At 37.1% G+C, this 72,089-nt stretch overlaps 1 long non-coding RNA gene across 1 annotated transcript; it reads right to left on the minus strand.

Annotated features, from left to right (window-relative positions):
* Positions 1 to 19,332: 19,332 nt before the first annotated feature.
* Positions 19,333 to 53,836, minus strand: LOC129146249 (uncharacterized). Its single transcript, XR_008552806.1, has 3 exons — positions 53,747 to 53,836; positions 51,142 to 51,291; positions 19,333 to 19,420 (listed from the first exon to the last, which is right to left on the minus strand). It is a non-coding gene; the product is annotated as an uncharacterized LOC129146249 (long non-coding RNA).
* Positions 53,837 to 72,089: the final 18,253 nt, after the last annotated feature.

Below are 72,089 nucleotides of genomic sequence, written 5' to 3' on the forward strand. Positions count from 1 at the left end.
TAAATGTTCAAAATATTAGCTAAATCAAAGAAGTAGAATTAATGAATAAGGGAGTCTCCATTTTCACTTTTGGTGAATATTGCCAAATTAATGTTCACACAGGCTTATACTTTTTTATTCAGTAAGACACAACTTGCACATCCAGAGAGAGAGATTGCTTTCCCATAGCACCACTAGCAAAACATAATGTCCACTTTTTGAGCTTTGCCTATTAAATTGATGGTAAAATCTATTTCATGCTATTTCTCTTTCTCTGATTTGAAAAGTACATGTTATGATTGTGGGTTCTGTGCCGTTACAGGTGTTTACTAATTGTATTTTATATGTCTTGGAATGTAAAGCATTCTGGTCATTTTTTTTTACTAACTTACAAGACTCCAAGTAGCATGAAGTCAAAGAGTAGCTGGAACTAATATCGAGAATTTTCCAAAGGAAAGAATTAGGAAAGAGAAAGAAGCAACATGAGTTAATTACTAGAGCTTTGAAGACCCAGACTATATTGAAATTATCTGATTCTTCCAATATTTTTCTGTGAAATGCTTAAGAGTGAAAATCACCAAGATCTTATGACTCTAGTACTATGTCCTATCTTAGGAGAAGACACAGAAACAAAGGATGCATTCCAAGAAATGTAGAAGTCTCTTTTTGTTGGAGCTCAATTTAATAAAGGGAGAGTTAATATTATATGATCTTGAATGAAGAAATATTCTTAGAGATGCTGACATATAAGAACTGTAAAATGTTAAAATTCTTTTTTTTTTTTTTTTTTTTTTGGTGGGACCCTCGCCGGCGGCCGGGGAATGAACCAGCGCTGCAGAGGCTGAGGGCAGCCTCGCAGCCCAGCGCTCAACCACTACGCAACCAGGGGAGGCCCAAAATGTTAAAATTCTTAACTATTAGTTTTCAATTTTATTCTATTTAATTTTTAGGAAAGGATTGGAAATAGATGACCATACTCTTTAGGTCTATTTTCAATCTAGAGCATTAGGAATCTATGAATATCAAAATAATATTCAAGTCTTCTTAAAAACCCTTAAATTTCATGTTCTTTCTTAAGTTGGGTAAAATGACTATAATGCTCTCTGTGTTATTTCAGCTGAACATTGGCATTCTGTGCCCTTTAGTACAGGATCTCACACAATTCACCTTCTATCTTGAACATATAATTTATTTCCATTGACAAGCTCTCTTGAACGGCTGCAGGAAAAAAAAACTCCTTCCTGTTTTTCCTCTTGAAAATATAAGAACTAGAAATGTGAACACAAACTACAAATGTTTTGAACTATTTAGAGCATAATACTTTTGCATAATCACATAAATTTTATGACACTATTTAATGGTGATTAAATGTTGGGTCAGCAACCACCCAAAGGAGACAATAATTTACCTTGTTTAAACAAACCTTGATGGTTTCCAAGGTTCTTGTCCAACTAGTAGAGCGATTTTGCTCAGTTGATCTTCCTCACCCCCTATTGGACTAGCACTGTCCCCCACATAGTACTGGCTGTCCTCACTTTGCAGGTAATGCAGGATGTCAAAATGACCATGCAAGTGAAAACACACAGAGTGACCTTAATAACTGATGGGAAAAACTAGAATTGTCCCATCACCTTTAAAAATATCTGTCAAAACTTTAAATACCTTTCTATGTAGCTTATAAATATGTAGGGAAGTATACAATGATCATAAATAATATTTACCAAGCACATTCTAGTTTAAAACATTGCAACTACCAAAAATGAAAGTTATTTCTTTGTATTTTCATCAAAAACAGTCTGACCAGTACTTCCTTTCTCCTGCCTGGTCACTGTATAACTTCGGATACACAAAGTATCTTTTCCTGCTTTGGGGAATTATCACAGTGCTTTCTAAGTTTTGATTGGCTTTAAGTGTTTTATCCTTTGACCTTTCAATATTGTTAAACTATAACTGAGAGTTCTTTTAATGTGAAGATATTACTTCCTCCAGGAGAGCTTTGTCCTTTTTGTCACAGCCATTGTCCTCCTTTATGTTGTTACATTCACCTTCTCTAAGTTCCTCTGGCCTTATGTCTCGTCTCTCTCTCACGTAAGCCAATGTCAACATTCATTTGGTCTGCTCTTTCTTTTATAGCACCATTTATGCTCATTCAATTCACTATGAGTTGCTTTTTCATTGCACTTTCTTTGTTCTTCTTTTTTGCCAATTCATTCTGCTGATGATCCATTTGTGTAAAATGACATGTGAGTTTATCACTGGGAGAAAAGGAAGTTGCACAACTACATGACCTACTGTCTGTATGTGAACAGAATAACAGATGCACAATGACTGGTCACGGGCAAGTTTTGAAAGAAGTGGCATGACTGGTTAATGATCATGATGGGCATCCATTATTGACACAGAGACTGTGAACTGTAGAGCTAGCAGGAAGTTTGCACTATATGCAATTATTTGGCTAATATGCCATGGTAAAATTTGAAATATGTTGTTGAAGGACTGGTCTTAACTAAACCATGGTAACTGATAATCATGCATAAGGAAACTGTGCAAAGCAAAGGCTGACTTGCTCTTAGAAGGAATAATATATACACACACATGAGTATTATTATTATTCACACTTGTGAATAAATGCACATGCATGTATCATGCATGTGTGTAAGTGTGTGAGAATATATGCATGTTTGTATGTTTGTATGTTATATATGTAGTCATAAGGCCTACTTTATGGAAGCAATTAAATGGGCAAAATACAAAGATTTGATGATAGATAATCTCCAGGTACTCTCTGCATCTTTATTTATTCATAACTTATGTAGTGTTGTGCCAGACATTTTTCAAGAGTTTTACACACTCTCCTCTTTCATCATCTTAATAATAATGAAGTACTTATCATTATTTGAAAAAATATGAACAAAGAAAATACGTGATTTGTCTATGATGACATAGATTATAAATGTCAGAGCAAGATTCCAACCCAAGTAGTCTGGCCTTGGAGGCTGTGCTCTCAACCACTGTACAATGCTGCCTATGTCATCAGCCTGTGTTGCTAATTCTGCCAAGTAAACATTATGAAGTTATTGATGTTCCTGGTAGAGTTAAGTTGATCTCATTTATTGTTGTAGTTTATCACCATAGACACAAAATTCAGTTCAACTGGCTGACGTTACTTATGACAGAGATTACTAAGGCTCCACAGAATTTCGGAGGAGGAGCCATGCTTTCCTTAGAGTAGCCATAAATTCAAAGGGGAAAAGTGGAGGGAAGGAGACACAGCTGGCAACATATTTTAGGATTTGAATAGGCTTGTTTAAAAAGTCAGAAGGTTGCACTTCTGGACATGAAGATTTTCATGAAGGTGGGAAAAAAATGCCATGAATCATGGAAGGAATAAGTGATCTATTTTTTTTTTAAAGATTTATTTATTTTTTTATTTTTATGCATACAAGAATTGGGGTACAGGCCAGAGGTGTAGGAGGTGAGAGGATTCACCAGAGACAAAGCAGGGAACAGAACAGGCAGATTGACCGAAATACACTGCTGAAGGGAGCAGCGGGCAAGACAGGAGAGGTCTGCCGTAACATGTGGGTAGCTCCCTGGCCGGCCAGGAATCAAACCCGCACTGCGGTTCAGAGGCTGCGGACAGCTTCACAGTGTGGTGCTCAACCCGCTGCGCCACCAGGGAGGCCCAAGTTATCTATTTCTACCCAGATTAGAAGGGGTTCTTTAGGGACCTGATCAAGCCAACTCTACTGAAATATAAATGTTATAAATTTGACCTTGCTTTGAAAACAACTGTTTACCCAGTTTTCTACCTTTTATAATAATCCTGATAATTATAAAAGTATATTTTAGTGACTACAACAAACATCTCAAGGGGACAAATAGCTATGTGAAATAGACACAACTGATAATACACTGCAAGTTCAAAAGTATTATCCCATTTCTCTTAAATTTATTTTTAGAATGCTAGAAATCAGATAATTTAATATGCTTCATTGGCATTGTAGTTAAAGATTAAAATGGTTGTTTATTTTTAAATCTTTTTGTGTTTCATTGCTACTTCCTGAGTCTCTGCTTGGTGCCTAGCAACTGCCAAGCATCCAGTTTTCAGTGCTGTCCTTTTCTCTCTTTGGCAAATAAAAAGAAAAAATCAAAAGGTGATGCAGGTTGTTACTAGAAATAACTTATTTCATAAAACAATATGAATGACCCAGAATAAGTCATTCATGAACATAAGGTCACAAAGAACACAGAGGAGGCTCAATGTCTCATAGAGTTTTTTCAATTTTCAACTTCAGTTCCACTAGTTGCAAGAATTTCCTTAGGAAATCTGTACAGTGTTTCTTGGTTCCTGAGAGATTTCACTTGAAAGGAGAGCACTAATATTGAAGAAAGCTTAGTAAACCTAGCATAGTTAAATGCATATGAACTAGAGACAAGTAACAGATTTGTATTCCAGACAAGTGAATTAACTGTGATGCATAACAGTTTCCATTAAAAAGAGAGTTGAAGGACTGCTGCCCTGCTGTGGGGGCAGCATTAGGTTTTATCATCTTCAGGGAGGGGCTCATCTTTGTGGTTGGATGGCTTGTGCTCTTGACACTCCCTATAGCAATGATAGTTTCTGGGTGTTGTGCCTCTTGATCTGGGCATTGATGCAGCATGAGTTCGATCTCCATCCAGGGAGCTAACCCACATGGTGCAGCAGACCTCTCCTGTCTTGCCCGCTGCTCCCCTCAACAGTGTATTTCAGTAGATCCGCCTGTTCTGCTCCCCACTGTGTCTGGTGAATTCTCTCACCCCACCCATATCTCGGGCCTACACCCCAGTTCTTCTGTGCAAAAATACATAAAATTTTAAAAGAGAGAGTTGAACCAAATGATGAATTCACTTTCAGTTCAAAATTTGAGTAATACTACAAAAGCGCTTTATTTGAAGGCCTCCCAAGAAACCATAACATCCATTAGCTCTTGCCACTCACAGCTGAAATGACAGTCATCTTAACATTCTGCTTAAAATAAAATCCATGTCCTTTATCGTGGCCCCAGAAACCCTGGGCGTCTGTCTCCACAACCTGTTCTCCTCTCACACTGCTCTCTTGTTTTCATGCCTGCTTCAGTTCTTCACACTTGCTAAGTTGTCAGTCTTACAGCTTTTGACCTTCCTTTTCCTTGAATATCCAACCTTCTACTTTAATGCACCAAGGCTGCCACCTTACTGTCCTTCAGGTTTCTGCTCATATGTCACCTCCACCTGGATAAGGCTTTCCCTGGCCAGTTGACCTAAGGAAACTTTCCCCCAGATGATCTCTGTTTCAATTTCTCTATAATAGTAATAAAACCTGCAATAATCTTATTCACTTTCTTGCTTTTTTATCTTCTGTCCAGGGGCATAAGCTATGTGAGGACAGGGATTTATCCATTTTATTCCCCTGCAGATCCCCTAGAATGGTGCCTGGCAAATAGAATGCACAACATAAGTATTCTGAAAATAAATGATCATATGCATCACTCACTGAAGTAGCATCAATACCCAAGCACATGCCTGGTATGTAATAGGCATTTAGTAAATATTTTCTTAATGTAACTGAATAAGTGAACTTATAAAGGTGTCAGTATGAATTAATGATTATGAAATCTGTATTAGCTTCCTAACACTCCTGTAATTACCACAGCTTAGTGACTTAAAGCAATAATTATTATTTTATAGTTCTGGAAGTCAGAGGCTGACACAACTCTCACTGGACTAAAGTCAAGGTTTTGGCAGATCCAGGTTCACTCTGGAGATTCTAAGGGAGGATTGTTACCTTGTCTTTTCCAGCCTGTACATGCTGCCTATATTCCTTGGCTCATGATACCCTCACATCTTCAAAGTCAGTAGTGGCTAGTTGAGTCTTTATCATGCTCTATCACCCTGATCCTGACCTACTTCCTTTTTTCACTGGTAAAGACTCTGTCACTCAACTGGATCTACTTTGATAATCCAGAAAAATCTCTTCTGCTCCCAAGTCTAAATTTAATCACATATGCAAAGTCTCTTTGGCCAACTAAGGTAATATATTCAGCAGTCCAGGGATTAGGATGTGGACATCTTGCGGGGAGTGAGTTTTTTGCCACGTTATCATTTGGTATGATTCTGAAAACAAATCACTCTTGCCTTGGGTAATTCCTTAGAAAGCTTTCATCCTTTAAACATGTGGTCATGCTCATGACCTAGAGTGGATTTTCCCAAAGTACTCTTATTTCTCCTTTTCCAATCCAGGCCTGTGGCCTGAGGATGTGAGTAATGCCTCTATTGAGCAAAGAATTTAGACTACTACCTCCTATGCATATAAACAACCTAAAAATAAGCAGAAGTTGACATCTCTAGACAGGCTAAAAATCCATTTCTGTTGCTGGTAGAAGATAATTACAAGAAGAGAAACACATTCCATTCCCATCACCCGAACAAGAAGACAACACGAATGTATTGTAAGAAAATAAAATTCACTGAGAGTCAAGCAAATTGCATTATTATTAGAAGGATCTATTTTAAGCCTAGGAGATAGAAGGAGAATAGAATGATAGACTCCAAAACCTGCATGGAACTAAGGTAATTCTCTTCACTTGTCTGGGATAAGTTAGGCTGTACAATTAAGCAAACCCAGGGCCCTAACACATTCACTATCCATCCATATATTCTATCTGCCTTGGCACAGCTAGTGCTGCTGGTATTATTTATGAAGGCACTCTTGCTATATTTGCACAGCATGCAGCATTGCTCATAGCAGGCTACAGATTATTGCCAATGAATAATGCCCGAGAAGCTCCTAACCCTTAGTGCTTATGCCTAATAACTAAATCAGGAATTGCTACTTCTCTGTGTTCTGCTTAAGATTATAGCAGGCCATAAATAAGCTCCCAGCAGCAGCATCCATTTGGCATCAGTGAATACGCCTGCATCATGTTGTTCCCTGTTACACTATAAACAATGTTTATTGCTAAGATTTTTAAGGTGATGAACCCTAAATATGGATGCCAGAATTTTCCAAAATCTCACATAGCTTGAATTGTTAATCAAGCCAAAGTACACATCAGGTCCCGTTTGGGAATTTACTTATGAGAAATGAGAAGAGTAACCACAGCAAACTGAGAATTCCTACACAGTCTTTTCCCTAAATTATTAAAAATTCCCTGGCAATTTATCTTCTAACATTCAGTGGTTAGTCTTTTTCTCCTGCCATCTGACATCCTTTGTCAGAGCTTCAGAAGAGGGCAATGAGTTTCAAAATTTACATTTCGCAGCCCACTTTGGTAAGGACAAAATCCCTGGGAGATTTCCATTTGACCACTTCCCAAAGACCATATAGAAACACTTTGCCAGAATTAGCAGGAAAATTGGTGCTTTTTTTATACTAGAATTCCAGGCAGGCCCTCTCTGTGCCTAATACCTAGAGGCAGTCGTTGCATGTCTCTATCAAATAACTCTCAAATTCATGCAGGAAGTGAGTCTTCAGCAAGATTACCACCATCTCTTTATATGAAATCTCTAAAGACATCACTCAATTGAAGGCTTAGGACTTCTAAAGACGATATAAACAAAAAGAGATGCAGAGCAAGACTTTGAGCAGAGTTATCCAGTTTGTCATCTGTACTGATAAAAGACTTTGCCACAATGGGCTAAGGACTCTATTAGTTTTCTGTTCTCCCCAAATAAATTAGCACAACCTGGGTGATTTCAAACAGCAAGAATTATTCTCTCACAGTGCTAATATGTCCCCAGGCCCCCAGTGGATGCCTGAAATCATGGGGAATACCAAATACTAATATTTGTTTTTTCTGTGTATGCATACCTATGATAATCTTAAATTAATAAATTAAACATAGTAAGAGATTAATAAAATCCAATAAAATAAAACTATCATAATATACTCTAATGAAAGTTATGTGAATATACAATATACTCCCTATGTCTCTTGGTGTGTGTATAATACACCATGGCCAATGGTGGGTAATTGAAATTTCAGGAAGCAAAACTGTGGCTATGATCTGCAAAAATCTCATTTCCAAATAAGGCTACATCCTGAGGTTTCAGGTAGGCATGAGTCTTTTGCAGGATGGACACTATCCATTCCACTTAGTCCACTTAACTGGGTCTGGTTCACCTGCCTGCACTAATCTGCCATGAGAACTGGTGGTCCCGGGGTGCACAAATCTTCCTCCTGCAACTGTCCTGCTCCCTGGTCCTCACAGGGGGAGTAAGGAGTCTGGAGCCTGTTTGATGCAGAGCAGAGCAGAACACCCATACCCAGCTGCTGTCTTCCCTACCCTGCACCCCTACTCCACATCAACCAGGGTTCTCCCTGCTGATTAGCCCAATGGCTGGCTCCACTCCACCTTCTCTGGGGAGCTAGACCTCTGTCACTGAAGTTTCCTTCATCTTGGAAGACTTTACAGACTTCCGCTCAATGCACAGGCAACCTGGAAGGATTCAACTTTTCATTTAAATTACACCTATCTCTCCACAAAGGTGATACAACTTTATTACAAGAGGATTTTTCAAAATAATCGGAGTATTAAAAAGATCAAAATCATCATAGACCCTATCCCATTGAGTTAACCCACGGTTATTGTTTGGATGAATTACCCATCAGTCTTTCTCTATGAACATATATTTTAAGGAAAAACAGTTAGGGTAAGATTGCATATATTGCTTCCTCATCCCATTGGATCTCAGATGCACAAAACTGAATTAACTAAAAAAAATTTAAATTAACTCATACATTTCATTTCATGATATAGTAAACACCTATAAAACTGCATTCAACAACTACAGTTTCTTGTTTTGTCTTTCTCTTTTTATCTCTTATTACCTGTCCTAATCATTTTCTCATGTCACTAAATAATCTTTTTAACATAATTTTAGTGACTCCTTATTATGCATGCTTTGCAATTAATTCAAATAATCTGACATAAACATATAGACCAAGTCCAATTTTAATAAAATAATAAGTGTTCTACTTTATTCATAAATCTTGAATATCTTTAATTACTTTAAAAGATATTTCTTAATCAAAAAGTAAAAATGTGTCGATGTTTTTGATACAGTTCAACATTAAAAAGATTATATAATTTATAATGTCACCATCTGGTTCATCATTCTCTTCACACACTATTAACTGAGTCAACTTTGACTAACTTGAAAGACAGACAATGTTATAGAATTTTAATTTGCCTCTCTGATTACTAGTGAGGATAGATAATCTTACATATGTTCAATCATTATACTTCCTTTTGTAATTGCCTTTTCAAATGTTTTGCTTATTTCTGTTGGGATATGTATATTTTTAATAATTCATTGGTTCACTCAACAAATTTTTATTGTGTGTCTACAATGTGCCAAACAGTGGGCTGATTTAAAGGAAAGAATGTTAAGATTTGGGGAACATGATGTGTTGGTTTTTGACTTCATAAAAAATTATATTCATTTTCTCATAAATTCACAAAATCTCATTACTAATCTCTGTATTAAAACTATTAATCCTCTGTCCTGTGTCACTAAAATTTTTACTGATTTGTCATGTTTTTACTTTTATACATGGTTAGTATTGTTTTATGAAAGTTTTGGGAGAATATCATTGTATTTTTCTTTGAGAGAGAAAGAAAGAGTTTATATATTGAGAGACCTTCCTTGCTAAAAATATCCAACTATTGTTCTTATTAACTTGTGTTTTCACTCTTTTGATATTATTTTTCTATTTGGAATTATTTTGATATGTGAAAATTTAGAAACTTTATATTTCCAAATGGTAATTGAAATTATTCCAATACCAAGTATTAATGATTTGCTATTTTCTCATTTTTAGAAGCTCACATTTATCATACACTAACAAATTATAAATATCAGAGTCTATACCTAAGTTTTCTTCTTTGTTCCATTGTTCTGACTATTCTTAGGTCATGTCACTGTGTTCTTTGTTAAGGCTTTCATAGTATGTTATAGTATATGATGCAAAGTCTAGCATTATTTTTTTTTAAATCTTGGTTATTTTCACTGTCTTCTTTCTTCTGATCCAGGAAAACTTTATTGTAATCATCAAACATACAAAGAAAAATCTCCCGTGGAGACCTAAATTGGAATTGCTATAATTTCTCTCTAGACTGTAATATGTTATATAAAATCTCAATCACTTCAATTCCCAGTTGCTAAGCAATTCTTAGTTATCTTTTATTCCACAGTCTCCTATTATACCTGAACTAACATCCCTCCTTTTAGGACTATACTAAACAGACCTGTCAATTTCAGTGATCGGTTTTGAACAGCCTCATAAACCAGGAGTTGTAGAACGAAAGAAAAGTTGTTTAGAAGCTAAAGGAAATAAAAGTCTGAGTTTCAAATCCAAATTTTATTAGCCATTAAATTTATGAACCAAGGTAAAAAATCTCAAATTGATTAAAATTGTATGAGCATTTTGATATTGTATTGTAAAATATTTCAGACATTTTATTACTATAACATTTGTTAGTTATCCTGATATGATACTGCATTGTTCTAGAAAAGAGAATAAAGTATCAAGTCCATAAATTTTATCTCAACTAAATCATAAGAAATGCATTGGATTCAGGTGACCATCTCCTGGAGCTATTCAATAAAATTGCTTATGCAAACTTTAGCAAGTGAGTCTTCCACTTGGCATACATTGTTCTTGTCCCTAACTTTCTGCCCTGCAACATTTGTCTCTTGTTTCAGACATTTTCTTTGTGTAACTGCTAGTGAAGGAAAGTGCAAGGTTAAGTGCATTATCACAAACAAATGTGTATGCTGTTTCCATGAGCTTTGGGGAAAAAACTGAAAAATATACAGGTCTAAATATTTCAGAGACTCTCAGTACAAGGGGACTATCTTTATTTGCTATGACCTGATAAAGATGAATAATAGGTTGCTACATTTATCTAGCTATGGATAATAGCTTGCTTAAATTTTTTTTTTAATCCATTCCAAATAACATAATACACAAACATACGCACACCATAGAATTCATTCTTTTTTGTCCTCTAAGAATAAGTTAAATTTCTTACTCAAAGGTCCAATGAAATTTTACCTATACATATTATTTTTGTTGTTTCTTTTTCAAGAACTGCTCAAAGTAAATCAGGTATCTCTTAGATAAAGCATTCAAACAAATTGCATTGGAAAATAATGAGTGTCAGAATCTTGCTGTGAGTACAGAGCAAAGAGCCAGACATACAAAGTCATGCTTAGTGAGCCTGTCTGTGTGATGGGTATGTTTTCACATATACTGATCTTAGTCTTCTCCCCTTTTATAAGGGTAGCTTCTCAGTCTCAGCAACTCTGCCTCTTTGGGGACTGGCATGAGACTTATCATTTGAGGGCCATTCTGTAAAGGATTATCTCAGTTCCTCTATGCCTTATATATAGGAAACCTAGACCCACCTTAGAAGAAGAATCATAAGGAATTTTGTTGGGCATGTTGGGACTGGAACATGCCCCTCATGTGATGCTGAGTGAGCCTTTACAAACTCTATTGCCTAAATCTGTTCAAGAGCTGAAATTCCCCTGCATACTGTACATAGGATATTGCAAGGGACCAAGGCTAGAAACTCTGCTCCAACCATAAGCATTAGGCCAAGGCTATAACCACACTCGGCAACGGTCCTTGAGCCTTTAATCCCAAGTAGGTTCGCCTCAAAATTCTCTTTCAAAGCCTTCAAAATGTCGTATTTTTATCAATTTCAAGTGGCAATCGCTCTATAACTAGATATCGTTTCATTTATATGTAAATGAAATTATACTTCCATTTATGTTTCAATTGAAGGTGAAAAAAATTCATCATGTCTAGCGTATTAAAAACCACAAGATGAGTGGAATGAGTCTTCTTACACTGACCCGGTATAGATTTCTAAATTATATTTATAATTTTCTATTTAATGACTTGATTATATTGAATTAGACTTCCAGTGTTACCTAAAATGTCTGGAGTTTGCTTACTCAGCATTTTTAAAGCACACTTTCCTTATTACAAGCTCATGAATTTATTGTCTCACATTATCATTTTTCTGATCCTTATTGTTCTCGTAGTTTGTCTCACAATTTCTTGGCAATTTCAAAAGTAAACTTCCCCTCGTATGACATCCTTGTTGAATGTAAACGTCATTTGGACTACATGGAGGGACTTTCAGGATCACTTTATTTGTGTTTAAGGTAATTTTAAAAGCTCCTTCATTCCCCTCAAATTTTTTTCATAGAGCATTCACATTGTTCCTGTGTGATGTTAGTGTAGAAGCTGACAAAACTCGAATAGCATAGGGACCCCAAGACAAAGGCTCAGGAACTCATAATTAAATCTCCATTTTTTTAAAATATAAATTTATTTATATATATATAAATTTATTTATACAAGCACTGGATACAGTCAGAAGCGCGGGAGGGTGAGAGAATTAACCAGAGCCAGAGCGGGGAGCAGAGCAGGCAGAAGGACCGAAGTACACTGCTGAGGGGAGCAGTGGGTGCGGCAGGAGAGGTCTGCGCGCCATGTGGGACCTTCGCCTGGCGGCTGGGGATCGAACCGGTGCTGCAGAGGTTGCAGGCAGCTTCGCAGCCCAGCGCCCAACCACTGTGCCACCAGGGGAGGCCCTTAAATCTTCATTTTATGCACAAAATTAATCCAAAATAGTTGAAGACTAGTACTGCATTTAAGCAGTCTATGACTAATTTTTACAGTAAATATCTATCCAGAAATATATGTGAATTTTAAAAACAATGATAACTACAATTATAAAATGTTTATGATATGTCAATCCTTTTGTGAGGAGTGTTCCATTTTATCTTTACAGCAACTTAATGTTAACTACTATTATCTACATTTTACAGATGAAGAAACTAACGTACAGGAGCTTAAATAAATTGCCCATAGTCTTATAACCAGCAGTGGTATCATCAGGATCCAGCTGTGTCACCTGGCCTTGAATTTGTTTTTGTAATCAATGTAATACCACCCCTAAAGCATCTCCCAAGCAGTTTCCCATCCAGGAATTACCTGGGAGCCTGACCTTGCTAACCTCCCATAGTCAGATGAGTTGTGACTGATTCACACACACTGTTCTGAAGGGGAGTCTTTAGGAATAGCACCTAAAACTCCTTCTTGACCTGAAAGTAACTGACAGAGGATCCTGACTTAGACAATCCTACTTAGGAAATAAAAGACATGCCACCCTGGGTAAAAATTGAGTTTTAGGTAAACACAATGCATTTTTTAAGACATAAGTATGTTTGGGCTTCTGATCTGGTTATGTTCCTACATCCCAGCTGCTCTCCCCAGGCAGTCAGAGATCCTTGGAGAACTTCTCAGTCCCAGTGCCTAAGCCAAGTCATTTGACATAATAGACTGAATTATAGGAAAGTCCCCTCTCCAAAACGTTTATCCCTCTCTTCATAGTTCAGTTGACAGGTGGGTCACAGAGGATATGGTATTTGGATGCCAAAACATTGGCAAAAATTGTCACAAACTCCTTATGGTGATTCACAATACTCATACTCCCCAATTTTCAGTTTAATAAAACATTCAAAAGTTCAGGTTGAGAAGAGTATCTTCTCTGCTGCTTTCTGGGGTCTCCATTTCCACATAAAATGTAAAGACCAGATGGACCTCATCTGGTGTCAGAATTGTCTTTGAACATCATCTGAGGACAGAATTTGGTTCTTTGTATCTGACAGCCTTATTAAGCCTACACTGGGGACCAGGCCAAAACGCATGATTCCATATAAAATTAATTACTGGGTGAGCTTCCCATTACTGAGTTCACAGTGGCCTTGAAAAATATTGTCCTTCAAGGTATGCCAAGTCAAAATCATGCAAAGTGCTATTTAATTGATGCATTGAGCTTAAAAGCAGCCAACTCTATCATATTAGCCCTGTGTTAGTCACATCAGCAATTGCTCAATAAATAACTTGTTGACTGATTGACTGAAGGGATATTGAAAAGATATTGGGTGATTCTCTTTGCTCTAGCACATCTGCTATATGGCCAGATGTCCTTTGCAAGGGTGAACTCAGCAGGGCAACAGAAAGCAATTGGGGGAGCTGCTGAAAGTTATTCATGCTAGCAAAAGAGAAGAGAAACACATTCTCTGCAGTCTATGCTGGATGTGAAAGCATTTTCAATGGTGACACAGCAGTGAGAACAGAGAAAATGGTATAGGATTAGACATTTGGAGACCTGGACTTCGGTTCTTAGCCAGTAATGTTGTGGGAGACCATCGGAGAGCTAATTTACCGTCTCCCTAGATGTTTGGTTAAGTATTTTTAAGGTCACCTCTGTTTTTTAATTTTATAATTTCTGACTTAGGTTGTTATGCATTCAGATATCAAAAAATTTTATCTTTCTGCCTCTTCTCAAATACTGATTTGTTGCCAGCAAATTAGTCTCATCAGTATAGTTTTTGCACTTCCATACAACCAATCCTTCTTCCAGACCTTCATTCTTTTCGTCAGTGAATGCTGAAATTAGAGTCTGTTAATATTCAATATTTATTAAGAAACTATTAATTGTTATGTACTGAACCGGTTGCTAGTTCTCTATATACAAAGAGCTTATAATATAGCTAGAGAATCAGGAATGTCAACAGAATTTCAACAAATTGTGGTAAAAGCAATGAAAGAAATGTTGGTAAAGAGCCATGGCAGGCTACAGCAAGATGACTTTCTCTGAATCAATTATGGAACAGTTGCACAGAGGAGAGACTTTTTGAGCTGAATCTTAAAAGGTGAGGCTGTCAGGCAGAAGAGCTTGAAGGGATTTTCAAGGCAGAAAATACAAGATTATTCTGCAACTATGTACACAACTCATTTGAACTTGAAGGCAAAGGGAGACTGAGAGGGTTTATGAGACCAGATTTGCTAGCACTTAGTCCCTGAATGAGAGTAAAAAGAGGAACAGAGGTGGGAAGAAAATATGAAAATGTATTAAAATAATTATTGTATGTTTGTGAGGAAAAGGTTTGGGAGCGATTAAGAACAGGAACCCTTGACTTCCAGGAGCCAAGCTTTGGTGCAATTTCTTGTCAAAACTTCATCCAATGATTCTATATCAAGTTTCTCATTTTCCTCCACACGTGTTGTTCACAAGGCTGACTTGATTGTTCCCCAAATTAGAACTTCCTTTCCCTCCCTAGCAAGTACTTACAACTTATAAGTGCCTGTGTATTCATCTCTTTACTTTGGATTAAGAAAAATTATGTCTCCTTGCACACACCATATAATTTGAGTTTGTGTTTCTACCCTTGTGTAAAGAATTTCTTAAGTGTTTCAAACATATCACCACATAATAAAGGGTTTGGCATTTTAAAAAGGCCAAAAATCCCATATTAAGATTTTGGAGCTGAAGCTATATTTTCTCTCCTCATATTACAAGAAACTTCACAAACAATATTTCCAGGGCCCTTGTGACCCTTCTATAAATGCTGGTGGAATCTGTTATTTCATATTTGTATTACATTTATATATTAAAAAGCTCTGAAGTTGGCTCCTACGTTCTATCTCCTAGAATGAGTTAGGGTGCTGGAATAGAAACAGATGGAAAAAATGAAATATAATTAGGAGTTAGCAGAAACTATGGCTTTCCTATTTGTAGTGCATGGCTACCTTCATTGAGTATAATGCATGAGCTTCAGTATAATATGCAATGTCGTCATCAATTTTAATTGTGCCAGCCTCTCATTTGACTGTTTCTGCCATTCTCATCTGAGTCTTCAAAGGGCACTGGCAGGATTACTACAGCCACTAGGTCTTTCTCCTATAATATCGCTGAATCCAATAAACTTATTGTCCTTGCAATTTGGGATCACAGGTAGGAAATTATTGAACTCACCTTGATAATCATCTTTCTCCAAAAGCACAGATTTTATTTTTTTAAAGATTTTATTTTATTTATTTATACAAGGACTGGGTACAGTCAGAAGCACGGGAGGGTGAGAGAATTCACCAGAGCCAGAGCAGGGAGCAGAACAGGCAGACTGACGAAGTACACTGCTGAGAGGAGCAGGGGCACGGCACGAGAGGTCTGTGCGCCATGTGGGACCCTCTCCCTGCGGCCGGGGATCCAACCAGCGCTGCAGAGGCCGCAGGCAGCTTCGCAGCCCAGTGCTCAACCGCTGCACCACCAGGGGAGGCCCAGAACAGATTTTAGAAGAGTAGTAATCACAATTGCATATTCTGTATTTTACCAATTTAATATAGTAATAATACCAATAATAATACCACCATTTCAGGAAAGTAATCAATTCTATTTCACATTTATAGGGTGAAAGCATGTTGGATTGCCTCTACTCAATGAAAACAGTTTACTTCCTCAACTGAGACCTGAGAAATAAAGATCCCTCTGATGTTTCAATATTTCCTCTTCAAGTAATTTCTATGTACATAGAAAAGTCAGGACTGCCCCTATTTCCCCTAATGTTGCACTTTGCACATTTTTACAGCACACAAAGCAAGTGTATCCAGAATTAGTAGTTAGTGCTAAAATTCATGAAAAAATGTGAAAACAAATGTGTTGTTTTAGTTCAAGGGAAATGCTTATAACACAAATCTATATGAGCAAATATTCCAAGTTACCAAATTCAGAGGTTGTTTTGTCTCAGAATTCACCTGAGATTTCCCAAGAAATGAAAAGTTAAGTTTGTTTAGGATGATAGTTATTTCCTTTTCTTTAAAATTTGAAGAAATGTACTTAACATCTGATTATAACTCTATATAATCTGATTAACCTCTTTCCCTTGGGATAGTAAAATACACAAGAGACTTCCCCAATTATTCCAATGACGTAATGAAGAAAAACTATGCAAACTAATTTCTTGGTTTCCTACAACAAATTCAAAGCTTAGAAGGAAAAATTTCTATTTTGGTGTCCTTGCTGACTGAAATCCATTTTTCTCATTAATTACAGGTTATTGTTTTTCTCACTTAATTCCATTACTCATAATTAATGACTCTCATAAAAGGAACATACATTTTTCATCATCTGCGCTCCTGAAATGAATTTATTATTCACCAATATATAATGGCTAGAAAATTCTCACCTAAATTCCTGTTCTTGTGACTGTGGTTGGAATGTCTGCTATACAGTTCAGTCTTCTAAAACACAGTCACACACATACACATATAGACACACATACACACCAGGAAATTATAAATAATGGCATCCTCATTGTAAGCAATTACCTTCTGAATAATCAGTCTTATTAATATGTTTGTAGGTTATTGTGCCTACAAATAAATGTAGACAAGAACAGTTGCAAAATTCAGAACAATCAGCTAATGGCACGAGTCTCCAACTGATATGTCAGACCCTCAGGTAAGGAATGCTTATGCCTCTGCTATAGTTCAGGCACTGTTTTATATGTTTTTAAATATTTGTTTAAAGCAACAAATAAATTATGTAGAAACATTAAGTAGGAAATAATTTCCTCCTTTTTAAATCTCTTGAAGTAGAACAATGTAGAGGGGGATATATTTTGGGTACAGAGAAAACATAAATTTGAGTGAAATATATTTGATAAACAGTAGCCAGGATTTAACCAGAAAGGACGGGATTTTAAGGTGACTATTTCCCCTTATAGAAAATCTATATATTTATGAATACTGAAAAATGAAATCATTTACAGTCGCTGAAAAACCTACATGCAGCAAGTTGCAGCAACCAAGGAGATGAGTGAACACGGGCTGTCCAAAGGGGCAGCTGTGGAGTGTGTCTGAGGGTGACAGGCTGGCTTGTTTACACCTAATGACCCCAGATACCCCGTGATTGGAACACTTGGTTACCCAGACCCAACTTGCGGAGACAAGCTTGCAATAGGCCTGGAAAACACAGCCCTCCAACATGTATTAACAGTGGGCCCCCAGGGCATTGAATCCATCATTTCAGTAACAACCCCATTTTATCTGTTCTCCAACATGACTGAGTTCTAGTTTTCCCTTCTTATTTGATAAGTATAAAAACAGGACGATGGGAACACGTGACACATTCCAACAACAAAACTTCCTAGCCATGTAGCTTTCAATGGAGAAAGCAGATCTTGGTTTTCCAGTTTCTCTGCTCTCCCTCAGCCTGGCTGGAGCTCACAAGGAGAGGTGCGCTGTGTGGGTCCAGACTAACTGGGTCACCCATCCTTAGCCCCTTTCCTTTGGTCAGACTTGCTCCAAGGATCTTGTTGATGGTTTCACTGGGCTAATAAGTATTGGGTGAAGATGGACCACCTTCCAGATGTTTTGGTTCACCTGGAAGGTTTCTGCTTGCAGACTCAAAAAAATTATAGTTCATAACTGCTAAGAGATGTGACTACATGGAACATGAAGATAAGTGTATGAGAACGAAAGAAAAACAACAATAAAAAGGAAAATAAAGGTGGGGGAGGGAAGCAGAGACTTCACAACCTCTGGGGTTTCTCCGTCTTCCCAGCTATTTTCATGTGCCAACTCTGCCATCTATTCATGGAGGCTGCGAGCCGCTCCGCCTGGTGATTTACCCAACCCGAGTCACAGTGTTAGCTCCAGTGTCACCTCTCCTTTCCAAGTACAGCCAGAGAGGTGTCACTGAAGAAGCTGCAATACTGTATGTGAAAGATAAAAAGGAAAGTACTAACTGGGACATCTTTCCGGGGAGGGAAGGTTGGAGAGAAGGTGTGGAGTGGTAGTCACACAGGTGCAGGTGCCTGCTGGGTTTGCTGAAGTTTATTTTCAATGATGATTGAACTAAACAGAAACCTGAAGCTTTTCCTGATGAAAGAATTTGAGAATTTATCTGGCCCTACTTCCTCATTATAGCTAAGGCGTTTATGGTTGAGATATAACCAGAGAGGCTAAGTAACTGAAACTGACAATCCAGAGCTCTCCTGCAGAGGAGCTGGTGGGTGCTGAGGGTGTGGCCAGACCAACACTTTATACCTGCATCAACCACTCTGTGAGGTGATTTTAGGGGGTACACAGACGGAAGCCTATTTTAATAGGCTTCAGGTGTCAATTGAGTCAAAAGTCTCTGCACAGCCTCTCTCAAGCACAGCTGTTGCCTTCTAACATTTATTCCAAGTCAGCTAGCAGAGGATATGCTGCCAGACCTTTTTCTCATTATTACTAGAATTAGTTTTAGGCTCCTGAGTATAGTTTATACCAAATTCTCAGACCAATTACTCCTTGAAAAGTTTCTTGTTACCAAGACAGTGTGTCAACTGCCTTCTGGAATAATAACACAATCACCTTGTCAAAACACACCGTGGGCAGAAAAAGTGTTTCTCATGCCTGTTACCCCTCTCTTTATTGATGACAGATACAAGTCAACTCAGGATTCCATGTAGTTGATAAAGGACTTTGCTTCCTTTGAAGAGATAGGTCAGCAGCTTCTTCTAAGACCAAATTTTCTAGTACAGTTATGATAGCAGAGTCTTAGATGTACTGTGAAAAAATTTTGAGTGGAAAAAGAAAGATTCCAAGATTAGCTCATAGTCACAAAGAAGGTCAAAGTCCTCACAATTGTGTGATTATGCAAATTTTAAAGACAAAACCAGAAACATACTTTTCTTTTTTAAAATCATGTTATTCTTTTTTGAAGTAACACTTTAAAGCACTGTAGATGTCTGAGGGGTACAGGGTCACATTGCTTCCTTTGCATATTTCTACACCACACCCGCCACCAAAGCTCTAATAATCCTGCACCCTAGTCGGTTGGGTCCTCAACCTCTGGGAGTCTCAATTCTACAGTCAGGCTTCTAGGGTTTGCTTGTTTTAGTCACAACTGTCCCTTTGTTTTGCTTCCCTGTAATTTCATATTTGAGAATCACATACTTTGTTTATTCTTCTCTGTGTAGTAATCTCTAATTTGCAATACTGGTAGTAAGAGGGGCTAGCCAGTTTCTTTACTAAAATAATAAACACTGAGAACTGAAGCATTTTCTGCTCATGCCTTAATATACCTGTTAATAGGAATTATTAAAAACAATGGTTTTTTAAGGTTTATTTATTAATTTATTTATACTAGAACCAGGGTACAGGCCAGATGTGCGGGAGAGTGAGAGGATTCACTAGAGATAGAGCAGGGGACAGAACAGGCAGACTGATGAAATACACTGCTGAGGGGAGCAGCTGGCGAGACAGGAGAGGTCTGCTTCGCCATGTGGGATCCTCGCCAGCTGGCCGGAATGGAACCAGTGCTGCAGAGGCCACGGACAACTTCACTGTGCAGTTTTCAACTGCCTGCGCCACCAGGGGCAGGCCCCCCCAAAAAAAATGTTTTGTGAACAGTCTTCATTTGGTCCAGATGTTAAATAGACTCTATAAGTTACATCATCTAGTCATGTCAACAAAAGTTATTTTACGTTACACTCCAGTTCATCATCTTTCTTTTCTACTATCTCCATATTCTTTGACCTAAGGTCAGTTGGTAATTAGAGATAGTGACTTCAACTCTGTCTTCTGGGTCTCATCTCAAAGCTACATAATTTCTATATAAATACTGGATGCATGCAATACTTCTTTGGTAATATCTTTTAGTCCTGTGACTTTAAATACCTCCTCTATGCTGTCAAATGGTGCATTTATATGTCCAATCCAGTCTTCTCCCTTGAAGTTCAGAACTATCTGCAATTGCCCACCTCACATCTCTGCCTGGACATATGTTAGATATCACAAACGCCACATGACCAAAGCTTATGTCTGCTCTTCACCCATCAAACTTAACTCTGCCCACCTTCTCCAACTCAGCTAATAGCAACTCCATTCTTCCAAATGATTTGCTACAAACCAGGGGCTTTACTTTGAATCCTCTTTCTCTCACACTTAACATTCAATCCACCAGAAAATCCTATTCATTCTACCTTCCAAATCGTTGCAGAACCTGAAAATCTCTCACTACATGTACTACTGTCAAACTAATTTAAGTTTCTGTTATCTTTCGTCTGGATTATATAACAACAATTGTATGAGGTCTCCCATTTAGTCCTTATCCCTTATGGTTGATTCTTACCATACAATATAGCCAAACTTATACTTTTGAAAGTTGTCATACCGTACTCTGCCTCAAACTTTAATGGCTTTGTCATTCTATGTAGTGGCCCAAATCCAGATGTAGCCAGAGGTTTCTACATCATCTATCCCTGACCCTGGCCCTCAAAATTCCTATCTTATTTATCTCCAAATTCTCCAAATTTTGTTGAAATGCAACAAAAGAGTTAAACAGTGTGTGGGAAATGACACTGTATTGTTTTAGGAATAGTTTTTCAGACAAAGCTTCCCTTTTAGAGACTCTATGCTCTTCAGTCCTAAATCTCAAGCAAAATATCATGGTGGCTTGAGCACCAGAATATCTTAGTGAGCATGTCAGACTCAGTGTGCATTTTTTGACATCTGGGTTGATCTTGTTGACCAGAATTCTTAAAATGTAGATTGTGGATAGCATTTATGAGAAGTGCTCAAACTTTGCTAAAAGTGCACTCATAGATCCAGATTTCCACTAGCAGAATCCATCTTCATTGAGAAGATAGGACAGTAGAGAACAGAAAGGACTCATCGACAGCTCTTTCCCACCCATTTTTTTAATGACAAAACGACCTTGAACCATCAGTACTCAAACTAAAGCAATCCTCAAGGAGACCAAGCAGTGCCTCAACCCACAGCTATGTTCCCGGAAAAGAAACTCTAAGGTAGATCTTTTCATAAACACTAACCACTCTAAAGATGGTACTGAGTTAAAAAGGAGAAAATGAGTTTAACAGCTACACACACTAATTTTACTACTCTCAAGAGCATTACTTAGTGTCAAATAATAAGCAAGCACATTGTACATTCTTGATTCATATTCCTGTTCCATCTGATACGGTTGTGAGAGCAGCTAAAATAAATATTTTGTCACTGAACAAGGACAGTGGCGGTGCTTTAAAGCTCTCTAGCAGTTAGGTAAGCAGGGAGTAGAGAATACATCTCTGGATCAGGTTCCAAAACACAGATTCATTTTGTTGTCGTGGCTACTGTTGTTTTAAGCTGTAATTCTAGTAGAATCACAGTGAAGGGGAACACTGGCTTTTTCTGGGGTCCTCACATGCTAGTAATCATTTACCACTGACACGAGCAATTTAACACATTAGAAGTAAGTCTGTTTCAAAGCCTCTACACTGTGGAACTAAGTGTTCTTAGCTTGTTCTATTTTTGCCGTTGGACCATTTCATTTTGAAGACACACTTGGGGAAGATGACAGCATTAATTTAGCTAACAATATTCATTTTGTTTTTATTAGTTGTTTTTGTAGTTTCATATTTTGATGCTTGATCTGATAAATGCATAATACCCAGAGGGTGCCTCTGTTTGTATTAATAACAGCGTCTCATTCACACTTCATCAGTGATAGAACAGCTCAGCTTCACTGTCAAAGGAGCATGAATCGGAAATGTTCATGAGAGGAGCGATATTTATAATGCAGACAGAAACTACAGGAAGAGTGGGGTGAGGTGAATTGGAAGGACAATTATTCTCTGATGTACAAGGCAGAGAACAGGATTATAGGTCTAGGTTCTCCAAACATCTGCATGATGGGCTTAATCTAGTTCTCAGTAGGTGGTAGGTCAGTTTCACTGTAAAAAAATCATGATTCTATTATTGTATACTTGTACATACTGAGTTTATAATTTTCAAAACTCTAATTGAGCAATGATGATCCTTGTGATCTCCTAACAGAAAATTTTAGAAGGAAGAAGTATATGGTGCAATTATTTGTAGCAATAAATACTAATATAATAATAATATAATAAAAAACATTTACTGGATGCCATATAAACAGCATATTGTTGTTTTATACATCTTTTTATTAATAACTAGTACCATGCTATTATATGGGTATTTAATGCTTATTTTTTAAAAATCAAAAGATTTTATCACCCAAGAATTTAAGTAATCAGCACCAACACATAGCCAGTAAATGGCAGAATCAAAATTCAAACTCAGGACCCTCAAACTATTAATCCTGTGTCTGATGATGCATCATTACTGATATTGAGTTAATTTTTTAAGTCATATTTATCTTCCAAGTTTTATCTTCCAAGTGTACATTGTAATCTCAAGTATCCATCTCTATGCACAGAAATGATACATTATTTTGTTGTCAGCATGGCTGATGATAATACAGAGATCTATTATACTATGCCACACTACCCAACAATAGTAGGTTAAAAAAAAAAAGTACAGCCTTGGAAACATAGACTTTAGGAAATGTTCTAAAGAGAAAAAAACAAATACATCCATTTATTTCATTAATTGTTTATGAATGTTGGTTCACAATGTGTACTCCAGGAATATGTATTCATATTTCCATTATAACCCTTTACACACTGGATAAAACCACCTTTATATGTCTCCCTCCTCACACTTGATATTTCTTAAAATAAGGGACTCTGTCTTTTTTGTATTTAAATTCCCAACTTGAAACTAAAGTTATGTGCAGAATTGGCAATAATGAGGGATGATACATAATTTAGAGAATAAGTATTTCCCCCACCCACCCAAATTTATGCAGGAAATTTTACTTTAGTATCTCTTCCTCTGTCTTTGAAAGAAAAAAAAGTAAAAAATCAAGTGTTTAATTCTATTAAAATGAAAGGGAAAATAAAGGCTGAAAAAAAGAACTAGACTATTTAAAATGCAATTAAGCATCTATGCAAATGGGGAAATAGTAATATCAGCATGAAACTAAATCCTACCAATACCTATGGTAGTGGCCTTTAAAATATTTTTAATATGTGCATTTCCTATATAACATAGGAAAAAAGTTTTAATGTTTTCTATACCATGATTTATCTTTACTTCAAGTACTTTAACTGCTAAAAGGGGGGTTGAAAAGTGTGCCTTTGTGAAGACCCAGATAACCCCTGGGGAACAGAGCTGAAGAACAACTGAAGGAACATAGTCTTAGAAGATACCAACCAGGGCCTTCCTGGGGCAGGTGTAGGGGTTCAGTCTCAGCACTATCACTGCTGTGACCTGAGTTCTATCCCCAGCCAGGGAACTACCCACATGGCTCAGCAGACCTCTCCTGTCTCGCCCGTTGCTCCCCTCAGCAGTGTATTTCAGTCTGTCTGTTCTGCACCCCACTCTGTCTCTGGTGAATCCTCTCTCACACACGCATACACACCTCAGGCCTACACCCCAATTCTTGTGTGCATAAATAAATAAAAATAAATATTTTTATAAAAAGAAGATAACAACCAAACAATTAGGCCTGAAATTATGGCATGAACCTGGAAGATGTGAAAAGCTACCAGAACTAAAATTTGCTTAGTCTCTCTTCTCTGTCTTCCTCAGGGCATGGGAACTGTCTCACTCCCATTGCCCCCATCCTCACCACCAAAATCCTGGAGCAAATAATACACTACTTAGTTATGTGTATAGAACATGAATCCACAGTTACCCCCAGGTTAGGTCTCTCATACTTTAGAAAATGTGTCCACATCAATGACCATGAATCATACCAAATAAATGACCATTGCTCCTTAACTGTGTGCTTAAAATGATGTGTAAAAATAGCTGCTTGACATTTTAAATCTGCAGCTAGTTCTCTTGTCTTTGAATGCTGATTCAAAAGGATTATTTAATGTTTAGAATCATCACTATCTTCTTTTCTCATCTTTCTCTTAGAATTTCAAGTGGGAGAATAAAAAATAATCTAAGTCATATTGCCAGGGAGTCACACTGCATAGACATTTCTCTTTAATGTGCAATTTAAGTGGTCTTATGATAAAAATAAAAAGAATGAAATTATTCTGTTTTTTGCACAATGGGAATAATAATATGTAATCAATAACAATTTGCATGAAAGTATTTGTTTTCATTATAAGTAAGAGTGATGGATGAAACAGTAATTCCCTGCATTTCTCCTGCTTTCATTAAATAACTTCTTTATCTGTGTCACTAAATGCAGGAATACTTAATATGTATCTGAGCTTGAGGAAATCAACAAAAACTTAGTGTCTTTTCCTTTCTTCTGCCCCATATTCTCTCTTTTTAGTGCCTTCTCTGTGCTGCAGGAGACTGGCCCCTACTCACTGCACCAGCCAAGCTTCCCACTAGCAATCCCCCATGGGAGCAGCCAAGGGAGGCACTTGTCACCAGAGCTGGCCAGGGAGTTGAGAGGTTGGGCAAATTGCCCCCTTCACTTCCTGCTTTGGGTAGTGCTCCCTCCATGCCACAGGTCCTGGCAGCCCTTCTCCTCTACTTCATCTTTCTGGAACTCCAGGGACACCATTTTCCTCCTTTTTCCCTTAAGACCAGAGGGCAATATTGACTTCTTGCTATTGCTTGTCTCTTCATGGCTAAGATCTTTTTCTGTTTGCCGACCTGATAAGACATCCCTACATGAAAGTCTTCCTTGGGATCTAATCTGTTTCCTATTGGGTCTTTATGGATGTAACTGAATGTGAAAATAACCAACTTAATTATTTTCCATCGCAATCCCCTGATTTGTTGAAATAACTATGAAAAATAATGGCATTTACTTTGTGTAATTGAGGCTGTGATGAAATGTTTGAACAATATCTGGGTTTGTACAGCCAGAAGGAACGTTTGATCTTTGTGATCAGTTAACACAGTGATGTTCATGAATTTTTTATTTTAAGATTTATTTATTTATTTATTATTTATACAAGCACTGGGTAAGTCAGAAGCGCGGGAGGGTGAGAGAATTCACCAGAGCCAGAGCAGGGAGCAGAACAGGCAGAAGGACCGAGGTTCACTGCTGAGGGGAGCAGCGGGTGGCAGGAGAGGTCTGCGTGCCATGTAGGACCCTCGCCATGGCCGGGGATTGAACCAGTGCTGCAGAGGCTGTGGGCAGCTTCGCAACCCAATGCTCAACCGCTGCGTCACCAGGGAGGCCCCTGATTCGTGTCTTGATTAAAGTTTTTTTTATTTTGTTCATCAGGGGTTTCTTATGTTAATTTTAATTGTTACTATATACATTGCATTTTAAAATCATATTATTTAGCTTGATTGTTGTGTTTTTGGGGACCCATCCCTTATATTTTGCACCCAGAGTGAACACTTCACTTTCCTCTCCTTAGCCCAAGCCCTGTGAGAGAGGGTCAGAAAATGAAAAGTTTCTCACACTGAAAGAGAGCGTGAAGATGAGGTTATGGCTAAAAAATTCTTAAAACAGAGTAGCAAAAAATTATGTACAAAAGATGTAAGCCTGGAATTCAGACAGCCCTAAGTTTGAATTTTCACCCCACCATTTAATAGCTGCGCTCTCTAAGCTTCAATTTCTTCATTGTAAGATGAAGATAATAATATAGGTCAAAAAAATAAATCCTATCTAGCATTGCAATATCCAAAATGTGGTTCTTAGAACCAAATGGCTTTTCATATATTTGGCACAAACTAATTTTCAGCATATTTGGACTGAACCTGAGTAAGGAAATTCATGGTTTTTATTTATCCCATGTCTAAGGTAACTATTTACAGCCTGCTGACTCAGCTCCCTGTGGGGGTGGTACAAATTAAATATATGGTGTATGCACCACATAGGCTATCTGAAATGTGAATGTTCAGGATTCAAGAACATTTATGATCCTAAGGGTTTGGCATAATGACTGTGAACCTGTAATAGCTTTTTGTGGGAATTCAAGGTGATGTGAACATGCATCACATAGGGGTACCTGCCCAATACTCCATGGGAACTGGGCTTTCCCAGAGCTCTGGAAGTTCAGAGCAGAGAATGCATACAGGGCCCCCAGGCTTGATCACTGCTAGCCCCACAGGGGAAGTGTCTGCAAAATTGCAGACACGGAGCTGGGTTCATGAGGCAAATAGGTTGTTATATAAGATCGTCCAGAAAGTGATGTCAACTCTGAATGTTAAAGAGAGGTGGATTGGCACAAATGACAATTTGTTCTCTTTGTGTGGCAGAGCCTCTGGCAGCTATGGGCTCCTGTTCAGTTTTGGGGGGAGCCAGGGAAGCGATGCCGAGTTACACTGCATCTGCTCCTGCCCTGGTGGCCACCTCCCTTCTGATTAGGTTTGCATCCTCGGCTAATTAAATCAGGAACTCAATCTAACCTTGCAGTGAGTGTGTTGGGAGTATGTCTCTTCCTGTCAATCTGGACCCTGGCTGAAGCACTGCGGTGCTCAATAAATATTTCCCATTAATGTCATCTTCATTGTGATTATTTCCTAACTGGCAACAGGCATTTTTCAGAATTGAAGCTTTCTTAGAAATCAGTTGATTGATAGTACAACTGTTGAGCAATTGCAGATGCAGAGAGTAAAATTTCCCTGTAATTATGACTCAAAACTTGATGGAAGAAAGTGAAAACGTTACCCTTGTCTGGAGGGTGGGTTGGGTATATTCCAGCAGGGATGCTAAAGAGACATCCAGTCTTGACCCTTGCAGACAGTACATGTCCTTAAAGGTGCATGACCAAGGATTTTACCGATTTCCAAAAAGAATCAGAAATTAATTGCACAGCCTAATTTATTATCTTTCAGAGCTTCTGGTGTGTAACTATGCTGAAATTAATTTGTGAAAACAGTATCAGCATTTATTCCACAGAATGAGTTTAGTCATGTCATTGTTTTTTCAGTTGTCTACACTTATCTTCCTAGCCTTCAATGGCTAATCTGATTCCGGACCCCATCTGTAACTTCAGTCAGACTGAGGGTGTCAGAACAGGCAAAGTACATTGGGCTGTAACCTCGGATGTGGGGTAATTACCTGTGAAGGGAACCCAGTGACTGGACATAAACCCTCCTCAGGCTTGATAATACTAACAGAGAGTCTGTATACCCTCCCGGATCACCTGACAAGATGAGCCATGAAGCCAATTGCTTGACAATCTGTGCCTAAGTTCCCTCATTTGTAAAATTAGGAAGTTGCACTATAGTATTTTTTTCATTTGGCAGAACTCTTCCTAATAATTTTAAACTAAGAAGCGCAGAATGGGTCAGATAAAAATAGAAACCTTCTGTTTGACGTAATCGAGGGGAAGAGTCCCCCGTCTCCTTATATTGTCTACTTTGCTCCCAATGTTTTTACAAGACTCTTAAGACTCCAAAGCATCTTATGGTTCTTAAGAAAGAATATTTTCTGCTCTAGCCCTCTCTAAATCCACAAATCTACAATATTCTCATAGCTGTCATTTACAAACTCTCTAATGTGTACAAGACCTGGAGTAAGCATTTAACACACAGTATCTTATCTAAGCTTTACAAAGGTTTTACATGGTAAGAACTATTTATCCCCTTATGCAGATTAAAGAATTAATCTCTAGAGTTTAAATTACTTTCCTCAGGTCACACAGCCAGTAAGTGTGGCTCTAGAATACAAGTACAGTTCAGCCATATGCTACCCAGTATGGAGTTCAGAAAATTCAAATGAGAAAAATAGCCAGATGAGTAAGTTGCTAGAAAGAGTCTGGCCCGAAGCTCAGTTCAACAGACATAGGCTTCCTGTTGCTCTTTTTTTTCCCCAACTTGTACAATACTTTTCCTTTCCTTTTTGTAGAATCTTTGCTTTTCTCTCCTCCCTTCAAGTCTCTCTCCAAACCACTTCTCCACGACCATAGAAATGATGGCAGGAAATCTGGTCACTGACAGTTGCCCAGTTTCACAGTTTATACCCTGGGAATCCAAACAGCAAATGTTCAGGGCATTTCATAGGGGCAATCACCCATCTGTGGCCCATACGCTGTGGACCCACTCAAGAAGTGGGTCCTGCTTGCATCTGAAAAGATGGCCCTTATTTTTATTTTTTTCATTAAAATACCTAATTATGAAGTATCTGCTCTGGTCATGTTGTATGAATATGCAAAAATTTAGAAGTCCGGTATAAAGCAATTTTATCTAAGGTTTTGTATTAACTGCTTGCACAAATTAAAACTTGAGCAAATGACTCCACTCCTAGCTCATTTGATTTATTTGTGGATTGGTTCTGGTTTTTGTTCTTATTTTTGATGTTTGGTATATTAAATAAAAGACTCTTTAAAGAGTTCTTGATCACTAATATTTTCTGGATGGGCAGGTCCATCCATAAAATATTTATAAGGTCATGTATAAATCCAACCATTGGGGAAATTAAAGTACAAATATGAAAGCTGACAATAGCAGTGTAGATACTGGAGGTTTTACATTTGGCCCTCTTTACAATTCTGTGGGCTTATGACCCTGATGTCATAACATCATTTCTCTTCTATGCAAGAAGAAAACACATCAAGTGGTTAAGCAATTTGTACCAAATCACAGAGTCATACTGTGACTTGAAATGAGGTCTCCTGAGTTAGATAGAGTCCGTTTGCTGTGGTCACTTGACGTAATGTCCCTAGCCATCAGAAAGTCTCAAAATGTCATCTGAGTCATTACCATTGTCATTTCTCTACCTGTAACTAACTCCTAGTTCTAACTAGATGAACATGTAGTAGATGCTACCTTCCTTAAAGCAGTTCCCTTGGCACTGCCAGGTTGTGTGATGCAAGGCATCAGCTATGGAGTGCTGCCTGCCTTATTCTGTAGCATCAATTTAGTAGGCCTTGGACTCTGACCTGTTTGACAGTCTATAAGAAGAACTCTATAAACACCTAATCCTATTAAATTCTTTGTGTTTTATACACACAGGAGAATGGGGGGGGGGAAGGGAAGAGAAAACAAAAACACAAAGTAGGTAATGCATCTTATATGTAGTTTGCTGTTTTCTTTATTCCCAGTTCACTTATTTGTATCTGAAGCAACAATTTCTTTCTTTCCAAACAAGGTTACTTAGTGTAGGGTAAATGTTTTTCAGGCTCTTCTGCTTTCCTACCATTAGGATTGCCCTGTGTGATGGGTCACTTGCAGTTGTTACATTGTTGTAAACTGTTGTTTACTTCTGTGGGCCAAGACTCAGTATTGAGATATTGGAAGAGGGAAGCAGAGGCAGGAGAGAGAAGGGGAGAAAAAGCACCAGAGAACCCAGAGTGAAGACTTGCCAGGGGTTTGGAGGCCTCTGGGCTTCCTGGCCCCACAGCACCCCTGCCTGCTGTATACCTGGTTGCTGCACTACATGTAAAAGCGCAATAAAAGCCTGAGGAAGCCACTGAGGGCTCCAGGGCTCTCCTTTACCCCTCTGTCTGCTCAATCGTAGAAAACTGCTCTGTGGCCTTCCTGCCACTACACTTAGTCAGCAGACTCAGTGTGGTTGTGCCTTGTATAATAAATTCTTTACTCTAAAAAGGTCTTGCTAATGCAATCTTTTCAACGGGGAGGGGGAAATATGTATGTACATCAGTTTTTGATCAGACCTTAAATTGACTCATTAAGAAAGAACATCAGGACAATGAAACGTTATAAAACATACAATCATATCCCAGAGGGGTATAGTCCTCTTACTTCCCCCTCCTAAATTCTGTGAATCCAGGTTTTGTCCTTATCACTGAATACTAATTTTATTAAAAGAAATTATCATTGCCTGCTGACCATGTGAAACAATGGCTTTTCTTAGTTGTTTTCTGTATAGCGTCTCGTTCTAATGATCACAGCCTCTTTAAAATGCTCTCCTTGAGATCTCTGGCGCCACCTAGCGACTTGAAACCAGCAGAGGCTCCTGAAGGAGCTAGTGGCCAGCTGGGGAGTTAGCCCACGCCGGGCCCCTTCCGACCAGTAGTCTGAGCCCACAGGGGGAGCGAGCACCCACAGCCGGGGCAGACCAGGCGCACAGAAGAGTGTGCCTGAGACTGGACGCGCAGGGAGTGTGTCCCACATCACCATTTTAGAACAGGGACATTTCTTCAGTAAAGACTACCTGCAGAAGGCTTCCTCAGGAGCCAGAGGTGAGCGGGGGAAGTTCGCCCACACCAGACCCCCTCTGGCCTGCAGTCCAAGCCCAGAGGGGGAGCAGGAACCCACCGCCGGGGCAGACCAGGCGCACAGGGGAGTGTGTCCCCACATCGGCATTTTAGAACAGGGACCTTTCTCCAGTAAAAACTGCTTGAAACTGACAGATGACTCCTGGAGGAACCAGAGGGGAGCGGAGAAGCTCACCCAAGATGCTGGCCAGTCCCAACAACACAGTATCCCAACGCATACGGCAAATTAGAAAACAGACAGTAGGGAGGAGAAGAACCACATGCAACCTAGCTACTCCCCAGGGAAAAAGCACACCACAAAAAGAAAACCAGCCCCCAGATTGCAACAACAGTACCTTGGAAGAACTTCTGAGCCTTCCAGAAAGAGAATTGAAAATTGCCGTGATTAAAAAACTGACAGAAGTCATAAAGGAAAACAATGATAAGGGAAAAATAATCAACGATCAGAAGAATGAAATTGAGTCCCTAAAGAGGGAAGTAAAAGAAATGCAGGAGATCAAAGAATTAATGGAAGAACTAAAGAATTCTGGGAAAAGCAATGAAAGCAGAATAGATGAAATGGAAGAACGAATAAGTTCTCTTGAAGACACAGAAATAAAAAGAACCAAAACAGAAAAGGAAAGAGAAGTACGAAGGAAAAAGAACAAAGAAAGACTACGGGAACTATCTGACTCCATGAGGAAAGGAAATATAAGAGTTATAGGAATACCAGAAGGAGAGGAGAGAGAAGTAGGAACAGAGAAAATTTTCAAAGAGATAATTGAAGAGAACTTCCCAAATGTGAAGAAGGAGCTGAAAATTGATATACAAGAAGCAAGAAGAACACCAAACTTCCACGATGAAAGGAAAAATACAGCAAGACACATAATAGTAAAGCTCCCAAGAATCCAGGACAAGGAAAAAATAATGAAGCTGGCAAGAGGGAAGAAACAGATAACATTCAAAGGAAAGCCAATCAGGCTGACATCAGACTTCTCCGAAGAAACACTATGGGCAAGGAGAGAGTGGAGGGACATAGTCAACAGACTCCAAGAAAACAGATGCCAACCAAGAATACTCTATCCCACAAAGCTCTCCTTCCTCTTTGAAGAAAGAATATGGACCTTCTCAGACAAACAGAAACTCTGGAATTTCATTACAACTAAACCCCCACTCCAAAAAATACTACAAGGAGTCCTAAAGCCAGAACCTCAGAGGATGAATAACAATGAAAGAAGGCCAAAAAAAAAAAGGTTATTAAAAGAATAAATAAATAAAATCAAAGGAAAGACAAACACAATGGCAAATACAGATGTTAACATATCAATATTAACTCTAAATGTAAATGGACTAAACTCTTCAATAAAAAGACACAGAGTTGCAGCCTGGATTAAGAAACAAAATCCAACCTTTTGCTGTCTCCAGGAAACACATTTAGCTACAAAAGATAAAAATAGGCTCAAAGTTAAAGGATGGAAAACAATCCTACAAGCAAATGGACCAAAAAAGAAAGCAGGAACAGCTATACTTATATCAGATAAAACAGATTTCAAACTCAAAAAGATAAAAAGAGACCCCAATGGTCACTATATTATGATCAAGGGGACAATACTTCAAGAAGAAATAACACTCATTAACATATACTCACCAAACGAAGGAGCACCAAAATATATCAGACAACTGTTGTCCTCTCTGAAAACAGACATCAGAGAAAACACATATGTAGTGGGAGATTTCAACACACCACTATCAACAATGGATAGATCAACAAGACAAAAAATAAGTAAAGAAACCAAAGCTCTAAACAAGGACCTAGAGCAATTGGGCTTAACAGACATCTATAGAACACTAAACCCCAAAAAAACGGAGTACACATTTTTCTCAAGCGCATACGGATCCTTCTCCAGGATCGATCACATACTGGGGCACAAGACAAACATCAACAGATACACCAAGATTGAAATCATATCAATCATCTTTTCTGACCATGAAGGCATCAAACTAGAAATAAACCATAAAAAGAAGGCAAGGAACTTTCCTACCTCATGGAGATTAAAACCACACTACTGGAAGACCATTGGACTAATGAGGAGATCAAAGAAGAAATTAAAAAATTTTTTGAATTGAACGACAAGGAGGACACTAATATCCTAAATGTATGGGATGCAGCAAAAGCAGTAATAAGAGGAAAATATATAGCAATAGAAGCTCACATCAAGAAACAAGAAAGAACGCAAAGAAACAACCTCATCTCGAAGCTCAAAGATCTAGAAAAAGAACAACAAAAAAACCCCAAAACCAGTAGAAGAAAAGAAATAATAAAAACCAAAGCAGAAATAAATGAAATTGAAACTAAAAAAACAATCCAAAAGATCAATGAAACCAAGAGCTGGTTCTTTGAAAAAATAAATAAATTAGACAAACCCCTAGCCAGGCTCACAAAGGAAAAAAGGGAGAAAGCACAAATAAACAGGATCATCAATGAAAGAGGAGAAATCACAACGGACACAGCAGAAATCAAAAGAATAATCAGTAACTACTATGAACAGTTATATGGAAACAAGTTCAACAATCTAGAGGAGATGGACAAATTCCTACAACTCTACAATCACCCAAAGCTAGATAAACAAGAAATAGAACACCTAAACAGACCAATTACAAGCAGCGAAATTGAAATGGTAATCAAAAACCTCCCCAAAAACAAAAGCCCAGGACCTGATGGATTTACAAATGAATTCTACCAAACATTCAGAGACGAATTAGTGCCTATCCTTCACAAACTCTTCCAAAAAATTGAGAAGGAAGGGACAATACCAAACACATTCTATGAAGCCAACATTACACTAATACATTACACAATACAAAACCGAACAAGGACAACACAAAAATTGATTTTCATTGTTGAAAATCAATCAACATTATCCAACACATCAACAAAAAGAAATATAAAAACCATATGATAATATCAATAGATGCTGAGAAAGCTTTCGACAAAGTGCAACACCCATTCATGATAAAAGCCCTTGAAATTCTTGGGATACAAGGAACATACCTCAACATCATAAAGGCCATCTATGACAAGCCAACAGCCAGTATCATTCTCAGTGGTGAAAAGCTGAAAGCAATTCCATTAAGATCTGGAACAAGACAAGGATGCCCACTCTCACCACTGCTTTTCAATATAATACTGGAAGTCCTAGCCAGAGCAATAAGACAAGAGAAAGACATCCAAGGAATCCAAATAGGAAAAGAAGAAGTCAAACTATCACTATTTGCAGATGATATGATAATATACATAGAGAACCCCAAAAACTCCACAGAAAAACTAATTCAACTCATCAGTCAGTTCAGTAAAGTGGCAGGATACAAAATCAACACGCAAAAGTCAGTAGCCTTCCTATACACAAACAATAAATCTGAAGAAGAAGAAATCAAAAAAACCATCCCTTTTTTTATTGAAACAAAAAAAATCAAATATTTGGGAATAAATCTAACAAAAGAGGTAAAGGACCTATACAAAGAAAACTATAAAACACTGTTAAAAGAAATAGAAGAAGACACAAAGAAATGGAAAGACATCCCCTGCTCATGGATTGGAAGAATAAACATTATTAAAATGGCCATCCTTCCAAAAGCAATATACAGATTCAATGCTATTCCAATCAAAATCTCAATGGCATTCTTCAAAGAAATAGAACAATTATTGATGAAATTCATATGGAATCACAAAAAACCCCGAATAGCCAAAGCTCTCCTGAAAAAAAAAGAAGGGAATGGAGGCATCAGACTCCCAGACTTCAAACTATACTACAAAGCCATAATCATCAAAACTGCATGGTATTGGAACAAGAACAGACATACAGACCAATGGAATCGAATAGAAAATCCAGAAATAAACCCACAGATTTATGGTCAACTAATCTTTGACAAAGGAGCAAAGACTATGCATTGGAGCAAAGAAAGTTTGTTCAATAAATGGTGCTGGGAAAACTGGGTCGCTACATGCAAAAGAATGAAGCTTGACCACTACCTCACACCATACACAAAAATCAACTCAAAATGGATTAAAGAACTAGACATAAGACCTGAAACCATAAAATATATAGAAGGAAATATAGGCGAAACACTACGTGATTTGCACATCAAAGACATCTTTACAGACACATCACCCAAAGCAGTGATAGTGAAGGCAAAGATAAACAGCTGGGACTACATCAAATTAAAGAGCTTCTGCACAGCAAAAGAGACAATAACAAAAACAAAGAGAAACCCCACCAACTGGGAGAACATTTTTGCACCCAACACTAATGATAAAGGACTGATCACAAAAATCTGCAAAGAGCTGACGAGACTCAACAACTACAAAGAAAATAATCCAGTCAAAATATGGGCAGAAGAGCTAAAAAGAAACTTCTCTGAAAAGGAAATGCAAATGGCCAACAGGCATATGAAAAAATGTTCAACATCACTTGTCATCAGGGAAATGCAAATCAAAATTACCATGAGATACCATCTTACACCAGTGAGAATGGCACATATTAAAAAACTAGCAACAACAAATGTTGGCGAGGGTGTGGAGAAAAAGGAACTCTTCTGCACTGTTGGTGGGAGTGCAAACTGGTCCAACCACTGTGGAGAGCTGTGTGGAGATTTCTGGACCTACTAAACATAGAACTTCCATATGATCCAGCAATTCCACTCCTAGGTATTTACCCAAAAGACACAGAAACATCAATTCCAAAGAGCACCTGCACCCCTATGTTTACAGCAGCACTATTTACAATAGCTAAGCTTTGGAAACAACCCAAATGCCCAAAAATAGATGACTGGATCAAGAAGATGTGGTACATATATACCATGGAATATTACTCAGCATTCAAAAAAGATAAACACATGCAATTTGCAGCAACATGGATGGCGCTGGAAGGGATCATGCTCAGCGAAATAAGCCAAAAAGAAAAAGAAAAATACCGGATGGTCTCACTCATAGCAGGAATCTAGAAAAGTTAAATAAGGGACCAGGAAAATGAATAACTTTAAGAAAGTGAAAATCAAAATGAACAAAAAACTATGAAGCAGAGACACTTTTAGGGGCGGGGGCGGGAGGGGAGGGATTGGGGTCAGAATGGGGGGGCTGCAATTGTATGGGGAATATAACAATAAAATTTATTATTTAAAAAAATAAAATAAAATAAAATGCTCTCCTTGAATTTTGAGGACCTGAAGGGTCACTTACTCGAATATTAATTTTATCTTCCTTTTCTATTTCTTTCATACCTCAGATGTCACATCTGGTTCCTAGTTTAACAAATTCAGGGAGGAATTTCAAATACAGATATGTGTAAATCTGTGTGCACAATGCAATGGAATGGCGGGTAAAGAGACAGGCATAGACCAGGTCACATACTGCTTGTCACTCTCTGGAAAGAAAATGCTTGTGTTTTCTGGAAAGGGGACAGATTGGATTTATAATTTGTAAACTCTTCAAATGTTTACTATTGTTTATAAAGCTACTGAAATCCCATCCTGGCTTTGGAGTTATATAATGAATTGTCATTATATATAATTTGCATCTTTGTTTCCAAAATCACGAGAATCAATATTAACCGGATTTGATATATATAGTTCCTGGTATACAAATATTGAATTTTGAGTATTTCTCTTTCCTTTGATGTCATTATTCAGACAAACAGCCTGTGCACAAAGCAAATACCTTACCAGGAAAATTTACAAAACTCTAATGTAAATCTATATGAAAATGAAGTTGTTTATGATTGTTTAATGAATATGCATAAAAATTATTTTTTAATATATAAATTGAAACTTCCCTGGCTACCGTGAGTGAGAGTGCTAAAAGCAACATGTGTCTCTGAGTCAAGTCACAGTTTCAGATGGAGGTTCATATGGACTTTCTTTTTGACCCCAATTTCTTTATTTCTGAAACAGAATTACTTGTACCTGCTAAGGTTCTTGAAAGGATTAAATGTAGTGATGTCAAACTCTAGAAACATAATTAAGGCCTGAGTACATTGTAGTTTCTCTTTTTTATTTTTTTAAAGATTTATTTATTTATACAATAACTGGGGTACAGGTCAGAGGTGCGGGAGGGTGAGAGGATTCACCAGAGACAGAGTGGGGAACAGAACAGGCAGACTGATGGAAATACACTGCTGAGGGGAGCAGCGGGCAAGATAGGAGAGGTCTGCTTCGCCATGTGGGAATCTCCGTGGCTGACCGGGAATCGAACCCGCGCTGCAGAGGCTGCGGACACCTTCACAGCATGGCGCTCAACCTGCTACGCCATAGGGGAGGTCCTGTAGTTTCTTTTTTAATATAGAGCATAGAGTTATAGTATTTATATCTATATATCTCCATGGTATAGGAGGAGGGCCAGGAGGCTAAATGAGATCTAAGTGGAATAAGACAAATCAGTGTGATTCGATTAAAATTAGGAAGTTAAGTTCAAACAGATAAAGATCCCATGTTCTACTTCTATTTAGTATGTGCAACAGCTGCAATTATGACTATTACTTATGTGTTCTTATTTGTGTAGTAAAGAAAATAGCTAAGCAATATTGTAAAATCCAAGATGGTGGGCTCTGGTGAATGTGATAAGAAAAGACAGGAATGCCAGGGTGTTTCATGCTCTGTCCAAGAGGGGGTTTACAAGGTGTTTGTTTGCTTACTTGTGCTTTTGGATTATTTAACCTGTGAAATATGTTATCAGCATGTAAGATATTGCAAAGAATTTAAAAGTTGGATGTGAGCACAGCATGGTCAAGAGAATCTGACAAATGAGTCTTTTCAGGTTAAGTACTCCATCTGCTATCCCGCGGTAGGCTGTGGGTATTAGACTACATTTGCATAGCTGTCTGAGTAGGTTCTTAAAATTTTTGCCAAGTCTCTCTGAAACAAACCTTAAGATACTTTGTGTTCCCCAAGAGCCTTGGTAGACTCAAATCTTCATGCAGCAAAAGGATGTTTCTCCTGCTTCAAAAATCAATCACTAAAAATAGCAAATGGAACTTGACCTGCTTATATTGGTGTTAAGCTTAAAGAAAAAGAAAAATACTTTACTGCATGGGGATGAACAACAAAATCCTAGCAACTGACCTTTGACCGAGTAGTGATAGGAAAACGCAAACAGCATTTACATTTGCAAATGCTATTTGCATTTTCCTATTACCAATTTTATCATGATGTTCCTTGTACCTGGAAAAAATATCAATTTCAATTAGGAAAAAAAGAAAGACCTGATCAATTAATGCCTCCACCATAATCATATCTTTAGCAAGCAGCTGAAAGAGTAGGATATAACAAAAACTACAAAACAACCAACTTATTTAGATTATTCCTAGAAAGTCTTGAGCATGACTCCTAGAAAATGAACAAAGAATTCATGACAATATTTAATCAATTTTCAATTATCCAGGGGTTGGTTATTCCATTTGTGGGTGGATCATTATCTCTGTTCTCCTTCTTTCTCTGCCTGAATGCTTTTGGCTATTACAGTGTTTAAATGCACTTCCATGAGAGAGTGAGCAAGGAGAGATAGCAGCAAGTTTAAAAATAGATAGACCTATTAAAGTGAGGAAGTAGTAAGAAATATGGCTAAATGAGGCCTATGTATAATCTATAGATCCAGACATTTCATGTGCCCCCTTAAATCATATTATAATATGCTACCCATTGAAGGTTTATGTCATTGGCATTCAGTATATATTAGTAATAGTATAGCAGAGTGGCAAAGGGCCCAACTCTCTGGGCAAAAGATGGGCAGATTATCTTTTAAAGCACCAAAACAGCAAAATAATGTAAAAGAGAGAAAACTCCTATCATGTGAAACTTGGAAACGACTGTAACACAAAAATTTTTAACAAAATTAAGAAAAGCACAGAGTGCCTATAAAACATAATGCCTCTAACTCTGAGAAACAGCCTGGAAATCAGAAAAGGAGTGGAAAGAATTATGTATACAGTTGGAGGGGGCGGGGAGAAAAGGATATATGTACACAGTTGTGTTGCTGCTAAACAGAGCTAAGTGACTTGAGCGAGCCAACACCAAGTAGCAAAAGTCACTACAGTGTCCCTCTCAGCTGAAGGCATATACCTAAGTAGAGGCTCTGGGTTTTAAACTTACCAGAATCATTAGAAATGAGCCCTAGATAATTGCTTTAATAGTGTGATGGGAGCTTCAGATAAAGGGGATTAAGGATAATGCAGAGTAACATACTAATTCTGATATAATTATAAATGTATACTATATAATTGATAAATGTACTTAAATATTTCATGGAAAAATAAAACATAAATAAAAAATATGTGACATGTATATATGTGTATGTGATACATATACATATATGCAGATATATGGCATCATATAATTGCAGTGTGTCATAAAAATAGATGAGGAATCTGTAGGTAATTTGTGAAAGTTGACTATATATTGAACGTCAAAGGAATACACTAATAGATGATGAAAGGTACAAATAATGCAGATCAGTTTCTTGATTTAGAATGCAATAATTTAGCAAGTGGTAACATAAATAGAATGTAAAGCAGACAACCCAAACTTTTAAAAATATAAAAATAATCTCAGAAAATTTACAATTAAAGGAATTAATCAAAGTTGACTTTACAAAATAATTACAAAATCTTAAAAATGAAAACATTTTCAATCTAAGACACATAATCGAAGCTTTACATAGAGGAAAATTTATAACCTTAAGCACATCACTAAATTAAAACACATTAAATTTAATGAGGCACTAGTTCAAGCACTTAGAACAAATAGAGTAACAAGAAAACTCCTAAGGAAAGCAAAATGAAGGAATGAATAAAGGATAAAATCAGAAATTAAGAAAATTAGAAATAAAAATATAAAATTTGGACCTGGCAAATATATTTCAAAGTAAATTATTTGCAGGTGGGGGAAAAGTTATTTTAAAGACATATAAGTTAAAGAAATAAAAATATACAGAGAGAAATGGAAAGACATTCTATGCTTATTGATCAGAAAAATTAACATTGTTAAAATGCTCCTCTTACCTAAAGCAATATACAGATTCAGTGCAATCCCTACCAAAATTCCAGAGGCATTCTTGTAGGAAAGGAGCAAACATTATTGAAATTTGTATGGAACCACAAAAGACCCCAAATAGTCAAAGTAATTTTGACCAAAAAAGAAAAAAGCTTTACTTTCCCAGACTTTTAATTATATTACAAAGCAACAATAATCAATACAATATGGTACTAGAATAAAAAACCAATCCATAGATCAATAGAATCAAATTGAGAGCCCAGAAATGAACCCACACTTATCAGGACAGTTGATAAATGTTATTGAAGGCAAGAACATACAACAAAGAAAGGAAGTATTATTCAGCAAAATTTCCTGGGAAAATTGAAAAACCACATATCGAAGAATTAAACTAGACCACTATCTCATACAAAAGAAAAAATTCAAAGTAGATCAAAGACTAGGAAGTAAAACCTGAAAACAGAAGAAAACATAAAGAAAATTCTGAGACACTAACTTCAGGGATATCTTTATGGACTCGAATATAATGGCAAGGGAAACTAAAGCAAATATAGTCTTAAAAGCTTATAATCTTAAAAGCAAATATAATCTCAAAGCTTCTGCTGAGTGAAATAAACCATTGTTAAGACAAAAAGCCACCAAATGGGAGAATGTATTTGCAATTCATATGCCCATGAAGGGGTTAATTTCCAAACTCTACAAAGTATCCAAAGAGGTTAACAATAAAAAAATAACCTAATCAAAAAATGGGCAGAGAAGCTAAATGGATGATTCTCCAAAGAAGACACACAGATAGCCAGTAGGCACAGGGGGGAAAAGGTCAATTTATTATTGAACCAGCCAAAAGTACCAAAAGAAGTGAGATGGAGAACTCTGCAAATTTCCCTTACGCACCATATCCTGGGATATTCTGAAAATTTCTCTTACACACCATATCCTGGGATACTCTTGAAAAGGCACTGAAGCATTCTCTCTCCCCAAATTTCTAAGTTTTTTCTTTCTTCCATTTTTACAAACAAATTTTGTTTAGAAATAGTGTAACATGCTCTTAAAATATATTCTCATTCCTTAAGTGGGCATAAGCCCATCTCTGAGAATTCAATTCAGAAAAACTGAAGTGTTATCGGCCACATTCTACATGACGCAACTGACATTCAAACAGGTGATTACAGTCCATTCTCCTGACTGCTAAGGTTAGGAGGGCAGGTAAACTTATCAGAGGTGATTGCATCTGTAACCTACTAAGCATGGTATGGAGGGAAATATAACATTAATTCATTGCTCTTGTTCCTATTTAAGAAAGACTATTTTACTGGACAATTTATTATGTAACATGCTTTGTAGTATGTAAAAACAAAAACTGATGTGGTTTGATTTACACAATGTATAATGCAAGATTTAGATAAGTCATTTACTCTCCGTGGGTCTCAGCTCCCTCATCTTAGAAACTAGGGTGATAACTGTACTTACAGTACTGAGCTCACAGAGTGTGAGCTCAAGTGAGATAATGTTCCTGAAAACCCTTTTAAATGTGCTATAAGTAAAGGTTATTTTCATCAACACCATTAACATCAAAGTGTAATGATTGTGAATTTCACAAGTAGACTTGAATTTCACCCTTCTTCCACTTGCTCTAGAAAACCATCTTCAGTCACCACTTTTTAAAAAAAGATTTTATTTATTTTTGCGAAGAAGAATGGGGGTGTAGGCCTGGGGTATAGACCAGTGGTGTGAGGTGGGGAGAGGACTCACCAGAGACAGAGCGGGGAGCAGAACAGGCAAATCCACTGAAATACATTGCTGAAGGGAGCAGCGGGGGAGACAAGAGAGGTCTGCTGTGCCATATAGGTCAGCTCTCTAGTTGGGGAATCGAACTCTGGCCGTATCTGAAGGCTGTCATGTTAATAGGGCTGAGACTTAACCCCTACACCAGCAGGGTTTTTTTAAGTCAACCCTTTCTTGAACAGTGTATAAAGGATCTGGATTCACAATTAAATGGCTGTTCTCTTTCATCTCCATCATTGGGTATGTCTAGGACCTAATTATACCAAAAACTAGTAAGATTTGTGTGTGTTTCAGTTGCCAAGTTCTTTGTATCCTAAATATTGAGACGTCTGTGCTTTTTCATTCAGACTGTATGCATTATTTGCATATTTTTTGTTAATCATGTACTAAACAATAGAAATGCTCTCCAAAGTGACTTCAGGTTGAGTCTCTGCTTCCCCGCAGCTGTTTGTTCCAGGGAATACACACTCTAATACACCTTCTGGAATGTGGACATTCTGTTCCTATCATTGAGTGATATGCTAACTAAGAGTTGATGTTTATTCCCAATCTATTTATGTTGATTATACTGCTCGCTGCAAATATGTAATTTAATCCACTATCAAATAAACAAATGAAATTTAAGTGGGAAATACAGAATTTTGTTTCCATCAAAATGAAGTTGAATGGCTTGGAAAGATTCAAAAATAGGCAATTCACTTAAAAATTCACTGTCAAATGAGTTAAAATTAGGACAATTTTATAAGATTAAAGGAAAGGGAGATAAAAAATCTAAAAGATTTCTGAATTGATTTTGTGTCAAATATTTAACTTCTCACTGTGCTTTCAAAAAAAATGGAAATTTCAGATCATACTTTATGCTTCTCATTAATATAACAAAGATAAGTCAAAATTTATAAATGGGCCCCCAAATGGGTCTAAATGGCAAAACAATAGCCTGAGTTCTATCTCAAAAGATTGATGAATGAGTGAAATTCCACAACTTAAGTTAAAATAAAAATGTTTAATGTGCATGATTCTCTACCTTGATATTATTAACAAACTCGCCAGTTATGCATTACTAGTTTGAAAATTGAAATTGTTTCACACTAAGAATATGTAAGGCACATTATTTTTAAATTCCATTACATAAAATTATCTGGAATAATTATGGATTAATTCCTAACTCTGTCTTTAAGTATATTAATAGTCAGTGTGGGGAATAAAAAGTTGAATAAAGCTGAGGCCCTACTTTCAAGGTCCTAAAAATTCACAGATAAGTTAAATATAAGAAACTTTTTAGGATCCCATGTATCCACAAAGATTGTGCAAATCACAATTATTATATGAGGTTCAATCTCAATGAGTTCACTTCAAACTGCATATAATTGCACGATGATTTATTATGTGATTATTTATCCCCATTAGAGTAATATAAGTGTACGATTCAATTGGCAGGAGGGGGCAGGTTAGGAACCACTAAGGTGAGACTGGGGAGAACAGCACTAGGCGCTGACTTTGGGTCTGGAGCATCCCTCTCTGAGTCAGTTCTTCTGAAGGGGAAGCATTCTTCCTCCCAGCATTGCCTCTGAACGCAGTTGCCAAAACACGGAAAGGCTTCAGAAAACCCATGGAGTCCATAACATATGGGATTGGCATAGTTCAGTCCCTGTGTTTGTCCTGTTCTCAGAGGTGTGTTATAAGGGACCACCTGTTTGTTCTGGGTGTGGTCTCTTGGCAGAGTTAGAGTTTAAACTACCCTTTCTCTTATGGTTGTCAATTTTCTTGTAAACAAGTGGCTGCTTGCTTTTGTTTTAAGTCTCTCCATTTTCTAAGTCTCTCCATTTTCTAAAATTCATTCATTCATTTTTTAATGAACTACCATTGCTTTACATCCTTGTTACTATTTTGAGAGTTCCCTCCTCAGATGTGGTCACCATAGCTCTCCTACCACCAAAGTACCCACAGTCCTCTGTCAACAGTCCATTGTGCTCTACCCCTTACCCCATTTTAATACACCCATTTCTCGATGGTCAGGATCACTATCATATCAATGATTATAACAATAATTTGCATTGAGTGGCCTGACAGTTATAATGTGGTCAAAATGAAATGCACATTGGTTTTAGTAAACCAGTAAACCATCCCACCCTGATGTCTTTCAAGTCTGTTCTATATGTCACCTACATTAATCATTTTTATTGATGGGAATTGTCATTGCATTCCTAAAACTGTTAGAAAGAGGTATCTCAGAAGAAAGAAAAAGAAACTCAGGTTAAATATTCAGACATTTTTACACTATACATAGGAATAATGGATCATTCATTCATTCCTTTCATTATTTTTTCCGATAGATATTGCATTCTATAATGACATCATTCTGTAAATGACAGGGCAGATAGAAAATGCAATGATTAACACGGCTTCTGGATTATTTCCAAACTGCCATGTAAGTTCCTTGAAGGGTTTTAAGGTTAATGACTTGATTGAATTTACATTTAAACATGTTTCTTAGGTTAGCAGAAGATAGGGTTAGAGTAGGAAGGTAGAGAACAAGGAATCAAAGAAACCAGAAATGATATTAATATCCTCTGTTATCTCCAGGTTTCTGATATTGTTATATCCTATTTATGGTGTATGTGAGTATAGCTCGACTCCCTTTTTGGATTCTAAGCTCCTTGCAACGGGGAAATCACAAATCTCACAGAGTGACTACAATAGTCCAGTATTTTCTAGAATTATCCTGATTTTAAAAATTTGCCCTGGAATTCCTATATACAATAAAGAAAACATCAGGAATTCTAGTAAGTCAGCTTCCAAATGACATCTCACCACTTCTGTCACCAGCAGCAGCATAAGCCCTTCCTCATTTTGGCTCAAAATGGCCACTACTGCATCTCAGGGACATAACCTACAGTAAATTTAAGTTACCACATATTTTTTAAAATTATTTTCAGGTAACTTTTGAAAATGTGAAAAGACTAAAAAATGGTATCAATTCCTTTGTCATTCATAGCTTCTTTCCTCAAACTAGATACATTGTCTATTTGTCATTTTTCTTTATTTTGTACTCATCAGCCAATTTTCAAGGCAATTTGAGTTTGCTTTTTGTGACAGAGTCTTCAGGAAAATATTCTGTCAAGGGCTTTGGGACAGTCAAAATAAATGACACACCTACGTTTCTCTCATACTAATCACCCCTTTAAGAATCTGCCAATAGAACACTCCTGTGTGCCAGGCTGTTCTCTACAAACCCCTGACACTGCTGGTCTGAGAGCTCTCTGTCCCAACCACTATCACTTCACCCTCTGTCTTGTTCCCCTCCTGAGCTGCCTCTTCACCTGAGATTCTATTCTCAGAGCAGTTCTGCTTCAGATTCTGGATATCAGGATTACAATTTTGAAAAATGAAATAGCCTATCTCTTGTGGAATACTTTTCACTGTCACCCGGCAGATAGTTATATTTTTCTACTTCTCCATTATAATTTAGATCATTTGTATAAAATACATACAATGGATTTTATGAAATTTGAATTTACCCTTTGGATTGATTACCTGCTGGTTTTTGTCAGTGCTTTCCACGACTCACACATATAATGTGAAGTAAAAGAAATAGTAGGCAGCAAGCATTGTATGATAAACTAGCAATTTTTTTTTAATTTTCTCTAAACTTGGCTGCAATAGGAAAGAATTATAAATCCAATGAAAGTTTGGTAATTCGGTGTGAGTGATGGAGGGGGAAAAACACCAACTGGGGGCCAGAACTTTGGTACTCCCACTTTTTTTGTATTTGCTAGAACTTCAAGTAATGAAGGTTTGTTATACATATGAAAAGAGAACAAAGGGAATCTTTTCTATCCCAGTAACAGGTGCATTCTGGACCTCATAAAAAAGAGGCATGGTTTAGGAGTTCGAAAATTATTTAGGCTCCAAAGTTGTTTTTTTACCAATATTAATGTGTCACTCTCTAGTCACTCTCTAGTTAGACAACTGCTTGCAGACACTGTGACCGGGCATTTCTCTCCATCTATGCTGCTGGATATCATTTCTGCTTAGTCATGACATATGCACTTTAAACTCAAATCTGGTCACAAACATCATACTTTCTCTTGACCATTGCCGCTTTCTAGTTTCTGTTACCTGATATCTAAATCTTTTTCAGCGTCTGTCTTTATTATCAGTTGCAACATTTCTTCTTCTATTCTGCATTCAAATTCTCCAAGGAAGAGAATCTGATGCATGTTACTTAACACCGTCATTTGGTTTGAGCAAAGTTCTATGAGGCCATCTAATCTAATGGGCCGTCTTTAAGTAACAGGGGGATCAAAGTCCTTGAGTCAATTTCCAAACCCTGGCCCAGTAAGCTGTTGTTGGCTGGACACAATCATATGATAGTGGTCTGTGGTTTGCTTTTATTCAAAAAGCCATCTGTCAGTATCCAGTTCTGTGAGGAGGGGGTACGGGAGAAGGGAGAAGCCTAGACTTCCTCTGCAGTGAGTTTGGCTTCTCTAAGGGCCCATTTCCACACCTATAACAGAAGAAGATACGTCTGTTATATGTCCATTAAAGCCCCTTCAAACTCTAAGGCACTGGGAGTCTATCATTTTTATTTGTTCACTTTTTCCTTTGTTCCTTCTAGATTAGATATTATTCTATATATTGAGGAAACAGCAGTGAATGAGACACACTAAGTATATAGTGAAATTTTAGCAGGAATCAAAATTTATCCTACATGGTACAAATTACATGTTTGTAATGAAAGAGGAAAAGCTGCATTTAGAGGTCTTGACATGTGTTTAAAGAATAAACAAAGGAAGTTGAAATACCCAAGACCAGCAAAAGTAAGAAGTTGCTGCCATACCTAATGTCCAATGGGAAAGGGATACATAATGTTACAAAAACCAGAGACCTTAAGAAAGGAAGAAGAGCTGCCTGGAAGAAGCTATGGTCATCGATATAGACATTTCCCCAATATAAGGAAACCAAGGCAAGCAGTTTCTCAATCTCTCTCCTCTCACATCCCAATCTCCTACCAGGGCTTCCCATTGGCAAATCCAGCTGAAAATATAAGAGCAAAAGAATTAAGGTGTTGTGGCCTTCAGCCTCCGAGAGCACCATGTGGAGCTAGGAATGCAATAAATGGAGAGGAAGAAGTCAATGGATAAAATTTGGCACATGGATCTTACCATCAAGTGGAATAAACAATTATTAAAAAGCAAACTAAAATATAACAATCAAGTTTAATTTTAAAAATAATACAGGGAAAGATATATAAAGAGGGTAGAAAGTGATTTTCAACGAGGGAGTTGTATCAGAAAACTGAAAAAAGTGTCCCATTTGACAAGCTTTGTGAGCTAAAGAATGCTTGTGTGGACTATTTTACTTAGAAAAATTTGTTATGTAAATGGGCTGTACGTGACATATGCAAGGCATGAACATAACAAGTAAAGCAAATCACCACTGCCTAAAAAGAAAACATCATCAACACCATAGACACTTGTCTGTTCCTTTTCTTCTTCTTCACCCTAAGCCCATAGAACCCAGTAGTCTGAGTTTTAATTTCTAATTACTGTTTTTCTTCTAACATGTTTCAATTTTATTATTTTTGAGATAATAAAATTACATTCTTTTGGGTCTTTATTTTTTACCCAAAGTTACTTTTTAGTAACCACTTGTGTGATGCATATCCTAGCTCTACTGCTCTGTTGAATCATGTGTTGCTACATGTTATTGCTAATTTGTTGCTATTATTTTTATCTATGAATTTTTACTTATTTTAATTCTTATTCGATTTCCATGTTTATCAGCCTCTCCTATACTTCCCATCTGTCTCTGCCTTCTGTGCTTTATAAGATTTTTAAATATCTATGTTATAGTTCATTAGTTTTTTTATTTATTTGTTTCTGTTATCCTTTATAACACTTTCCTTAGATTTAAATTAATTTATTATGGTTTTAAATTCTAGAATTTCTAGAAGCTAGTACTTTTTAATTATGTGGCATAAAAATCCATGTAACCCAAAGTTAGAGTTCCTTTCCCAGAGTTGAATGTTGAATCCTATTCAATGTTTGTGCTCTGCCCAGAATGCAGTTGAATCAATACCTCCTAATTCCACTTTCATTGGTTAACCTCGAAAATACTGACTGATATGAAATTCTATTGGTTATGAAAAATCATGATTCTAGAACATAACATCATGATAATCAAATAAGATGGAACCTTGGTCTAATAGCTACAAAGACTACTATAGGATTATTGTAGTAAAAATAATATAATATTATGCAAAAAGAGACAAGCTGATCTAGAGACCAGGGTTACTGTGAGATAGACTTATATTTAAAAAATAAGTAATAATAATGGCACCACAAATCAGACAGTTTTAGTAAATGATGTTAACAAATTTTCTGTTGAGAACAATTCATACTTATTACCACATACAAAGATGGAATCCAGATATGTTAAAGTACATATATCTAAAGATATTTGAACCTATGCTGCTAAATTACATACTATATTATAAACCAATGTTCCCTCAATAAAAAAAAAAAAAAAGATGAGAAAAATAAACAAAGAAACCAAGGAAAACCATAATGACAGAAAATAATGTGCCCTGGGATTAAGGAAGAACTTCTTAAACAAAATCCTGAAATCCTTCATTAGTGGATTTGATCACACCAAATTAAGAATTTCTGTGACTAGAGTTAACATAAATGTAACAGATATTATACTTGCCATGTCTAAAACCCACAAGGAAATCATTAGACTATACACAGAACTAATGCATATGAAAGAAAGCCTAAAAATTCCATATTTAAAAAAAAATGAAGGACAATTGAGTCAATTCATAGCTAAAGCAACCTAAAAGTTTAAGAAATAGATTGATAAATGCTCAGTCATTTGTAATCAGAAGAATGCAACTATAAACAAATAAAAAGGGAATACTTTAGATCCCAAAATACAGAATGTTGAGTGAAATTAAAAAAGAAATATATATATATCATATAAATTTAAACTACATTAAATAACAAATGGCTTATACTAATGCTTTCAACTAGAAAATTATAAACCATACATATTGGGTGTTGGGAGTAAGGAATGAACTAGAGGCCTTGCAAAGACCAATGACTTCCCAGTGTCTAGAACTAGTAGTCCTTAATTCGTAAAACCAAAGCAATACCATAGAACACAGATGAAATTATTCTACATCATTTTGGATTCCCAATTTCATCTTAGGAGTCATACCCACAGGACACCCAGCTCTGGACACCAACATCATCCAAAACCTTTGCTTTCCTGTGTATCTCTTGACTCCCCATTATCCTGGCTCTGCAGGTGAATGATAAGATGGCCTGTTTCTTTGTCTAATTTTCTAAATATTTATATTCCTACAGAAATATAGCACTAAAATAAGAACACGATGATTTTTTTATAAATTGGAATTTCAACCCAAACTTTTTTCCTCTTATTTTCTTGTATCCTTCCTATCTGTCCACTCAGCAGAATTCACTGCCTCAAGGAAAGGATCATACAGCAGAAGAGCAGAGAACATATTTTTGGTATTAAAACATAACCTATGCTCAGTCCACATAAAGATGGCCCATTTGTGGGGAGTGACAACAAAGGTCAGAGGATGGCGGGCTCCTGAGTTCAGTGTCCTGTAGGATGTTCTCCCCAAAGGAGTTGGAATCCAAGATCAGATAGAACCAGATCACTAGCTGCAGGGAGGCCCTGGAATGAATAAAATCCCTCTTTTCCTGCCTCTCAACCTGCCTCCCCAGCATCGCACTGGCACAGGGCTGGTGTCCCCTCACAGAGAATCCTGCAACTAGGCAGGAGCAAGGTCTCCCTTGTGCCTGAGAGCAGGTCACAGACAACTATTCTGAGATCCTTTCATCAGCTGGAGGTTCCAGGGCCCCAAAATTATAATGGGAATGAAGACTTCCTAGATGAGTCTGTGTGGATATAATGACTTCAGAAACACTCTTCCTTAAGTCTTTACCCTAGAACTTGAACTTAGAAAGAGAGGACACCCTACTAAACCAGTGTTTCTCAACTGTATTTTGCACCCAGCAGACATCTGGAAATACCTGGAGACGCATTTGATAGCCACGACTGGGCAGTGCTGTTGGTGTGTGCTGGGGAGAAGTCCAGGATGTGGCTGAGCACTGTGCGGTACACAGAACAGCCCTCCAAGTCAAATAATTACCCAGCTCAAAATGCTAGTGGTGTCAAGGCTGGCCCTGGCGCTAACCTGAGATTATATTTTGACTACTTGGAATAATAGGAGATTTATGATAGAAATTGTATATTTAAAAATAGAATTGTACCTAGTTTATGGACTGAAATGTGCCATCATTTGTTTATGCTAAGGAAAATATTCTTTGTCTAATATAAAATAATCAAAAATCATCAGCTTTGCATTTGACGAAAAGGCTTTGAGCGGGGAGGAAAAGTTTAAGTGGCTTTAAAATAAGGTAGAAGAGGGTCTCCCCGGTGGCGCAGCAGTTGACCGCCGGTCTGCGAAGCTGCCCTCAGCCTCTGCAGCACCGGTTCGATCCCCAGCTGCTGGGCAAGGGTCCCACATGGCACGCAGACTTCTTCTGCCATGCCCGCTGCTCCCCTCAGCAGTGTACTTCATCAGTCTGCCTGTTCTGTTCCCTGCTCTGTCTCTGGCAATTTCTCTCACCCTCCCCCATTTCTGACTGTACCCAGTGCTTGTATAAATAAAAAATAAAATAAGAAGGTAGAGGACCCCAAAATAAACAAGACGGAAAAAGAGATGGAAAAAGATGCAAGACACTTAGAACAATATCGTAAGGAAGTAAGAGGAGAAATCAGAGAAAAAATCCATGCTCAGGTTCTCAGCAACATTCAGGGGCTGATCAGTTGTTCTTACCAATGACAATGGGGCCATGGACATATTTTCAGAGACATGAGGTTGCTTTTCTGCCAGTCTATATAATTAACATTTACTATGAACCCCAACCACCATCTTTCCAGCAAGAACATCAGCAAAAGAAAAACGGGAGGTATTTTCCAAACAGTACAATAAAAGCCAACATCAGAAACGATGAAGAGAGAAGAGGAAAAAGGAAGGAGAGAGGGAGAAAGGTCTAGAAACAATTGCAGTGGGTAATAAGTAAATTAGTCTTATGTTAATGACATGCCAAAGTGTTCCATTTTTATGTGGAAGCAAATAACTATGAAGTATCACCAACATAAACACTGATTAAAAGAGATTAAATGGCGTGGGCTGAAATGTCATAACATAGCAGTGTCAGTTTGCAGTGTTCTCAAAATGTTAATGACCTCCAGCTTCAGCTGCTTCCATTACCTGTGATCTCCAGGGAGAGAAACCTCAGCAGCAGCGCTCCCAGGAGGAGCTAGAGTCTGGGTCCCTCTCCTTGCTGATAATAGATAAGATTCCATTGAAAATAATTCGGTGACATTTGGCCATTTTTCAGAAGGGAATGCAATTTAAAAGAAAAGATTTTCTCTCCTATCAGAAAGTAGTTGAGTTCATCTTACCATTTCAATAATGTTCCAGACCTGATTCAGTCACCCTTAAGCACTCTTTGAAATAATAGTCTTCTATTCTCTAATGATGACATTTCCCCAGCAATGGCAGCATCTGCAGACCAGTTAGGAAGCGAGAGTTCTTCTTCTTACAAACTAATTCTGGAAAAAAGCGTGGGTCAGGATGCATTCATAACTATTTCCCCAGGACAGATCCTAGGATGCTTCCCGAAGTGTTCATTGAGAAGGTAGACTGAGTGTCCATGCCTCCTCATTTACTTAAATAAAAATCATTAGTCTTCCGAGCTCCTCAATTATTTTTGCCTCCAAGCCAAATAAAATAGACTGACAGCCTGTGGTCTCTTTATGGATCAGTCATCCTCTCCCACCAATTCCACTAACCCAGTTTCTCTCACACAGCCAGGACATGTGCCTTCCAATCTGAGAGGTGACACATGAACCCTCTTTCATAAAACTCTTGTTAACAATTTACGGAACAAATCTTTTTTCAGGGCCTCCCCTGGCGGCACAGCGGTTGAGCGCTGGGCTGCAAAGCTACCCGCAGCCTCTGCAGCACAGGTTCAATCCCCAGCCCCCGGCGAGGGTCCCACATGGTGCGGCAGACCTCTCCTGCCGCGCCCACTGCTCCCCTCAGCAGTGTATTTCATTGATCTGCCTGTTCTGTTCCCCGCTCTGGCTCTGGTGAACTCTCTCACCCTCCCTTGCTTCTGACTGTACCCAGTGCTTGCATAAATAAGTAAATATATCTTTAAAAAAAATCTTTTTTCAAAGGTGCTACACAAGATAATTGAAATGTGAGGACTGTCTCTGGGTATGGTAACCACTCTTCAGCTCACTTGCAAACCAAGAAAGAAAGATAAGCTAATAGAGTTAAGCTAATAGAACTAAAGAGCAACAAGGCATGTGTGTGAGATCTGTGAGGTGGCTGCAGGTGAATGGGACCAGAGCTTTACATGGGAAGTCAGGGAAAGGCAGTCAAAAGAGCTCTGCCCTCTCCTTTGTCTGACCATAATGTTTTGAGTTTGAACGTGAGCACAAACTCAGTCATTGTCATCTCTTTTAAGGTGTCCAAGTAGCCTTAGTGTAGGGCCACCTCTGAAAAGAGTTTTGTCTTGGGTCAAGGTCAAGAATCACTTAGGCCACTGTTGAGGTTTAGAGTAAAGAACAAAAATTGTCTCAGCTCATGCATCTATGTGGTTTATTATTTCTTGGCTTCTGCCTTAAACAACTGTCCCCATTTGCTTCTTTTTGGATAACCCCTTTGTTAAGGACCCGGAGCCACTTCCCATTCAAAGAGGTCATCCGCCCATTTGTCCGGCCTCATACAAACTTGGATTGGGAATTTTTACCTGTGATCAACCTAAAATATGTATCTAAGTGCAGCAAGAGCTCCCAAACCCCAACTTTCAGTCAAAAAATAGGCTAGCCAGATAAAAATTTCCTATAACCCATGCACAATCTCCCCCTGTCTAGTTTACTATCTCAACCCCCAAATGGTATAATACATTTTGAGTCTGCTTCAAAAGATTGGGAACACAACCAGTTCTTGATCCCTTTCTACTATGAAAGCACAACCCACACCCTAGTCAGGTCTTTCGTCCAGCCACCCCCAAGTAGGAATCAATAGGAATTAATATTGTGTTCTTTGTTAATGATTTACATCTGGAGGCCAGTGAAGCAGAGAAAATATCAGACATGGTAAGCATAATTGGTTGGATGAGAAAATTGGATTTGATTTCCCCACAGAAAGGGGGAAGAAAGCTGTTAATGAAGGAAGAGTATAGCTGGCAGTGTAGACTTTCTTTCTAGCCCAGCAATCCTGCCACTGTTGATATTTCCAGTCATTCTTACTTAAGGAACCAACCATTACTGTATAGCACCTCAGGCATTTTATGAAACTTAACTCAGGCAATTTTCAGATGCCAGTCTCTATAGGATGTGCTCTGTATTTTAAAGAAATTTTACAATGTTTTTCCATTTACAGTATTTTAAAATATTGTCTTCTATGATATATAATAAAGGGAAATCTCTTCCCTGGTAGGCAGTTGTTCAAGATGGCCTTTCTCATGCCTCTTCCTGTTCTAACAGTGAATGATGATACTTAAACACATCACATTTAAAGGTGCATGCTGTGTTGATGCTGGGGTGGGAGGTATGATACTAAAGGAGTAAGGAATAATTTTGCTATGCAGTCATTGCTCAGTGTCTAATAGGGACTAGACCCAGGACCCTGGGGAATAACAAACTCCATAGATGCTCAAGTCCTTTGCATAAAACAGTGTAGAATTTGCACATGACCTATGCACATCCTCCCATATGCATTAGATCATCTCAAAACTACTTCTAGTATCTACTATAATGTAAAACATTATGTAAATATTTGATGTACTATATTTAGGGAATTATGACAAGCAAAAAGAGGATACAACAGATTGGCTGTTGTTTTTATGATGAGAAAAAAGTGTTAGGTAAACCTCATTGAATTTGCAAAAGAAACATATTTGTAGGTAGGAAATTCAAGAGAACTTTGACATTTGATGAGTTCAGCTGTCTCAGTACTCAGTACGTCAATTGCACGACGACCCTTGGTACTCACTGAGCTTGATGGGTCCAGGTCCCCTGGTAACAATGAGAGGAAGGTGCATATGTTGTGAGCAGTAGCGGGGTTATCACTCTAAGCCATCACTCTAAGCATCACTCTAAGCCATCAGGTTGGTGTTGTCAGAGTCACAGAGATTTATAGACCCTTCTGGTAAGAAATATTTTTTCTATATCAATCCAGTCCTTCAAAAAACAAACAAATGAAACAAAAAAACTAAGGCTTATAAGAGTAACTTTCCCTAAACCTATGAATTTAAAATCTTCTTTTCCATGTAGACAGATTCAATGTAGAACTAAAAGAGAGCCTACAGGTGCTAGGGGATATAGGCTCCTTTGAGTTATTTCTTTATTCCCTTCATATTCCCAGAGAACCCAGTGAGCAAGTTTTGAAAACCACTAAACCAAATTATTTCCTTCACTGGCTGCCAACTCTGCCACCCCTGCAATTGTGTGGTGCCTGCCGGAACAGCCTCAAACAACAATTAATTTATTAGAACTAAGAAGTTTTTGTATCTTCCAGTGTCGCCTATAAAAATGCAAATGCTCCTAGGAGAAGAAACATCTTAAGCAATTATGGGGGATTATTTTATCAATTCAATTTGCAGCTTGGAGGCTTAGGAGACAGCAAAGCTCTGTAGAATTGGAGACAGATAACAGAAGCAAAAAAAAAAAAAAAAAGAAAGAAAACACATGCAATCAAGGAAAAAATTTCTTTACTTCCTGAGATTGTACAGGACCCTCTTAATGGGTTATCAGTAGTTTTAAAATAATGACAGTTATGAAATGGCCAACAATCAAATGTATTCTGAATGCCAGATATTCTTCCAAGTCTCAAATTATGTACTAGCTCATTTTACATAACCCTTTGTGCATTAACTCATTTAGGTATTCCTTGTAACAACTATATGATGAAAGTACTGTATTTATGTCATATTACTGATGAGAAAATTGAGACTTGGGAGAGTTAAGACCACACAGCTAGTAAGGGGCTCTAGAGCCAAGATCAAATCATCACAGTCTGGCTCTAGAACCTTGATGAGTCAGTCCGATGGGTCATCATCCCAAGAGGTGGACAGTTATTGGATTCTCTACACTCCCAAAGGGTGGTCCTTCTGAATTTTAACTTTCTAACTTCAGTGATTATCTTGCGTGGCTGATTGTCTTAGAAAAAAGGCAAGAGGGATGAATTTCCAGTGAGCTACATGCTTATTGAGATGGTAGTTATTCTTTGGCTTTCTGCCCAAGCAAGTTCTAACCATCTGAGTAAGAACTTCACTTAATTGAGCTGGAGTTTTCACGTCTGCCACATGCTACCACAACAGCTGTACTGAACAACTCCACAAAATTAATAAGCATAGATTGTGTGTTAATATCATGTTTTGGAGCTGAATTGTGAGTCCTTACTAACATATGTGAAAGAAAATATAACTTTCAGTCCTAAGGTATGCTCTCTGTATAGTGAGTGCTTTCAAAAAAAAGTACAATAAGCAAACGGGGGGAAGTAGTAAGTTTACACTGGAGAAAACTGACAAACATACTAGTCAGATTATCAGATCACATCCAGGGTATTGTCATGATCCTGGAACAAAAAGGACAGTGGATGAAAACTTGGGAAATCTGTAAAAAGTGTGGACTTTAATTCATAATAATGTATTATTGAAGATAAGAAGTTCATCTTATTTAATTTTTATTTCTTTGTAATCCAAATATTTATTTTTGTTTTATTTAGTTTGTATCTATTTGTTTTCTCTATATACCACCTATGAGTGAAATCATGTGGTATTTTGTCTTGTTCTAACTTATTTCACTAAGCATAATTTCCTCTAGGTTCCATGTTGCTGCAAAAGGCAGAATTTCACAGTATCCCATTATGCATAAAACATATCTTTAACCATTCATCAATCCATTGGCTATTGTAAATAGTACTGTAATATAACAATATATAAATTTTAGTTGTTAGCTAACAAATATGCCATATTCACATAAGGAGTACATTTGTACTCTTTCACCATCTCTCCCTATTCCCCTACCACTAAACCACAGGCAATTCCCCTACCACTAAACCACATCTCCACTTTGTATCTAAAATTCTATTTTTTTAAAAGGGATCCCATGAAGTATTTGCCTTTTTTTTTCTGAGTTATTTTATTTATTACAGTACCCTCCAAGTTCACCCATGTGCCCACAAATTGCAGAATTTCTCATAGCTGAACAATATTCCATCATATGTATGTAAACATTCATCTATGCCACATTTCCTTTATCCATTAATCTGTAAACAGACACTTAAATTGTTTTGTTTAGCTATTGTAGACAGGGCTCTGGTGAACCTGGCAGTGCAGGTATTTCTTCAGTATAATGGTTTTGTCTCCTTTGCCTATGTGCCCGGAAGTGGGGTTGCTGGATCATATGGCAACTCTACTTTAATTCTTGCAGGCACCTCTCTACTGTTTTCCACAGTGGCAAGTCCAGGAGACATCCCCACTAGCAGTGTCCAGAATTCCCCCTTTTCCATATCCTCACCAGCATTCACCTCTTGTATCTTTATAATAGACATCCCAAAAGGTATGAGGTGATACTGTGATTTTGATATGCCCTTCCCTAGTGATTAGTGATGTCAAGCATTTATGTCAAGTACTTTCTCATATACCATTTTTTATGTTCTTGGAAAAAAATGTCTATTCAGTCCTTCAGACATTTCTTAACTGTTGTTGGATTGTTTTGTTTTTGCTATTGAGTCATATGAATTCCTTAGGTAACTTTAGATATTAACCCTTCATTGGATATGTGTTTTGCAAACATTTTCTTCCATTCTATATGCTTCTTTTTCATTTCTTGGTGGTTTCCTTTGTTGTGAAAATTTTTTCAGTTTGAGTAGTGCCACTTGCTTATTTTTGCTTTTGTTCCCTCTGCTTTTGGTTTCATATCCAAAAAATTATTGCCAAGTCCAATATCAAACAGTTTATATGTTTTCTTCTAAGAGTTTTATGGGTTTTGGTCTTACATTTAAGACTTTAATCCATTTTGAATTGATTTTTGTATGGTGTGAGCTCAGTTTCACTCTTATGCGTGTGCTATCCAATTTTCCAGGAATCATTGACTAAACTCTAGTGGATTTTTGACCCTTTGTCAAAAATTAATTAACCATGTATGTGTGAGTTTATTTCTGGGTTCTCTATACTGTTCCATTGTTCTATGTGTCTGTTTCAATGCCAATCAATGCTATATTGTTTTGATTACTTTAGTTTTGTAATAGAGAATGAAGTCAGGAAGGGTGATGCCTTCAACTTTGTTCTTTCTCAGGATTGCTTTGGCTATTTGAGGTTTTAAATGGGTCTTTCCAAACTTTAGGAATTTTCTTCTATTTTTGTGATAAATACCATTTTAATTTTAATAGGGATTACCCTGAATTCGTAAGCTGCTTTGAGTAGTATAGGCATTTAATAATATTCATCCTTCCCTTCTGTAAACACAGACTGTCTTTACATTTGTGTCCTCTTCAATTTCTTCCACCTATGCTTAATAATTTCCAGTGTGCAAATTGTCCTCTTCCTTGGTTAAATTTATTCCTAAGCATTTTGGTCTTTTTGTTGCTGTTGTAAATGCTATTGGTTTCTTAAATTTATCTTTCTGATAGTTCATTACTGGTGTACAGAAAGCAATTCTATTTTTGCGCATTGATTTTGTATCCTATAACTTTACTGAAATAATTTGTTAGTTCTAACACACTTTTTGTGGAGAGGATACTCAGTATTGTAAAGATAATTTCCCCCCAGCTAATATAGATGTAATGCAACTCAAGTACATTCTCATAAGGCTTTATTTTAAATCAACAATCTATTAAATGTACATAAACTGAACAATTGTTTAAAGGAAACACAGAAGAAATAACCAACTGATTTTAAGATTTAATTTGCTACCTTAGCAATCAAAACAGCATGGTAATGTGTAAAAATAGACATTTAGATTGATAGAATCAAATCCAGAATTTAGAAATAAATTCACACATATATGGTCAATTGATTTTCAACAATGGTGCCAAGGTAATTTAGTTGAAAAATGATAATCTTTTCAACAATTGTACATCCAAGGTCAAAGCAAAATAAATGTACTCCATCCTTACCTGACACCATATACAAAATATATACAAAATATATTCAAAATATAATTAAAAATTACTATAGACTTATGAATTTAATAGTAATATAAAGATTCTAGGAGGAAACAAAGGAGATCCTTCTCACATTCTTTTAGGCTAAATTTCTTAAACACAAAAAGTACAAAAAATGGTAAGCTGAACTTCATAAAAATAAAAACATTGCCTTTTAATAATTTCTCTTTTTATAAGATTTATTTATTTATGCATACAAGAACTGGGGTACAGGACAGAGGTGTGGGGGTGGTGAAAGGATTCACCAGAGACAGAGTGGGGAACAGGACAAGCAGATCCACTGAAATACACTGCTGAGGGGAGCAACGGGTGAGTCAGTAGAGGTCTGCTGTGCCATGTGTGTAGATCGAACTCGTGCCGCAGCGGCTATAGAGAGCTTCTTAGGTTGCGTCTCAATCCGTTGCACCACCAGGGAGGCCCCAAAACATTGCCTTTTAGAGGATAATTTTTTGAAGAAAAGTAAAGGCAGCCCTTAGACTAGCAGAAAATATTTGTAAAAATACATATCAAATTATGTCTAGATTATATGAAGAAGACTTACAACTTAGTAACAAGAAAATAACTCATTTTTTAAATAAGAAAAATATTTTAATAAAGAGCTCAACAGAGAAAAGAAAAAGACGTGACAAGCATAAGCTCTTCAATATGATTAAGAATCAGGGAAATGAAACTGAAACCACAATGTACACCTACTGGAACTGCTAACATTTAAAAGGCTGAGCTTGGCAAGAGTTTGAAGAATGTGAGAAAACCTGAGTGTCTTCGTATGTTGTATGTAGGAATGACCTTTAGAAATCACTTTATCCCCTTCTTAAGAAGATAAATATATACACATTAAGACCCAGTGGCTCTTCATATATATCTATATCTATCTATCTATCTATCTATCTATCTATCTATCTATCTATCTATCTATCTATCTATCTCCCTAAGAAAAGAAAGCATGTGAACAAACATTTGTGCAAATATTCATAGGAACTTCCTTCATAATAGCCCAAAATGGAAAGGACCCAAATTCCAGCTGATGAATCAGTTAAAAGAGGGATTATTTTCCTACAGTAGATTTCTCTCAACAATAAAAAAGGAACAAGATTCAGATGCCTACAACAATATGAATGACTGTCAAAAATATCACATAAATGAAAAAGGTCAAACACAAAGTCTATATACTCCACAAGAAAAGGCAAAATTGTAATGATGAATGAATAAATACCAAACAAATCACTAGTCACTTGGGGTCTGAAGGCTAAGGAAGGATATTGACTGAAAAAAGGACACAGAAATTTTGGTGTGATATAAATGCTCTATATCATGATGTTGATTGAGTTGTACTACTGTATAAAATGTTCAAAATTCATCCATTCGGACACAAAAGTATTGAATTTTATTGTACATAAATCAATAAAGATGAGTGAAAAAAAAAGAGCAAGATGTCTTTAGCAAGGGGTCAGACCCTTACCAGAAAAAGAAAATAAGAAAGTTTATTGATTATTAAAAATTATTTTGTTTTATATAATGGTGCATGTATTAGTGAGGGTTCCAGAGAGAACCAATAGAATCTGTTGAGAAAAAGATTGAGGGTGGTGATGAGGTAGTGGAGAGAGAGAGAGAGAGAAGCACTATTTTAAGGAATTGGCTCACAGTGTTGTGGAGTCTATCAAGTTCAAAATCTGGGTTGGCCAGCACATTGGAAACCCAGGGAAGAGTTGCAGTTCAAGCCTGAAGGCAGTCTTCTGGAAGAACTCTCTTTTTTTGCAGAGAAGTTAGGTATTGTCTTTTAAGACCTTCAACTGGTTGGATTGGACAAGGCCTACCTACTCACAGTGTGAAGGGTAATATACTTTTCTCAAAGTCAACTGACTTAAATGTTAATCGCATCTAAAAAAGCATCTTCACAGAAAAATCCAGAATAATACTTGACCAATTATCAGGTTACTATGGCCTAGGCAAGATGACACATAAAATTAACCACTCCAGTACATAATACACAATTTCTCCTATACTTGTGATCTCATTTGCTCTTCATAATAAGTCAGTTACATGAGAGTTACAACTCCTGACATCTTTTGGGCAAGAAACTGAAATTTCAAAATGCCAAAAGACTCCCAATTTCTCCTAACTGGCAAGAGTGGCTCTGGAATTCAGGGCAATTATCCTGTTTCTGAACTGCATGCTCTTTTGACCACAGCCCACTAGAGTAAGAAATTAAATATACCCTTTGTTCCTTATGAATTTTTCTCTGGCATTTTTCCAAGCCTGAGACATTTAGGGCTATGTAATTTTTCATGTTTACTTTGAGTTAGGTAAAATCAATGAAATATTTTATAAAGATTTACTTCACTTTTATCCCGTGACAGGATGAATTTAACAAAACAACAAACCACTGATTAAATAGAGACAGAAAGAAAATAACATTTGAAAATTAAATTCCTACTTGCTCTCTCCTGCTATTTATTTCAAAAACAGTATTATTAAAGGGGTGGGAGAAAGTCACAGCACCAGAAAAATCTGCTAACAGATGTAGAAGAGGATAATATAAGGAAAGGAAAAAAAAATCTTACACCATGATCAACTATGGGTATCCAAACTAATTTATTAAATTGGCACTTTCACCACCAGCTAGCAAGTAATGTAAAAAACTTATTTCATAGCTCTTTATCATTTTCTAATTTTCAATTTAAAGAGATAGAGAATTCCCCCATTTCAGTGTAAATGAAAGGGCTTATTTATTTCCCTGTAATTTTAAATTTATATTGGAGCTACATAGGAAGAGTCACTTATCTAAACACCACTGGCATTCGCTCTTATGGGGAAAGATGGAAGAAATTCTTTAGGTGTTACAATTTCCCTTCTGCTAGCTGGCTGGCTGACCTTGGAGAAAGCAAGCTCAGCACCTTGGGTCTCCATCTGTAAAATTATTATAATATCAACTTCACAGAAGTGTTGGGGGAAGACGCATTAATAAGCATCTAAGCAGTCAGGGACCTGGCATCAAAGCATAGTTACTCATGTCCTTGTCCTGTCTGCTCCTCCCAATTCCTCAGGAAGGTCTCTTGGCTAAAGCCTTATTGCTGTCCATCACAGACCCCTCTCCCTCCTGGTTTCCTGCCTGACAAGGCAGTCTTTGCAGTCCCAATTCAACAGGCACCCCCTTCACCCCCTCCACAAGCAAGAGACAACAGGAACCTCCCTTTAATGCTGCTTACTGAAGGGGAAATAGTGTCTAAGAAATCTCTGAAAACAATAGCAAAATTGTTCATATGGAGACTAATATTTTTGTTTCCTGATGAACATAAGATAAAATTATTTTTCAGTAGGACCTATATGGGAACCTATCCTCAAGCAGGATATTGACAGTCAACTAGACTCAAGCATGAAGTCAAACGGTAGCAATAGCACCACAATCATAACCAATTCCCTGTTCTAGTAAGTGGCTCTTCAAGGCAAAGGCTGAACATTATGTCATTTAATCTTTACACCAACTTAGCAAGGCTGGTGTTATTACTCCTACTTTATAACTAAGAAACTGATTGCAGCTCAAAGTGGAAGACTTTGTATCCAGCTAATAGTCAGGGCTTCAGCTCATGTTAAAAGTAGGATCCTGAAAATATATTCATTATTCAGTACCACCTGTGCACCTTATCAAAGGGCTAATATACCTTTTCAAAAAAGATCATAGGAACAGTTTGCAGAAATAGAGGGTATGAGAAATAGAGAACTCGACTCTATACTTTTTCAGCCTGAGGTCATGAGTCCATGTAAAGGCATAAGCAGAGAGTGTGAGTGCCCTGAGGTATAAGGGCATTTATTCTTCCTTCTTGGCATCCCCTCAACCCCCAAAGAATCCTATTTGACAAGCAGCTTTCATTTCCTGCCATACCTTTGCAACATGTGCAATGCTCAATATTATGGTTACCAGGCACATCCATCATGCAAAGCCTTCTTTTGGGAATTGATTGGAAGAAGGGAGGTGGGTGATGCAGTAAGGAAAAAACACTAAGAAAAAATGATAAGTAGGTGGATGGGGGGGTCACTCGAGATAAAAGGAAATCAGAAATATATTTGAACTTGCTCTATAAAAAATGACTAAGGAAATTAAGTGTGATCATTGGAGGCAGGCAGACAGTCTGACATTTACAAGAGCAGGATGATTCTACTTTCCTCCCACTCCAAGCCATTTTAAAGCAATCCATAGGGTTCACCTCTACCCGAGGTTTGTGAGATGCTGTAGAAGAGCTGTTATCTACAAAAAGAATTTCAGAAGGGTCAGTGCATTTTTTTTTTTAAATCTGGTTGGTGGATGTGAAAGAAAACGCAAGGGATTATTTTTATCTGACTCGCCATGGATATAGTATAAGCGGACATGCTGGGGGAGTTATCAAGAGGAAAAACTTGGTAAGAATAAAATACTAAACTCCCTCATCACCTTTCACCAGCTCAGTGTTTTATTTCCTGCTGATGCCAGGGTTGGGGAGGAGAGAGAGGCTGCCGTGGGATACAAGGGGTCATAGCTCAGAGCAAGCCCTCAGCAGTAATCCAGACCAGGGAAGAAAGGGTGAGAAATCTCAGTTCCTTGTGGAAAAGGAGACTCTCTCATGTAGCATAAAAATGCAATCAGTTATGAGGGCAAAAAGAACAAAAATCTTAAAACCTTCTAAGGCAGATGATAGAGCCTGTGTCCTTCACAGTGCACAGACATTAGGGACTCCGGTACCTACTAATGAAGAAAAGTAAGGTTTTCTTCATTAAATTAAAAGAAAAGTTAAATTTCTTGGCTCCCCAAAGAACCTGAATTAGTTTCCTAGGGCTGCTATAACAGAACAAACATCCCAAATCGGGTGGTTTAAAACAAAAGTTTATTTTCTCAGGTTCTGGAGAAGTCTTGAATCAAGGTGTTGGTAGCACCATGCTCCCTCAGCAGTCTATAGTGGAGACTATTCCCTTACTGTTCCCCAGATTCTGGAAGAAGCTGTCATTTCCTAGCTTTTCCTGCCTTGCAGCTGCATCATTCCAATCTCTGCCACATGGTATTTATCCTGTCTCTCTCTTCACCTGGCAGTTTCTTTTGTTTATTAGGCCCCTACTCATATTGTTTTAAGGCTCGTCCTAAAGATGTCATCTCAACCGGATTACAGTACAAAAACCTTATTTCCAAATAAGGTCACATTCACAGATACTAGAAATTAGGACTTGTACATTTTGTGGGTGGAACCCCACTTGCTCATGGACATGTCTCTCTTCACTCACTCACGCATTCACTCACTCACCCAGTCACTCTCCAAGGAGAAAAAAAAAAACTGCTGTGTCTGCAGCTCCTTGTGGAGTATCTCCATGTAGGGAGGTGAGCAGAGGTATTTAGAATGGAAAGACTGGGCATATCCTAATTAGTGTCACTAGAATATAAATAAGAAAAGAGAGTAAATGGCAGTGTCAACACCCCAGTGAGATCTAGCAAGACAAAGTCTAAGAAGCCACAGCAGACCTGAAACTATACTTCCTCTCATATTCAGTGTTGTATCACTGCTTTTTTTGGTGAGGGCAACGTAGGCTCTTTTTTCTTATTGGGGTAATATTAGTTTACATCACCATGTAAGTGTCATGTGTACAGCTGTTCACCTCACAGTGTACAACTGTATACATCACACTATATCCACCATCAAGTGTCCAGGCATCGTCCACCCCTTGTCAGTCAGTCCACTCTCTTTGTCCACCCACCTTCCCCTCTGGTGGCCACAATTCTGTGCTTTTACTATGAGTTTTCCAACATATTCTATGACGGTTTAACATTTTCTATTAAAATGAAGTCATGTATATAAGTCCCAAAACCCGCTGTAAAATTTCAAACTCCATTGCATTTCAGAACAATTTAAGAAACAAAATACCTAAATTAAAGCACTAAGCAGTAAAATATTTGCAAATAGTTCTATTTTTCAAAGTTATAAAGTGATTAAAATTAGCCAAACATATATTGTCTCTTTTGGGAAAATCACTGCCTCAGCTGATGCAGACTACTTTTACTCCAAATATATAAAGAAATGTTTTATAAATGTAACATTTTTACATACAAAACTAATTTTAACATAAATGGATTGAGAAGTGAAAGAGTAAATATAAGATTTGCTGTCTTGATCTTTGGGAGGAAAAGAATTTATTAGATTTCAATATAAATCTTGACAACAAAAGGTTAGATTTTAAACACGTATCTAGGAGCATCAGACATGGAAATAAAGCACTTAAATAAAACCAGGGCCCTAAAATAGTCATGTTTTCCATGGAAAGGAGACTGGAAATGGCAACAAAGCCCACAGACAATGGAAAACATTGGATAGGAAAAAGTTAAATTTCCTAGGAGAAATTAAAATTGTCTATCTAATTAGGTGTGAGATCTAAGTGTGTGTTACCCAAATGGCGTAGGACAGTCAGTTGGGGAAAAGAATTTTTTATAAAAATTATGCCAGATCAATGAAAGTTAGTATTTCTCACAGAAGCAAGGGGAAAAACAAGAAAAAGATGTATCATTATGAGAAAGTCAGCAAGTACAAGAAAATAATTAGCACGCTAATTAAAACCTTAAAATAGTACAAAGACTCCAAAATAAGTATGTGATTATAAAATAAGAATGAAAATAAAGCATTAACATAATTAATGACATTATTTTAAAAGGTCTATAAAAAAGATTCAAACATATTTCCAGAAATTAAAAAAAAAGCCAATAAAATCTAAAATGCAAGGAATGGGCACAGCGAACTAGCAAATACTAATTTTGAAAAAATTATCCACTGCAACAAAAGATAGGAAATATGTAACAAGTGTAAAATATGAAGAATAAATTTGAAAGTGTCCAAAACATTTTGAACAGGAATTTCAGAGGGAATAATCTAAAAAATGGTGGTAATACAGAAATTTAAAGGTAATAGCCAAGAACTTTCAAGAACAAAATATCAGTCTGCAATTTAAGCAAATAGAGTAAATCATAGGCAGGATAAAAAAGTAAATTCGGGGCCTCCCTGGTGGCGCAAGGCGTTAAGCACCACACTATGAAGTAATCCGCAGCCTCTGCAGCACAGGTTCCATGCCCGGCCAGCCAGGGAGCAACCCACATGGCTCAGCAGATCTCTCCTGTCTTGCCCGCTGCTCCCCTCAGCAGTGTATTTCAGTCAGTCTGCCTGTTCTGTTCTCTACTCAGTCTCTAGTGAATCCTCTCACCCCCCGCATCTCTGGCCTGTACCCCAGCTCTTGTATGCTTAAATAAATAAATCTTAAAAAAAAAAGTAAATTTGTACCAAGGTACATTGCAATGAAACTTTAAAATATAAAATCAAAGAAAATCTTAAAAGCAGTTTGGAGAAACAGAGGTCAACTATTAAACAATGACAAGTGGAAGCATTGTGTATAGACAAAGTAGAGGCCAGAACACAATGGGAAAATATCTTCTGTCAGTCTATAATTTTATAAAAGCTAGGAAATTATTCAAAAGTAAAATTTCAAACAAACAGGGAAAAAAAAGCAGATAGGAGAGATACATTAAGATAGTCAAAATGAATATAATTCCAAATTCATAACCACAAGAAATACAAATGGATTAATGTCAACCATAACAAAAGAGAGAACCTAAGATAGGGCTAAAAAATAAAAGGCAATTCTTGTTCACACAAAATATACTAATACTGAAATATATAAAAGTATAACATATAAAAAAATCAGAAAAGATAAATCAGGAAAAAAACCAATGCGACAATAACCTATTGCAATATTAGTATCAGGCCACAGAGATTTTAGGCTAAAGCTATGGTAGAGATAAAAATCATTACTTTTGATAAAATAGGGAGAGTTGCTCAGGAGGATGATTCTGAATGACAGTATCTTGAAATATAGAGAACAAAATGGACAGAAATTCAAATAGAAATATTGCTGCTGATACTGAATATGCTGTCAAATACAATTTATATATGAATTAAACTTTCATAGATTTGAGACATTATCTCTATTGCCATCTTATTTATGTATTTTATTATCCTGTTTAAACATGGTTTAAAAAGATCTTTTCCCTTCATAAATAATAAATTTTTAAATAATAAAGTTTATAAGTACTTAAGCTTCTTACCTTAAGCAACTTTTAAAAAATATAAACCTCTTTTTCTATAGTGTCTTTCTGTGTATGAAAACTTTCACATGGAAATTTTAAAAAGTACGTCGCAAAGTCACACAGAATATTTCATATCAAAGATTAAGCCTCGAGTTTCTTAACTATAAAAATCTTTGTCATTCCATGTTACCTTACTACTTCTCAAACATCTTAAAGGACTTGTTAGAAAATGTAATCATTCATTATGATTGATTATATTGGTTATGAATGACTCAATCACATCATGATTATGAGTGATACTTATTCTAGAGTCAATAATTTATTTATTTCATCCATTATTTTTCATGTGTGTATTCTGTCTAAACAGGGCATATGATGATGCATCAGACATACACAGACCTGTATACTATTTTAAATATTGATTTCCTTGTCTTTCCAATGGTTTACTCCATCTTCGTGTTTCTTCATGTTCTCCATTTTGAACTATTCTTTCCCTGCCCAATGCATACCTCATCAGGATTCTACCCTGCCTTTTTGTATTCTTGGTCTGTACACTCTGACTGGGCCGTATGTTCACTGAGTTTACTTCAGGTATCAAGTATTGGTCAAACCGATGATTCTCAAATCTGTAACTATAAACCAAATCTCTATTTGAACCCAAGAACAGATGCCCATTGCAATCAGACGCTTCTATCTAGATAAGCTCACTGGCTACTCTCTCAGCTTCTTTAGAACATTAATATTAATCACTAGAATAGATTCTGTGTCTCTGCTCCTTGAATCTACATTTTTTTTTTGTTTTCACGTGTAGTTTACTTCCTATTTCTTCCCCAGTATTGGCTAGTCTAAACTTCATTGACACTACTAAAGACACTAATCTTAAAAATGGAATTTTCACTGTCAGAACAAAATGATGGCATTCAATTCTTATTCAATGAGAACATATAAACTTCCACGTCTTACATCTTGTCCTCTCCTAAATTCCTCAATATACACCCATTTCCTTTCCTTCCCTCCAGATTCTGATTTAATGAGAGTCACTTTTCCTTAGAGAGATTCTAGTAAGGCAGATGGGGGTGTCAGCAAGATACTCCTCATAACTTCTAGTTTGCATGCTGAGAATGAAATTGGGAGAAGTGTAATTAATAAGATTAGCCATCTGCACAAGAAATGTCCTTCAGTAATGAGTGGCTAAAATCTTTTAGGAATTTACATGCTCGGTGCCCTTAGCATCCTCTCAGAAAATCATTAGCCAATCTAGGCTTGTAGTTAATTGACTGGGTCATAAAGACATGAGCTATGGAGACAGAGAGATGATTTAAATTTAAGTTAAACTACTTCTACTGCAATTTTGTTCAATTTTTCTAACTTCTCCATGCCTCAGTTTTCTCATCTGCAAAGTAAGTGGCACATGCATCACATTATTGTTAAAATTAAATAAGTAAATTTAAATATAGTTCACACTGAGTAAGTACCTATATGTAGTGAGAGAGACTGAATTGTAGCTGCATAAATATTATTCATCATGGCAGTAATCATTTGCCATTTTTCATTTTCCTATGTAGATAAGAGCAATTAGCATGAAGCATAGAAAATGACATCAAAGGGCACTTATGTCATGGTACTATTAAACTGTCCCCTGACCAATGGGCATAAATGAACCATTTCTATTGACAGGTACATTACTGTATAGTACTTTGAGCTACCATCGATCACTCGATCATCATTAAAATCTTCCAATTAATTCTCAGTATTCCTGTTCCATGCTCATCAATCAATCTGTAACACATCTTCTCAAATAACTTTCTTATATAAAGAGAATATAATGATCAGAAACATTCTAGTCCTTGGGAAATGCATGTGTTAAACATTTGTATTCTGATTTACACACCAATTTCTTGTGAATTGAATTGGCAGAATTCCTCCGTGAGAGACTGGTTATCTATGTGCATACTGACATTGTGGCATCATAAGAAATATGTTGGTTTCTGGCCTGGTTTCTTGGTGCATAGCTCCTATCAGCCTGGGGACCCCTGAAGTGTTAAGTGGCTTTTTGGATGCTAAGGAGATGACTGGTAGTTGGTGGCTTCTGTGTGGCACCTAAGGATGTCAGACAGATGTAGCTGCCACTGCTGGTAGTTTTAACCTTGTGATTAGAAGGATGAAACTATCAACCCCAACCCTAACCTCTGAGGGCAAGGGGCTGGAGATCAAGTTTAATCACCAATGGCCAATAATTTAGCCAGTCATACCCATGTCATGAGGGCTCCACGAAAATCAAAACTGAAAGGAGAGCTTCTAAGTTGGTGGTTGGTGAAAATACAGGGGTTCTTGAAGTGCTGCATGTCAAAGAATGTATGGGAGCCCTGCCTCCTGCCCACACACCTTGCCCTGTGCATCTCTTCCATCTGGCTGCTCGTGAGTTGTGTCCTTTTATAATAAACAGGCCATCAGGTAAGTACACTGCTTTCCTAATATCTAGGAACTACCCTACAAATTATCAAACCCAGTTAGGTGTTCGTGAGAATTGTCAATTTATAACCAGTTGATCAAAAGCACAGGTGACAACTTGTACTTGCAGTTAGTGTTTAAAGTGGTGTTGGTGAGGAGTAGTCTTGTGGGGCTGACTTCTCAGTATGCTTCTTAGGTGTTGTAGGTGTTATCCAGACTGTCCTGATGCTAACTCCAGGTAGTCTCTGAATTGAATTGAGTTCTAGGTTGGTGTGTGAAAAAACTTTTTTTAATGTATACAGCTATTTCTATTTCAAAAGGGTCAATAACCCTGCCATAGCTTAAAATACAACCTTACCAAAGCAAAGTATCTGACCAGCTCCACTCCTCTCAACTCTGTCTTCATCTGTCAACTGCAACAAAATTCTTCCTTATACTTGTGAAATCATCCCCTTCAATTTCTGTATGATTCTCCCTTTTCTTTTGTGAAATTGTCCTCTCCAATTCTGCCAGTACTACTTTTAACACATGCACTTTTAAATCCCATCTATTCAGAAATGCTTACACTTGCTAGTATTCCCCTCAAATGACTGTTCTCTTACCAAACATTTTTCCATTGCAAGACTTCTTTAAGGAGTAATTTCAGATAAATATGACTGATTAAACAACTTTGAAACTCTACATTTTCTACTCAAAATATATAAAATCATACAAAAATTTAAATAATTGAGCTCCAAATCAAACAAGACAGGTACCATAAACAACAGAATATTCCACAGAGGTAAGGAAGAGATGAAATGAAAGAGGAGTCTACACAAGGAGCTGTGAAGCTTGGGCTCTGACAGCAGCAAACAACCTGGGAGCCAAGTCTTGCACCCCATACATGGTAGGAAGCTAAAACCTACATTAATATCAAGCCCCAGGGATCAAATTTGGGCAATAATTTGAAAATATAAAAAGCAGTCCTTTGCTATAAATGACTGTTGGCAAGCATATACAAAAGTCTATATCTAAGAAAATAAAAAAGATTTTCAAAAAAATATGTTTAAACTTTCAGAGATTAGCACTTGTAAAATGAAATCAGTCAGCTGTAAAACAGAAACACAACAGTTAGAGAATATAAAAATCTTAGAAATAAAATAAAATTTCATTTACTGTATAAACACCAACAGATAGACTAAAATTATGGGCTGGATACAAGTCAAGATAAATTTAATTGAAAGATAAAACTAAGAATGTCTTCCTTACGATTACAAATATAAAAGTAGAAATTTTAAAATTTAGAAAAAATAAATGACAAAGAGGATGATGAAACACCATATTATTCTAATAGGTACTTTTTGCAGTAAAGAGTAGTGGAAATAGAGAAATATTTCTAGAACAGACAACAACTGAGAATGCTACAGAACAGAAAAAAGAGAATAAATCCTCAGATTTAAAGTCCACTGAAAGCCAAATTTGAATGAAGTTTTTAAAAAATGTATATATAAAAACATACTGTGGCAAAACTTCAAATCAACAAAAAGGAAGAGAAATTCCAGAAGGCTACCTAAGAGAAATCAAACCTATAAGATAATAGTAACACAGAGAGTAGTCTTGTGTGGAACAGCTGATGCCAACAGAAACTGTCATATTATCAAGGTGTTGAGTGAAAATAATATATTCCACCCCTAATATACTATTCAAGGATTGTGATCCTTTAGTTTGTCCCATTCTTTCTCGTAGAATCCCTGTTTACAGATTGATTCCTTGTAAAATATAATAAAACTGTTATTTTTCCAATCATAAAAACACTTATTTTGATTTCTCTTCCCCCAGAAGCACCCATTTCATTTCTCAGTGTTCAAGCATTTGGTTAATGCTTCATCAGTCCATTGGTAGCATTTGACACAATTTGTATAGACCAGACCTCCTATATAGCAACTACAGGAAAGTCAGGACTCAGGATTAAACAACTGTCAAGCAGATGCAGTCTACCCAAAGTCTTCTAGGATACCATCCTATCCCACATTTCCATCTGCCCATAGGGCAGCTCCTCCTCAATCTCCATGATCTACATCAGTCAACTTACTCAGTGAGATCAGTAATCTGTCAAAGGACCATGATTACTAGCTGGTAGATCTGGAAACCAAACCACTCTTACTGACTTTCAACCCAGTGCCTATTACAGCAACATTCAATGCTTTTATAGAATGTTGGATAAAGAAAATGCAGGAAAAAGATAATTTTTTACTTGATTGTGCTTTATGGAAGGGAAAACACAGAAAAGATTTCTTCTTAGACACTGTTGTCGCATCTAAGTGATTATTACAATCACTTGATAAATTCATGATTGTGTGAGATTTTCTAGATAAATTCATGATTATGTGAGATTTTCTAGATCAAGCAATAAATAATAGGTCCATCCTGAGACACAAAGACCTTACGATTGCATTTACTAGTAGCCGAGGTGGTCTACAACTTCAGAAAGAAGAATGGTAGGATTAATTTAATAGAAACACATTTACGTAAATGCACACTTATACTCTGGGCTCATTAAGTTCTGATGGTTGTTTCTTCCCACACATAAACAGAGTCACAACTCCCATATGAATTGCCTATAAAAGAATACAATTATAATACCTTGTGTTTGTTCAATGCTATTTGCCCTGCAAAATCTGTGTATCTATTATCTCATTTAATGTAAGAAGCCATGGAAAAAATTTACAAGATGTATAATATATGCAGCTTGCATGAAAATCACTTAAAAGATTTTTAACTAGCGTAGTGTATTGGCCTCATTCCTGTTCCCTATAGTCTGCCAAATGATTGTACTACAGGGGTACTTCGAAGGGCTGATCATTAATCTGTGTAGTCCTAAGAAATTGGGATTCTGCTGACATTACAGATGCCTTTCTTCCTATATAGTAATAAAAATCTCTAGAATTGACTGGATCTGATTATGAAACAGTGTTTCCTCTACAAAGGTGGTAGTTGTAGAACCCTAAAATTTATATTTCCTCTTCTGGTCCACACATGAGCTGGCAGTCTAGGGCATTAGGCTAAGTCCATCTGTTAGTTCAGGCATTTGTCCAAAAACAAACCAAAGATCTTATTTTCTCTTCTATAGATTTGTCATCAGGAGAGCATTCCAAAGCAGATCCATGATGGCTATACTTGAGTGTGCTGAAGAAAAATGCCTCTCTGTGTATTTTATTCCCACATTTTCCTTATTCTTCCTGACAAGCATCAAGTTACTGATGGTTTTCTCAAATAGCTGGCCCATTTATGAATTTTCATCAGGGCTGATAAAATGGGATGGTAAGTTACATTAAACCCTAACATGCAAAAAATGAGCTTTAAGCTGTAAGCTTATGATGTTCACATAGAAACCTAAGTCTAATCCCTTTCTGATTTCACACTAGGTGTATAAAATATTTCTTAAGGATTATACTATATTATGCCATATACATCATATGCCATATCATATTACATATTTATTGTTTTCACAGTCTTTGCAGTTCACTAAATAAAGGCCATCAAGGGAGACAAAGGGAATGAACGGGAGTGGGGTAGAGATGAGACCATGGAGCACATCATTATGAAATTATTTCCCCACAGCTCATTCTATAGTTTTATTTTGTTCTACTT

This window comes from Talpa occidentalis, unplaced genomic scaffold (genome assembly GCF_014898055.3).
Source record: "Talpa occidentalis isolate TD23 unplaced genomic scaffold, MPIMG_talOcc4v2.1 talOcc4.2, whole genome shotgun sequence".
NCBI classification, from domain to species: domain Eukaryota; kingdom Metazoa; phylum Chordata; class Mammalia; order Eulipotyphla; family Talpidae; genus Talpa; species Talpa occidentalis.